The sequence below is a fragment of the Protomyctophum parallelum genome, assembly GCF_964188405.1.
Source record: "Protomyctophum parallelum genome assembly, chromosome: 10".
Classification (NCBI taxonomy): Eukaryota; Metazoa; Chordata; class Actinopteri; order Myctophiformes; family Myctophidae; genus Protomyctophum; species Protomyctophum parallelum.
This window is the reverse complement of record NC_139704.1, coordinates 32,409,342-32,481,430: the sequence shown is the minus strand read 5'-3', so window position 1 is coordinate 32,481,430 and position 72,089 is coordinate 32,409,342. Positions and strand designations below refer to the sequence as shown.

Here is a 72,089-nt window from a genome sequence, read left to right as displayed (position 1 = left end):
GCCGACGTCCCCGTAGCCCTGGTCATCCACCAGGATGAAGACCAGGTGTGGCGGGGGGGGCCTCGGCGCTGCCGGGGGACGCCCAGGGCCAGAGCCGCCGCCGCCATCGCCTGCAGCAGTGTTGTTTTTGGAAGCAAATTTCAATTTTGGTTTAGTCATAGTTTTTGGACTGAAACTTCATTTAGTTTTAGTCACATTTTAGTCACCTGGAATGTCTTAGTCTAGTTTTAGTCGACTAAATGTCATAAGATTTTAGTCGACTAAATGTACAGTTGATTTAGTCGACTAAAATGTATTTTGGCGGGTCTTGATGCCGTCGTAATGAGTGTTTTTACACTTGCTGAAAATGCAACCAGCATGCAACCAAGTGTAAAATGACTTATACTGGATCTCTTGGCCACTAGTCCCTTCCTAACATTTTAGTCTAGTTTTTATTTGTCGAGGAAATTTACAGTATATTTAGTCTTATAGTTTTAGTCATCGTAGCTTAGTTTTCATTTAGTTTCCATTTGTTTTTGTCAGTGAAAATAGGTATAGTCGACGAACATTTTTCGTCTTAGTTCTAGTCGACGAAAACAACACTGACCTGCAGATGCACGCAGGCAGCCGAAGCAACACAACAAGAGGAGGAGGATCGGTGGGTAGGTGCAGTGGAGAGCTCCCCTCATCTCTGGCACCGATGAGAAGCACTTATGCCTATTATTATATATACTTCTATATAGTACTGTCTATACGTTCGGTTTTGGGTATAAAGCTCCTCTCCTTTGTGCTGCACGCACGGCCTGCAGTGTGTCTGGAAGTGGTGTGTGGGTATAGTGGTCTTTTTCTCAGCTATTTCTTGGCTGTGTGAGAATAATGGCGTTGAACCGGTGCCAACCTCCTGTGGTGGGCGGAGAAACCTTTTTTTTTTTGTCACTGAGATGGGCAAGAAGCTGGTATAGTGATGTGATGTGTGTGTGTGTGTGTGTGTGTGTGTGTGTGTGTGTGTGTGTGTGTGTGTGTGTGTGTGTGTGTGTGTGTGTGTGTGTGTGTGTGTGTGTGTGTGTGTGTGTGTGAGAGAGAGAGAGAGAGAGAGAGTACATCGTAGTACTCTGCCACATTCCTTTCCCCTACAGACGCCCGGAATGTGTGGGAAGAGGTGGGCGACTGGAACGCACGCACGCACGCACGCACGCACGCACGCACGCACGCACGCACGCACGCACGCACGCACGCACGCACGCACGCACGCACACACACACACACACACACACACACACACACACACACACACACACACACACACACACACAGTATAGTATAGAGTCCACCCAATATATATTCCTCCCTTCCTATAAATCTCAACAAAGCTAAACTCTTTCCAAGCTACACTAAGCCTCAGACACATTATATATGAACAATGGTTATTCATCACAGAGTTGAGAGGTTACTATACAAGCTAGACCACCGCACTGGTCTTGAGGTTTACACATACAAAACAATATGCAAAAATATATGTCCCTTATCCCTTCATAGTTCTGTAGTTATTGTCTCCACCAGGCCGAAGGCATGGGGAGAGAGTATGTTTTGCACTCCGTGCGTGCGTGCGTGCGTGCGTGCGCGCGTGCGTGTGCGCGTGCATGCACTCTCTGGATGCCACTCCCTGGACACCAACGATGAACCTCTGCCCCAAATTGCCTGTTATAGCGCCACCAGGAGGCCGACTTTTGAAAAACATTTTTTTTGCTATTAGGCCTACTCCTCCAGATTCTGTCCAAAAATCCCGCAAATCGTTACACACTATCTCCATAGTCATGTGTTCAAGACAAGAAATTTGGACTAACATTGGCTTTCAAAGTTTGCGGGATTGGCCTGTTTTGAACCAAAGAAGCCTCAAATCATGAATGCAGTGTGCAATTTACGTGAAGTCTTTCACAGACTTTCCTACTAGGCTGAGGAATATATCCCACCCTTTTCACATTTCGCATAGCGCTACCAACAGGTGGATTTTTGCAAAACACATTTTCGGAACAAAAAGCCTCAAATCATCCAATTGCCATCCATGGCGTAAGAAGAAATGGCACCCTTTTCCCATTGGCCTATTATAGCGCCACCAGGAGGCCACATCCTGACCTGCCCTGGTGGAGACCGGTGCCCCGAGGGGCACTTCATCTAGTTCCAAATGGGCTTTGAAAGCTCAGAACGTCAATACGTCTGCATTAGACTTCATTAACCATGGGAATATTGATTGTCTTATTTACATTTACAGTTACATTTTAGTATTCAAGGATGGAGGAGGAGAGCGATGTACATAGTGGACACAGTAAAAGGACAGGAGAAGGAGGCAAGGAGAGAGAGAGAGAGAGAGAGAGAGAGAGAGAGAGAGAGAGAGAGAGAGAGAGAAGCTGTGCATATAGGCTTATGCATTTGTTGCATCAAAAATAAAAAAACATATTTAATTTCCACAAAGATGCCAGTATGATCAAGTCAGGAATTAAAACACCTGTCTGCTATATACACTACTTCTGCTGTTACACAGGTAGGCCTATACTGTGATTCATAGTAGATCAGGTAGCTACTACTAATATAGTACCGAGTCCCACCATTAACCCGTTTTGACCTGAGATCGGATTCTAAAAATGTCTTCTACATCCTGACTGTTTTCTGAAAAAGCTATGTTTCTGTGTCAGTCGATTTCTCAAAAATAGCAGACCTACAAGCACGTAGCGCGCCACTCTGTGGCGCGCTATGAGCTTGTAGATCTGCTATATTTCAATAGCTAAAGCATATACATAATGCTAACACCAAAAGGGGTTCCCGCCCCAAAATGGGTTTAATTCAGCTATCACATTACATTAACGGCTAATATTGCTATACTGTGACTGTGCCAGTCTGCCACTACTATTACAGCAAGCAAGTGTATTCTTTTTTCCATTGAGAGACATCACATTTTTATTATTTCATAATGGAAACCAAACACTACTACTAGCCACAAGGCTTCTAGAACTTGGTCCATCTCAATTAAAAGGGGCCGACGAGTGCAATTAGAGCCGATACGGAGGCAGTGTGACAAGCCAGCTGGGCTGAGAGGGTGAGCATCCGGTCCTTGTGTTGTGTTATGAGAGTGGCTATCGATCCAGCGGCATAGCATCCATATAGATATATATACAAGTAAGACGCGTGAATGCGGGAAGCGAACGCAGCTCGTAAATTGCAATAACAACAATTCGAATAAACGACGTACTTTAAGGGTTTTTTAAGTGTTTTTTTAAGATATTCTTTTTAAGTTAAGGTTTTTTAAGTTAAGTTTTTTTTAAGTTAAGTTTTTGTGTGTGTGAGTGTGTGTCTGTGTGTGTCTGTGTGTGCGTGTGTGCGTGTGTTTTTTGTGTGTGATACAGCTGTGCCCTTTGGTGGCGGGCAGGTGGTGTTACAGCGTGACACACACACACACACACACACACACACACACACACACACGTTCTGCTAGGTCTCATAGTTAGTGCTCAGTGCATTCGCAATAAGAAAGCTATAGATGGCTCACCTGCGCTCTGGCCAATGGAGAGCGACATTGCTACTGTGCGGCCATCTTACCTCGGGGCTACATAACATTGTGTCTATTGGGCATGTACTTTTAAATAACCACAACTTGCTCAGTTTTCAACTGATTTTCAAACGGTTTGGTTTGTTATAAACATGAGAGACGTCCGCATACTTATATGATTTTATACGACGTTCATATAAAAAAACAAAAATTAAGCAGATAAGCGTACTGAATCATAGCCACATTTGACAACGTTTGTCAGAGATTCCGCCTTGAGCGTGGAAGGGACACATTATTCCGACCAGTTCCTTTCCCCTCCATCAGGCGCCCCGGCTGGCCAGGGGGAGGTCGTTTTAGAGACCAGGATTACGGCATGTTTTTGTGAGGGTACCTACCCTAGGGGACACGGGGAGAACATGCAAACTCCACACAGAAAGGCCCTTTCGCCAACCCCGCCTCGGGTATGGGCACTGATGACGCGGAGACTATATCTATGATATAGCATCCACATCACAACTGTCCGTCCCCCTTCCCATAAGGCCAAGGGGAAATCATGCCTCGGAAAGGAGTCCATTTCCTACATTAGAGTGTGTAACTGTGTATATAAGCAAACTCATGTTGCTTTCGACCAGCTGTGGGAAATTGAACTGGCTTTTTCCTCACGGTTGAGTGTGTTACAAAAGAAGCAGGTGAAGTGGAGGTGGTGTGTGTGTGTGTGTGTGTGTGTGTGTGTGTGTGTGTGTGTGTGTGTGTGTGTGTGTGTGTGTGTGTGTGTGTGTGTGTGTGTGTGTGTGTGTGTGTGTGTGTGTGTGTGTGTGTAGGTTGCAGTATAGGGAAGATGACAGGGTTAACCACATTGAACCCTATATCACCCGTATTGTGCTCGTCATAATAGGCAACATTTGGCAAACATAGGCAAACATTCAGCAAAAAGGTGACATTGTGGTGAAAATAGTAGTTCTATACTGCTATTGGCTCTACTGCATGCATTTGATGCAGCCTACACAAGTGGATAAATAGTCATGGTGGGCAAAACAAGTGGCACTGGAAACTTGACTTTTACTGAAACATGGGGTACAGGTGAGTGAGATAGAGAGATGAAGATCAAAATTGAGGTATATGGAGAGAGCTGGGCTATATGATGATTGAGTATAAGTTGCATAGAAAGAGCAGTCACTTTGTCTGGCTGTCAGCGTGTATTGCTTGCTGACTGACTACTATACTCTTGGAACACATTAGAATGTGTGTATGAATCATAAAGGTCATGGAGTCAGACTTCAGCATATCCTGCTGAAGATTAGTATGCTCACTAGTCACTATGCTGTATGTACTCCATCTTTCTGTACCAGTAGGCAAGTGGATCAGAATGTCATATGTCAAAAGAAGCATTATAGTGCTCCGCACAACTAATGGCTCACCATGTGTGTGTATGACCTGTGTGTGTGTGTGTGTGTGTGTGTGTGTGTGTGTGTGTGTGTGTGTGTGTGTGTGTGTGTGTGTGTGTGTGTGTGTGTGTGTGTGTGTGTGTGTGTGTGTGTGTGTGTGTGTGTGTGTGTGTGTGTGTGACGTGTGTGTGTGTGTGTGTGTGTGTGTGTGTGTGTGTGTCTCCAAGAAAACAGCAGCAGTATAGAGCGGCCCAGTCCCTCCCCCTTTCAGAACAACGAACGGCCCAGGAAATGAAATGCAATGCATTCTGACCATAGGATTTTCTTTAAAGGGATTGTGACATTAAAAAAAAGGTTTTGGAATTGTTCTTGTTTTTTTTAGGTTTTCTAATCTCAATTGCACCCAAAAAACATGAACTTTTAACATTCAGTAGATTTTCTGTGATCTGGGGTTTTCTGGCTCAAACGGCAGATTTGCCGGCAGTAAGTGACATCACTTACTGCAAATCCCATTGATTGATTGATTGATTGATTGAAATATTTATTAACAGTTTGTAGAATTTACAGTACATTTTAAGCACAAACTCAATACAAAGACTGTCAACTGTGAGTGGACGACCCAATTAAGCATTACACTTGTTTACAACAGGGTCCACATTGTTCAATTCATCAAAACATTTAAGGACATACAACCATTTAGAGACATACAAATAGACATTTCTATGTAGCTAAAGAACAGAACAGGAATTCATCATATGGGAAGCAAAAAAGGGAAAATATACAAGCACTGGGAAAATATACAATATACAGTGAGGGAAATGGGGTGGGGGGGTGGGGGGGATTCAGATTTTACAGAGGCCAGTTTCGAATTGCAGCCATCCGTAGGTGCCCTTTGAGAGCGGTTTTGAAGGAGTCAAGGGATTCACATGTCTTAATGACTGTTGGTAGGGCGTTCCACATTTTGGTGGCATAGGAGCGAAAAGAATTTAGTCCCTTGTTTGTGCCGAATCTGGGTTGTACATGGTTTGTTGCACTCCCTCTGGTGTTGTGGGTGTGGACTTCGTTTACATTAAGGAAGTATTTAGACAGGTACATGGGTATCTTGGTGGTGTATCGAATCTTGTGGACCAGACCCATTGCAAGATGCTGTACTCTGTCGACGACCCTAAGCCATCCCAGCCTGTCAAAGTGGGCAGGGGTGAGGTGGGTTCGGGGGGTGAGGCCAAGTAGGAGCCTGACCAGTTTGTTTTGGGAGGTCTGGAGCCTTGTTTTAAGGGCCTTTGAGGTGCTGTGGTACCAAGAGGTGGATGCATAGTCAAAGAAACCTTGTACGAGGGCTCCTGTTAAGGTCTTCAAGGTGTTTTTGCTGACCAGTGAGGAGATCCTGTAAAGGAATCTTGTTCTTTGATTGACTTTTTTGATTACGTTGGTGGCCATTTTATCACCGGAAAGATTAGCCTCCAGGATGGAACCTAGGTAGGTAATTTGATCTTTTCGTGTGATAATATTGTCACCCACTCTAACCAAGAAGCCATCTGCCTTGCTGAGTTTACTGTCGCATATATGCATGCATATATGTCAATGGGATGCCAGCAGATGTCACTGTTTCACTGTGTTGACTGTTTTCATTGTAGCTCAAAAGGCCCAAAAAACCCCAAAGAAAACCCCAAAGTTCAGGGTTTTTGGGTGTAATTGAGGTCATAAAACCTAAAAAAAAAAAAGAAAAAAACCTTTAAGTATTTATTTAAAGACGGTTACGCCGCGGACAAAGCCAACTCGGATCGTGACAAATCATGACAATGTGTGTGTGTGTGTGTGTGTGTGTGTGTGTGTGTGTGTGTGTGTGTGTATCCTAATTGTTGATTTATCATGGACAATTTTACTGTGTAGGTGGTAAACGTGGTATTCTCCTTTAAATCCAGGATTCTATTGTGCAGTCCCTGCCTTTCTGTTGGAGATTATAGCCCTTCTGCCTCAGGACTGGGTCCATTTGGTTACATTTGTACAGAGATACATTATAGGACCGTGTGAATCTCGTTTGTGTCCGAGCATAGGCATGGCTGAGGCATGTTAACGCCTAGCTCTGGTCGATAGCCTTCTACTGCTTCTACGATTCTGCCCTGCGCAGTAAGGCTATGGGTCTTTCAGTTTTAAATCTCAAATCGAAATCAGACCAGCCTCTCCTCTTTGGCGTAAATAAAAAGAACGTTTTAGCTACTCACCAAAACAAAGGCGGGTTGTGCCTTTTGAAAGCCTACTTTCCTTAGTGGACGCACTCTGAGCCCCCCACCACACGTATAAACGGTACTTTTTGGCCAGAAAGGGATTTCTTTTCACCGGAGGAAAAATATTCTCTATGAGGCAGTTCTCTGGGCAATATCAGTAGAGGGCGCAGCGGAGTAACTAAAAATGTTTTTTTTCCGATGGAAACAAAATCCCCTTTTGGCCAAAAAGTACAGTTTATACGTGTGGTGGGGGGCTCAGAGTGCGTCCACTAAGGAAAGTAGGCTTTCTAATGACACAACTCGCCTTTGTTTTGGTGAGTAGCAAAAACGTTCTTTTTATTTACGCCAAAGAGTAGAGGCTGGTCTGCATTCATGCGAGCAGCGGAAGTTGAGAGTAACATAGCTCTAAATGAAACGCATTAGAGCTATGGACCAGAGCTAGGTAACGCCCCGCCTGCCTGTGATTGGACACTGCCCGTCTTGACTGTCCTCCGAGACGCGAGGTTGCTCCGTGGTGAGATTGAGAAATAAATAATAGGCTACAAGAGAATGACAGCTTGGCACGTGCGACAGAATGCAGCCTTGCAACTAACTTGTACGTTTTATTTTTGTAGAAGAGGCAAACTAATATTGTTTATGCCGTTTGCTTTGATTGTATAATTGATTGAACACCTATGTTGTACTATGATTTGATGTGGGTGTGTTCTAAATCAAGTGTTAGTGTTGATTATCGTGTATTAATCTAATTATAGTAAACTAATATACTATTACCTAAAAAGGATAACGATGAAGGGAAAATAGACCTTTTTATAGTAGCCTATGCTATACAATAATGTTTCAAGTTTACACATACAAACAAATTACACAATAATCAACACAAGCTACTTTATTTTAGAACACTTCCAAATCAAATCATATTATATAATAGCGTGCATGTTCAATCAATTATTCCTCACCCATTTTCAACCTATCTTATATAATTGGTCCTCACTAATGCCAAAGATGGCAGATGTATTCACTCTGGATCTCAGAGCATTTCAAAAACCTGCCTATACCAATGACTGATTATCAGTAGGCAAATCTGTCAATTTGATTTAAATAAAAAAAAATAGTGCAAGAACAGCCCACCAAGTAGAGCAAGTAGATGGAAATCGTGCCATCTTATAATGAGCATTAACCCATTTAGGCCTGACGTCGAAATAAATAAAAAGGCATCTGAAATAATATATAATTCAAAGATTTGTGCCACATTTTCACGATTTTTCTAAAATAGCAGATCTACAAGCTCATAGTGCGCCACCGAGTGGCGCGCTATGAGCTTGTAGATCTGCTATTTTTCAATAGCTAAAGTATAACATAATACTTAGTTAAAACACCAAAACGGGTTCCCGTCCAGTTCTCCTTTTTCTTCTTTTTTTTATATATATATTTTTATCCCACGATTTTGTAACCCATTTTTCACCCCTGTGTCAATCATCTAATGTGATCCTGGGCTCTACACACCCTCCACCAACCTAGTCCCCATATATGGGGGACAAGGGGAGAGCAACGGACTTGAACTCATGCTTCCTTCATGCCTGAGTGTCCAAGTTGCTCCTTTACACCTGACAGGGGGGAATTTCCCTGGTTGGAAGGAACACGTTATTCCAACCAGTTCCTTTCCCCTCCATCAATTCTCCTTTAACACTGAGGATTTTATTCTGTAACTGGTAGGAGTGTAAAGGTACAGTATAGCTGTATCGATGCATTGATTTTTATTTCAACAATTCAATCTATCGACTATAAATAATCCATTGTATCGATAAGTCCTCGATAAATCTGTGTTCATAAGGTGTGAGTTTGTCCATGTGTTCAAATATTACAATGTCCAGTATTTGCCAGAGAATCACGGTATTTACTTATTTATATTAATAAATAATAATACATTTTCCCCTTAATTTCTTTTCACTATCCACATATTTTTTATTAATTACTGTATCGATTTCGCCATTGCATTCAATCGTATCGGATCGCCATAAATGAACCAATATCGCATCCATGTATCGCATCGTCGTCGACCATGTATTGTGATGCGTATCGTCAAATGTAGCCTATCGTTACACCCCTAAATGGTAATTAATATAGAAAAACATTTACACAACACTATAGTGATTCTAAGTTCTAACATTTGATCTGCTTAATTGGACTACAATAATGTCTATTAGAGCCATACCTTATTGATGACCGGATTGTGAGTCAACCACAAGTGCTGTTCTGTGGCCTGATGCGGCTGCCGGTGTAGGAGTGGTGCCCATGCAGTCAGACTGGTGCTCATAAGGGTTCTTCACTGTCAGACGCCCAGCTGTGAGGGTGATTGTGCATCATGGAACAGTGACCTTGGCTTTGCCCTTTCTGAAATCCTCCGAGATCATCTTCCAGGGAGCAGAAACCAAAAACCAAAACGTTCTCCTCTGGCCAGCTCCTTCATTCCTCATCGCCAGTGACTCACTTGTTTCCTATCTGGAGTTTGTCCCTAGGTAGCATGAATGTTGGCTTTGACTCATCAATATTGAAAGAGGACTACAAGATTGCAGTACGTGTGTGTGTGTGTGTGTGTGTGTGTGTGTGTGTGTGTGTGTGTGTGTGTGTGTGTGTGTGTGTGTGTGTGTGTGTGTGTGTGTGTGTGTGTGTGTGCGTGTGCGTGCTTGCGTGTGGCGTGTGCGTGTGGCGTGTGCGTGTCCGGGTCTAGCACAATGTCATGCAAAAAAATGGGAGGCAGCAGCTGTGTGTGACGGCACCACCGTCAGGATTAAAGGAACAATTGCAGACTGAAAGAAAAAGAAGAAAGAGCATGATGTGTGTGTGTGCATTTGTGCGTGCATGTGTGTGGTGGGGGTTGGTGGGACTATGTCTGTTACTTCAGATTAAAATAACCCATTGGAGGAGAATAATGTTGTCCAAAAATAACATTCAATGTCCAAAAAATGGGCCACCATGTGGGCTGTCTGAAAACATTTATTCAGAATGAGTTGACATTGGAGACAAAGACCACAAACAAAGTCCCCGTTTAATCACTATACTTTGTCATACGACAAATAGACCAGTAAGACGAGCGCTGGCGCTTTGGCATGGGGGGGCGGGGGGGGGAGGGGGGGGGGGCTGGTCAGATCAACATATGGAATGAATTCTGTACTGGCCATATATGGAGCGTGTCTTGAGTGTACAGGGTTTGATGAGGTCAGATCAACATATCGAATGTCAGAACAGGTCAGCTCCATAATTATATGGAGATCTAAGGGTGGCAGCGGTGGCAGTGTCTTGAGTCTACAGGGTTTGATGAGGGCCCAGGTAGGGCCAGGTCTTAATTTTCGGGCATGTTGAGAACTCTTAGTTTTCGCCGGCTGCCGGGCGCAGCTGCACTAATGTAGTGTAAGTGTAGTGTGATGAATGTACAGGTATCAGTCAAAAGGGAGACATCGAAGAGGAAGGACGGGTGGGGAAGGAGTAACATTATGGAATGTAACTAATGTTAGAACAGGTTGGCTCCATATATCTAAGGGTTTGAGGTCAGATGTAGAGTTGCTGGCTATATGCAGTATGGCTATATCCAGGGTTTGATGAGGTCAGTTTATATGGAGTATTTTAAGGTCAGCAATTCTTGTAGGTTAGTTTTGAGTTTGGGTATAGAGAGTCGAGAACATGATGGGGTCAACCCTATTCCCTATATTCCCAAGGTTCTATGTTATGCAGGACTATACTGAGTACTGAGAAACTACTTTCTGGCATCGACAGCTCATCCAAACTAAACAGAAAATCTGATTGCATTAAACTATACGTTAAACTCACTTTGCCACTCACATTATGCATGCGCATACACTCAATAGTGACAAAATAACATTATTACCGTCCGTTGCATTTAACAAAAAAGAAGTCAAAATAGCTGCTATAGTTTGGGCGCATTTGCGTGCCCGAGTGCATGCGTTTGTGCCTTCAAAGTTTGCAGTGAGTAATATTATATGCGACTCACAGACGACAGAAGTCGTGACGAGGCTATCTGGCCTGCTGCCATGTCGGTGCCACCAAGCAGCTGGTGTAGGTACAGTACATATTGGAGGCACCACACTAGTAGCAGATAATCAACTATTTTACTGTTACTACTGGTTGGTAAAGGACTTTCACAATCAATACTGCAATGCCTATACTGTTGTATAAAACAACAATCAAGTATTCAGAAGAACACATCGTGCTGATGGATTTGCATACTAATCGGATTTACCTAATAAGGATGCATCATTGAAACAAAACTATGTGTATATCATAAGAATATATACAAGAAGATGCAAGAAGAAGCTTTCAAACACCATTAAACATAATAATAAAAATCATGTTTTCTTCAAAAACATTTGTGTGTTGCCTCTTCTCAAAGTTCACTTTCATGCTTCATGAATGATCCTCATTAGTAAGGCGGTCTCATTTTCACCTCATCTGAGCCAGCTGGGGGCCAGCCTGGCACCGACCGCTTGGCACTGCCAGCCCTGCTGGCACTGTCACTGGGTAAAGTGCCTGCTGCTCCTCCCCTAAACACTTCTGTCTGTCACTTTCTTTCTTAGCTTGCGGGAAGTATACATTTTGTGAAGTGAAAAACACAGAGGCCATTATAAAACAACAGGGAGCAGGCCAGTTTATAGCTATCTTATACGTGTACCGCGTCATGTCATGAAAAGTGACTTGAAATAGGACAATGGCCCGGTTTCCCAAAGGACACCTCTTACACCATGGTGTAGGGAGTGGTAGGCCTCAGGCCTGGTATGGTAGGCCTCAGGTCTACCATTCTGAAATTGAATTTAATAATATTTGGACTGCTGGATATATATATATATATATATATATATATATATATATATATCATACTATAATTCTAACAATGTCTGAGTGTGTGTCTGTGTGTCAGAAACACTGCCGTAGCTCCTTACTGCCTGCACCAATCACTCCCACTTTTCACACAGGCATTGACCATATGGAGGGCGTAACGAAGCCCTTTTTTCGATTTCACACATTAATGATTATTAATTTATTTATTAGTCAATTACAAACGCACCTGGGCGCAGTACCCCCCACGGCCACAAGGGGGGGCAGGTGAAGTAAACATTGAAGATGCTTTGCTACAAGCAGAATCTGCTAGAGCTACTTACAGGTGTTGCAAGTTCCTCCTCTTTGGTAATCCTCGGTGGATGGATGATCTGAGCATTGCGAGTACCAGCTGTCAGGGTCGTCAGCTGGGAGCCATCCTTCCTTGATGTTTCGCCCCTTTCATCCCAGAACATCTCCGGATGGTGGGGCCCGCGGTCAGGGACGTCTCCCTGCCGCTCCCTGCAGCTGGACTCGGGACTATGCATGGCAGGGGCGTCCTATTCCCTGAGCCAGGTCTGAACCTGGCCGCATACCTTCTGCTTCTTGACTGGTTGTCAGTGGGGCTAGGATCCTGCAGGGTTCCAACTGTGGGCTCTCTTCAGCCATATCCATCTTGATGTGGTCTCGGCTACAGTGGCTATCTCCCCAGTGGCTTTCTTCAGTTGCTTGGGATCCAACCCGATCTTCTGCAAGAAGTAGCGCACTGATGTTGCTGGGAAACCACGGCAGCCAACTTCGATGGGGAATAGGGATGCGTGCCATCCTTTGATAAGAGCCTCATCAATCAAATCCTGGTACTTGGCTTTCTTCAATTGGTGAGAGATGCCTAGTCTGTCCTCCCAGGGCACTGTTAGTTCTGCTACCAAGATGGTTTTTGTGGTCCTGGATAGTAGGATCATGTCTGGTCTGAGAGAAGTCACAGCCACCTCTTCTGGAAAAACAAGCTTCTTTTTCAGGTCCACTTGCATCTCCCAGTCAGAAGCTCTGTGTAAAATGGAAGGTGGTTTCTTGGCAGCTCTCCTTGCCTTAGGAGCCTTATCTCCTTGCTTTTGGAATTGGACGACTTCTGGTGGTGGTGCCTGATGTTTGTTGGCCATGGCCCTCTGCAGTTCCGTCCATTTGGCAACTTCTGCAAGGACCTTATCGTGTCTCCATCTGTATCGGCCATCTCCCAGTGCTTTGGGACATCCCGTTAAGATGTGATTCAGTGTACAGAGGGATGCCCCACACTGCTTACAGGACGGATCCTCTTCTTTCCCCCAGATCTTTAGGTTGTTTGGGGTTGGTAAGAGGTCAGCCACTGCCCGCAAGAGGAAGGACAACTTGCCCTGGTCGGTAGCCCAGAGTTCCTTCCAGGACAGTGGACGATCCTGTGCCTTGTCCCACTGCATCCATTGTCCTTGGACTGCAAGCCCCGTCGCCTTTACACGGCGGTCTTCTTCTACTGTCTCTCGGACTCTCTGCACCACAAGTCCTCTCTTTCCTTTGGCGTCGGATTTGCTCCACCTCTTGGTGTTGTAGTGTCCAAGTCCCAGTCGCCCTTGACAGACCACCCCAACGATCTCCTGGTGCCTCCAGTGTGCTTCCGCTTCCTTCACTGCTTCCTGGGGTTTCCACTTCCTGCCGCACTTGATGGACTTATTAGCGTGTCTGACTTTCTCATCCTCAGATAGAAGCAGTGTGCTGACTGCTCTTGCCTTAGTGGCTTTGAATTCTTCAACCACTGATGAGACTGGTAGGCGGAGCTTGGATGTCTTGCTGTACAAGTTCACTGCGCTGAATGATGGGGGGACTCCCAGCCATCTTCGTACAAATTTGCTGCACAGTCTCTCCATTGCCTCCACCTGAGTCATGGGGAAGTCATACAGCAGGAATGGCCATTGCAGTCTAGGTATGATGCCATACTGGAAGCACCACACCTTAAACCTTCCGAGCAGCTGGCTGTTGTCGATCGCCTTGAGCCAAGTGTTTAACTGAGCCACCGTGTTTTGGAGGTTTACACCGTCCTTCAGGGTGCTGTCATAGTTCTTTCCCAGGCATCTGATATCTTGGTCTTGTATGGTTGGGATCTCCGACCCTTGAATACTGAAGATGCTCTTTGTCAGCTTTCCTTTCAGTATACTTAGGCTCCTAGATTTCTTTGGGTTGAATTGCATTCGTGACCAGGTGGCCATCTTCTCCAGAGCGCTTAGGATCCAGCGTGTTCCTTGGATCGATGGAGTCATCACTGTTACATCATCCATGAAAGCTCTGCAGGATGGGTGTCTTGTGTCATCGTTTGCTTTTGGTCCTCTACATTGCATACCTGCTGCCTTTAGTAGGAGGTCCATGGCAGCCACGAACAGTACCACAGATATTGTGCATCCTGCCATGATGCCCTTCTCAAGTCTCTGCCATTTGGTGGTGGTATCTCCCACAGTGAACCTCATCTTCAGTGAACCCATGTGAGACATCACCAGCTTGGTTACCTCAGATGGGACTTGGTAGTGTGCCAATGATTTTTGGATCAACTGGTGGGGTACGCTTGGGTAGGCTTTGGCGAGATCTAGCCATACGACTGAGAGAGTGTTCTTATTACTCTTTGCTTCCTTGATGATCTGGCTGATCGCTGATGTATGCTCCAGACATCCGGAGAATCCTGGGACTCCTCCTTTTTGGACACTTGTGTCCACATACTTGTTGGTGATTAGGTAAGATGTTAATCGTTTTGCAATGATGGCCCAGAATATCTTCCCTTCAACATCTAGGAGGGAGATCTCTCGAAATTGGTCAAGTCCTGATGAGTTCAGTTCTTTGGGGACAAAACATCCCTCGGCGAGTGTCCAGAGCCAGGGTTCCTGTTTCTTTTTCCAGAGCGTCCTGATAAGCTTTGCCAGCCTCTTCAGAAGCAATGGACAGTTTTTGTAGATCTTATAAGTGGTGCCTGATGGTCCTGGGGCAGATCCTGCTCTGGCTTTCTCCACTACTGTCCTTACATCATCGAGGGTGAAGTCTCCCATGTTAAAGGGGGTGTGTGGCTTGAGTATTGGCAGATGGAATGGGCAGTCCTCCAGTGGAATATCTCTGCTGGGGTCACTATGGGCTGCTGCCACACTATCCTCCACTTCTTCCTTTGAACATGTTAGTCTTCCACTTTTTGGCTTTCCAAGAATGTTGGCTGTAAACTGGAAGGGATTGTTGAAGAAAGTCTTCCTCTGTCTACGCTTCTCACTCTGCTTTCTCCGGCTTGTCTCTGTTCTTCGAAGGTTGATTAGGGTTTTCCGCAGCTCTGAGCTTAGCTCGTTCAGGGCTGCTTTCTCCTCATTGTCTGCTTTCCGCCATCTTTTCTTGAGGGTTCTTAGTTGTTTCCGCAGCTCTGTGATCTGGCGCTGCCTTCTACTAGGACCTGAAGGTGGCTTGACCGCTGGGCCTTCCTTCACGCCGAAGGTATCCTGGCATGCCTGATACACAAGTTGCACCATGGTCTTCATCTTTTTGGTTGCATCTCCTTTCAGGACGTTGTCCAGAGTGATACTCAAATCTTCATCCAATTGACGCCATCTGCGGTCTGTTGCTGGTGGTAAATTCAGCCGAGGTTTCCTCTCGAAGCCCTCCAACCTCTCGGATTCACCCCCTCTTGTGCTCTGAACTGGTTCAGCAGGGAGGTCTGGGGCACTGTGGTTTGCCTCCTGGCCCTGGTCCTCCTCCGTCGACTGACAAGCACTGCTAGTAAACTCAGAGATAGCTCTCTGGGTCATAACAGGTGCTTTGCGTTGCTGTAGTTGCTCTTTGCACTTAGTCTTGCCTTGGTGAATCTTTACGCCATGCTCATTCTTGAACATTTTGCCGCAGTTGTTACATCTTCTCCGGGCTTCACCCTCCTGTCTTGCTGCATCCGATCTCGTAGTTCTTTGTCCGTTGTCCGGGTCATTAGCCGTGTGATCCGTCCTTTCTGGCAGATTATCCTCCCCCCCTCCTCGGTCTGCCTGGGGGTATTCTCTTTGATTTGTACTAGTAGCTTGTTTGTGCAGTGCTTCGGGGTGCTAACCCTAACACTATTGCGTGCCGTCTTTCCGTGCTGTCATCCATTCTTTCTTGGATGTCCGTGGGTCTTCCCCCACCGCCAATGGGCCTTTCCCCATGGTCTAGAATATATATATATATATATATCACAACGGGTAAGGGCTAGTATATATAATTTAGTAAAGAGAGCCAATTATTTTTATTTAATATTACTTTGTTTTATTTTTATTTACCTGTTTGTATTATTGTTAATCTTACCCCCCATTGAAGTTGTTTATTAACCATAACCATGTGATCCCTTTCTTTGTGTCTTAGTATCTTATCTACCCATTGGTTTTATGCCTGTATATACTGTATGTTGTGTGTATTGCTTTGTACTCAAATTATTGTTTTTTTTATTTATATATACCTGTGTTTGTATGTTGTTTGTATGTCTGGCCTCGTGGGGAAAGATGGTGGGTGGGTGGGGAGGACTGGGAAGGGAGTTGTGGGAGAAAATGTAAAAAAAACGAAGAGTCGTATTCTCTTTCTGTGAAAACTGCACATGATCTAACTCTTTGAATAAAATTTACTTAAAAAAAAAAAAAGAAAAGCTGTCCAAATATTTTTTTATTCAATTTCAGAATGGTAGACCTGAGGCCTATACCATACCAGGCCTGAGGCCTGAGGACTATACCATACCATTGCGTGGCACATCTATGCACGGAATGTCTATATATGTTCACAGGCTTCTGTGTGCGGCCTAGAGGAGCAACTGAGCATGTGCAATCAACGCCACTTCTTACAACATGTTGTAAGAGGTGTCCTTTGGGAAACCGGCCAAATATGACATCATCACACCAGGTATACAGATGTCCTGTAGCAACTCAATCAGCAGTGGTATAGAGTATAGACAAAGACTTATAGGAAAATTAACCTTTGAATTATAATCTCTGAGTCAGACTTATATCTTGAAGAGTAAAGCTGTGATATAGCCTAGGGGAGAGATGTGAAGTTCAAATCAATAAAAAAAAAAAGAAAAAAAGAAAAAAATATATATATAATTATATAAATATCCTAAATGCGCCACGTCTCTGTGTGCGTGCGTATGTGTAAGGTTGTAATGCACATAACTCGAGAACCGTAGGGAGTGCAGTGCCCGATATCGAGTCGGTCGGACCCACAGTTCTCCAGAACCACCACAAAAGGCTTTGGTCAGGCTCTGCCAGTGGACCTAATGAGCCCAAGTCCCCTCACCTGTGCAATTTCCAGCCTCTGCCTCAGCCAATTGATTGCCACAATCCCACGGTTGTCCAGAACCGCCCAAAAACCGCATTCATTTCTAACTTGCATCGTTCCAAGTAGGCCAGCGCCCAACGGGCCCCGCTGTAGAGGCTCCAACGGGCACCGCTCTAGTATATATTAATAAAGGTGAAAATGTCAGATCTACTCATTGGGAGCTTATAGAACGGCTATTAGTAATCAATATCAGCGCATCAAACAATTCAATATTTAAAGATTTGAATGAATAAGTGCTTTTAACTATACATACTAATTGTAGGCCTACTACTAGGACTCTTATCAGGTAAACAAAAAATGTCCCAAACTCAAGGCCATATACTTGCAGTGTTGCAATTAGCCTGCATCCTGCATCCTTAGACACAATAAATTGATAAAGGACGCAATCATATTACCCTCCGGGGATCAAATTTACATTTTGGCTTTAATGCCTCATCCACGGCCTAAATTCACATAAAAATAAAATCCACAGACGTCTGCATCAGACCACATAGAAATCGTCATAGAAACACAATCAGAATGATAATAATAACAAATGCTCAGACCAAATTCTTTAGGGTCACTTTATGTGCATGAAAGCGGAACGCAGCCAAACAGTGGAACGTGACGTCTCTGTGCCGTGACATGACTCGCACGAGCAGGAAACACACTGTCTCCAGTCTCCAAGTACAACAATCGTGTGAGCAATCCACTCACCAACATTGTTGTATGTTGTTGTTATAGTGGGGTAAATGCCACCACATTAAAATGCCCCCAAAAAAGGCATTATATAGCCTGCTAGAGGGCAGCAGAAAATATTAGCAAGCCTATTTTCTAAACTTTTTAAACCAAAGTCAACTGCTAATGATGATGATTATTAGAGCCAATGTGAAAGAGCCAGTGGGGCATCTGCTTCTCTCCAGTGTGGCTGCGAGTTTAGGACTCATAATATTTCCTTGGGACTCATTCAAATGACCACCAGTGAGTTCCGGGACTAACTGCATTGAAACCCTATTTACAGTACATCACTTGTAGGCCTAACTTGAGGATTAATAGTCCAGACATTGGAAGGTGGTGAAGTATATTTTCATACCATACAGAGGAGAATTGTGCACGGCAGACATGAGACGAGATGAAGTTCCAAGATGTTTATTTCAACGAAGTACAGCTTACAGCAGTGAAACAAAGCATAAGCTCACGCCAGCCATGAGCAAAGTGGCTGACGTCTCCCCATGTAGGCTTGCGCCCCTGACTGACAACTCATTGTATATTTGGTCTACCTTTTAAGCACTCTACATTGGCGTGGGTGTCGACAGTTGTTTGCACATGTAAAACCAAAGTCTTTGATCAAGCTGTCTGTCTCAAACTCCTTTGTTACACAAATAGCCACCGGAGTTCGGCTCCTTCTCGGCCGACACCCTAGTAGGTGCTGATCACCAAAAATAGGTCTACTGTAGTAGGACACAAGACATGTCAATCACACAAGGAATGAAGGAAGAAGATCATTGTAGGCTATAATTATGGAATCCTATATTCTTCAGTGGTCTTTAATTATGGACATGCTTCAAGTCCACAAAGTGTACATTTTTGCTATAATGCTGCTGGCTCACTTGACTGAAGCCCACGCATGTATAGTTGGCCCACATTAAACGGCATATAAATCAAGATAAAACAACAAAATATCCAAGAACGAACCGGTTTGCCTTTTTCTATGGTTTCATTGCGGATGATTGATAAAGCACTCATACCATCACTGTAGTCAGAGGAATAGAGCTCAAATGTGCACTTTGAAGCCATTTTATCAATGTATCCAAAGCCAAGTATATGAGTGTGTGTGGAGAATATTTGCCATTCAGCTTCTACAGAAAAGACATTAACATCAGTGAAGGTGAAATGAACTCCCAAATGTCCTCTGTAGGTGCATGTCAGCTATTAAAGCTATAGCGTGAAGCATGAGAACTTCCTCGCAGGGAGACTGACCCTGGGACTATGTCACACCCTGCAGGTGAGGCAGATACTCATAGATGCAGACAGCCACAGTAACTGGGTGGAGCTGGGCAACAGTTCTCTCTCCGGTCAGGCCTAGCTGACTAACCTTTGGAGAACCTGGCCGGTAACACACTGCGTGTGTGTGTGCGTGCGTGCGTGCATGCATGTTCGTAGCTGCAGTGTGAACACAACAAGGGAATGAAACAAACAGAATGTATGCATTCAATTAAAAGACAATGTGTGAAAACAAAAGCATTTGTCTTTATCATTTCTTGTTCAGAAATATAGCCTACCTTAATTGAAGACTATGTTGCATTAAAACTGCAACTACAATTTGTTTAAAAAGTGACATGAGCAAATGTATCTCATCTTTCCTCTCTTCCAAGCACACTAATAATAAAGAATAATAAAGAATAAAGAATAAAGAATAAAGTTACAAGTAACTAGACGGGTACTGTTAATTGAGAAACAGTGTGGGCTGAGCTATTGACGTGTCACAGGATGCTCCATGTAAAGAAAGGATGTCAAAATCCATTAACTCTTCCAAGTTGGTACATTTTTGCAGCGGACAACGTGGCCAACATTATAGCCTTACATACACATCTTTAAAAATCTAAATAAAAACAAAGTTACCACCTATTCGCAAAGGAGATGAAGGAGATTTGGAAGTCTGAACAAATTTGCTTCTTGGTTAAAGTAGGGTGGAGATAGTGTGGCAAAGTTTCGAGGATAAATTAATAAATAAAGTAGACGAGTATTCTGTTGCTGGAGAACAATGTGGGCTTGATCCCTTGATGTCTGACATGGAATGTCATGGAATTACAAGTTGGTATGATATATGTGGTGTACGTATTGTGGCAAACATGACCCAGATCACAGCCTAAAATAAAAATAAAGAGTTTAAAAAATACCCAGCAATTCCCAATGGATTTTGAATTCTGAATTAATTCTGAATTAAACGACTACTGTACTGTAGGTGAAAGTAAGGCAAAAACTAAAAAAAGGATAAGAATATGTAAAAATTTAAACAATACAATACTTGTCTAACACAAGATGCTCCACGTCATCCATTCCTGAGCTGTCGTATGTTGTTGCAGCGAACATTGCCTGAAATATAACCTAGGTGTTATAGCCTAAAATAAAGTTTACGTTTTTAATGTCACAAAAGTATCTTTACCCTAAGGTGATGAACATTTTCTAGGTGAAAGTATGACAGAGCTAACTGTTGCATTTATATAGCGGCTTTATCCAAGGTGCTTTACAGAGATTGTGCATTACATTCACCCATACACACACATTCACACACCGATGCCGGAGGAAACCATGCAAGGCACCAACCGCACATCAGGAGCAATTAGGAGTTTGGAGTCTTGGACACTTCGACACTAACTCTGGGGGAGCCCGGGTTCGAGCTGGGAACCTTGCGGTCACTCCACCCCTGAGCCACTGCCGCCCCTGCGGCGAGGAGAAAAATAAAGAATAAATACTGAACATAACAATTGGGCTCTTCCTCAAGAGATTGAGCCCACTAATACAACATAAAATAAATAGCAATACAAATAACAATACGAATTAAAATATGTAGACACAGTTTATACTGTTCTTCAGTCTTGGGGAGAGGTTGAAGAGGTGCTGCAATGTTGCTGCCAGCTGCCTGGTACAGTTACAGTACTTTGAGCACCTTATAGGATTGTATAGGCGCCTGGTATGTTCACACCAATCCTGCGCTCCTTACCATCATGACGTAAAATATACACTATGACATAAATTGTCCGTTCATTGTCAATGGGAAATTAATGTTTGTGTAGGACAAAGTCGAAGCTGAGTGCAGTACTTTGATCCGACGGAGCATTGGTCCGAACGACAACCTACATCAAACCCGCACCCTAACCCTAACCTCCCCCGGGGCAGACACCTAAACCTAACTGCAACCCTCTCCCGACCCTAACCCTAACCTCCCCCGGGGCAGACACCTAAACCTAACCGCAACCCTCTCCCGAACCCCAGCGCAGTATCGGACGTATGCCCCGTCGGACAAAAGTATGCCTCCCGTCGAAGCTGCAGGTCCTTGATTACTCACTGGTTTGTCAGTGGGAAAATAAAGTTATACAAAAATATCATGAAACGCAACAATAAAAGTAATAATTAAAATCACACACTAAATAACTATGAAACTCACAGCAAAATAAATAAGGGAGAATCATTTAAACTAAACATGCAAAAGCTCACAAAAGCTCACAAACCGAAACGCATCTATAAGACACATCTAAAATTCCACCGGCTCACATGTGGAGGACATGTGAATGTGATGTGTGTAGTTGGAACCTGATGGACTGCGCGACAACTCTTGAAGCAGCCACTGCTTTCTATAGTGTGGTTGCCCAGACTATTGTAATTGCCTCTTTGACTTTTGATCCCTGGGTCATGAGATTTGAATTTATTCCTCAAGGTTCACCTTCCTCGGGCGCGCTAGCGACACTAGATGTCTCACTCTCACCCTCTGGCGGCTGATCCTGGGGATTAGACGCTGCCTCCGAACCTAAACCTAAATCTGTGCCTGGCTTCTTGCTTTTGCATTTCTTCTCCACGGGTTTGCTAACAATCGGCTTTGGCCTCGGCTTCAGCTTTTTCCGAACGGGGAGATATAGTTTAAACTCATCTGGAAGCTCAGCGTCTGTGTACAGCCTGTCTGAGAAATACACCCTCCTCACACGACAGTTAGCGTGGATCTGCACGCTTAGCGTTTCAACATAGTGGGTACCGTAGGTCTCCCGGGTGAAATCGACCAGATTGAACTGAATCTGATTCCAGCCGTCATCCAGCGCCATGGGCATGGTACAGAGGAACGGCGTCACGCGCATCATAGACTGGTAGTTGCTCGCCCGAATCCGGCGCTTTGTATTCTTATGGTCCATTACTTGGAATTCAAAGCTGAAATACTTATTGAGGTTCTTGACGACAAAGATCAGAATGGGAAGTTTGATGCCCAGCGTCTTTGTGGGGTCTCCAGGACATGTTATATATGTGGTACAGACATTGGTCCCCTCTACCTCCACGACAAGCGAATGGAGGTCATCATCTACGACTCTTTTGACGTGACCGTAGCTGGTCTTTCTGGCCCAAAACTGAAGAGGGTCGCTGCCGACGCCATATAAGATGGACAATAACCCGTTTTGAAATGTGGGCCTATACATTTTGTTTTCTATGTACTTAGTATGACACTAGGGATTTGCTGTGAGAGTTCAGAAATGCAGATATCCATACGTTTGTCGGGAACTGCACGTTCTCAGTATATAGGCCTGGGGCGTGACGTAACACAAATTATAGCATAAACTCTAACCCAAAAATGGACTCCCAGTCCGCCTACAATGCAGACGCAGCACCAGCGGTGGGAAAGGCACTACATTTCTTTACCCAAGTAAAAGTATCATACTGTATTGTAGACCTACTCTGTTAGTAGAAGTTCTCATACTAATAGCGTTGTAAGAAAGGAACCCAGCAAGAGCCTTCAGCCTACATATTGGTCCCTTTCAACGACCCAGCTAGTAGAGATGTGTCTCACTGCAAACATTCACAAATGTACTGTGTTGAGGCTAAAAAAGGATGTCAAAATCCATGAACTCTTCTAAGTTAGTGCATCTTTGTATAGCGGACAACTTGGCCAACATTATAGCCTTACATACACATTTTAAAAGTTAAATACTTTATTAATAAAATCACACACGCTTGTTGCACCCAAGTAGGTCATAAATGGTCTACTAGTGCGCAAGCAGAGCGTGCAAGTACTGGTACAACTGGCTCTCAATGGTGACGTTGGAGGATTAAAGGAAATGCCTCTATGTATATGTCATTTGTAAGTTGATTAGCGGTATACTGTGGTTACTTGGGTCGTTTGATGCGCATGTCCCTTAGCAGCATATGACGTGTGAGCAAGTGCCCATAAATGACCTAGTGCGCAAGCAGAGTGCGCAAGTACTGTCGACCGCTACGAACTTTCAAATCTCAGCCTCTCTGTGAAATAACGTATGACGTGATGAAGATATGTACCAATGCCAGGATATAACTGGCTCTCAATGGTGACGTAATAAAGATATGTTTCAGTGTCGGGTGGATTAAAGGAAACCAATGCCATATCAAGCACAAATTAATCATTAGGTCATACGCAGCCACGGACATAATGCATCGGAGCACCGGACAAACAACATTACTTGCACGCTCTGCTTGCGCAAGTAAGTGTTTTAAGGAGATGAAGGAGATTTGGAAATCTGAGCTTCTTGGTTAAAGAGTACACATCGTAAATCGGGTTTGATGAATCGTGAATCGTAAATCGTAAATCGTAAATCGGGTTTGATAAATCGTGAATCGTAAATCGGGTTTGATAAATCGTGAATTGTAAATCGTAAATCGCGTTTGATAAATCGTGAATTGTAAATCGTAAATCGCGTTTGATAAATCGTGAATCGTAAATCGTAAATCGCGTTTGATAAATCGTAAATCATAAATCGTAAAGCGGGTTTGATAAATCGTAAATCGTGAATGTACTCTGTGTGTAGGCCTACTCTGTTCCTGGAGAACCATGTGGGCTTGATCTCTTGATGTCTGACATGGAATGACTCTTACAAGTTGGTGTGATGTTGTGGTGGACATATTGTGGCAAACATGACCCAGATCACAGACCTTAAGTAAAAATCACACCCGTGTGAAGTGAGGGGCACTCTTATCATCATACATCATCTCATGAACAACTGAATTTATGTGATTGGTTAGCCGATTTGCTCGTCTACATATGACGTACATTTTCCCTTCATTGTCAATGGTATTTAATGTTTGTTTTGTCACAAATTTACGTCATATTTGATGGACATATATGACCTAATTTCTCCTTTCATTGTCAATGGCAATTGTGAGACGTGACGGGACATATTTGACGGACATATGACCTATTTTCTCCTTTCATCGTCAAACAACTAGGTGAAAGTGTGGCAAAAACGGATAAAAATGATAAAAATATGTAAAAAAAAGGTTACAATAAAGAATAGTGGCAATAATATCTGTGACACTCCCAAGAGATGGAACCAACCCACTAATACAATAATAGTTATAGACAGTTGGTGTTCCTGGACAAACATGTGAGTTTGTCTAACACACGATGCTCCATGTAAAAACTGATAACGTCATCCATTCCTGAGCTGTCAAATGCCGTGTTGTTGCGGCAATGCCTGAAATATAATCCAGGCGTTATAGCCTAAAATAAAAGGTTTAAATGTTTATGTTGCAAAATATGTGTTTTCAAAAGTCTCTTACCCCTAAGGTAATGAACATTTTCTAGCTGAAAGTATGACAGAGCTTAATAAATAATATATAGTGAACATACCAATTGGGCTCTTCTCAAGAGATTGAGCCCACTAATACAACATAAAATAAATAGCAATACAAATAATACCAATTAAAATATGTAGACAAAGCTTAACCAGAGGTGTGGCACTGTCTCCATGTGTGTGGCACCAGCTAAAAACACTAAAAGGGGTAATATTTATAAATTAACAATAAAAATACAAGTAAATAATTGGGTTAAAGTGCAGAGGTGCTTATCTTAAAAACCAAATAGCCGACCACGCCACCTTTTAAAGAGGTCTGGTCCTCTATTAAAATCATAGAATATAAACAAGGCAACACAGGTTTGTAGGACAACTTAATTAAAACTAATACAACGGCTTCTAAAATGACAATACACAATACAACTGCCTTACCTAATTGTATTAAAAAAAATGGCCACTAAACTAATAATAAAAACAAATAAATTAAACATGCAGTGTAAAGGACGGGGACGGGGAAGCAACGGCTGAACGACGCCACCTCACACCAGCTTCTGGCAGGTGGAAGACGCCATTCACAGATTCGAGACAAGTGACGTTCCTAGCCCGCTAGCACAAGCTCCAGGGACCACGAGTATCGGTGTCGATTGAAGACCTACCGGCGAGCCACAGCCCTCCGCGGCGATTTCTCCCGTGGTCCAGTGGTCGCCATCCTATCTCAACCGTTGAGGTATTCTACGCTGCAGTACCCCGTCTCTGCTCGTCTCTCGTTTCAGTGTCTCCTCTCGTCCCCGTCTGTTCCCACGACCAGGGCAACCACACAGACTACAGTGATTGTCACACTTAAGTTTTATTTCTCTCTAGAGTCACCTGACCTGCTTCATCTGCTGCTTTTTGGATTCTTCCATTCTCTGCCTTCTTGACTTTTGATCCCTGGGTCATGAGGCTTGTACTTATTCCTCAGGTTCACCTTCCTCGGGTCCGCTAGCGACACTGGATGTCTCACTCTCACCCTCTGGCGGCTGATCCTGGGGATCAGACACTGCCTCGGAGTCCTCTGCCTCCGAGTCCTGGGGTATATTTAGGTTTAAACCTAAATCTGTGCCTGGCTTCTTTGCCTGAGATTTGCTTTTGCCTTTCTTCTCCACGGGTTTGCTAACAATTGGCTTTGACCTCGGCTTCAGCTTTTTCCGAATGGGGAGATATAGTTTAAACTCATCTGGAAGCTCAGCTTCTGTGTACAGCCTGTCTGAGAAATACACCCTCCTCAGACGACAGTTAGCATGGATCTGCACGCTTAGCGTTTCAACATAATTGGTACCGTAGGTCGCCCGGGTGTAGTCTACCAGATTGAACTGAATCTGATTCCAGCCGTCATCCAGCGCCATGGGCATGGTACAGAGGAACGGCGTCACCCGCATCATAGACTGGTAGTTGCTCGCCCGAATCCGGCGTTTTGTATTCTTATGGTCCATTATCTGCACTTCAAAGCTGAAATACTTATTGAGGTTCTTGACGACTAAGATCAGAAAGGGAAGTTTGATGCCCAGCGTCTTTGTGGGGTCTCCAGGACATGTTATATATGTGGTACAGACATTGGTCCCCTCTACCTCCACGACAAGTGAATGGATGTCATCGTCTACGATTCTTTTGACGTGACCGTAACTGGTCTTTATAGCCCAAAACTGAAGAGGATCGCTGCCTACACTATATAAGATGGACAATAACCCATTTTGAAATGTGGGCCTATACATTTTTCTTCTATGTGCTTAGTATTGTGCTAAGCACTTGCAATTGCAGTTCAGAATTTCTGGTATTGATACGTTTTGTTGGGAACTGCGGGATGTCATTATATAGGCCTGGGTGTGACGTAACACAAATATACTCCACCTTTATAAACATTAATAATAATAATAATAATAATAATATATAATTTATAAACATTGGGGAGAACAACAATGCCTCCAGTTGAGTCGCTTCACTCAGACCTTAATAATCAACCTGCCTGGATCAGCTTGCACAGAAACTTTACGGTCCGACAACAGCACCTCTTCATTCAGAATGTGGGCAGGACTCAAGCTTCCTGGTAAAGACTGGGTACCGCGGGCCTAAGGGAGAAGGGCCGTGTGCGTGTTTTGAATAAAAGATGGAAAAGTGTTGAATGCAGTGAGCTTCCTTTCGTTTTGTCATGGAGGTGAGTGCCGTTAATGCATCATACAAACAACTAAAGCAACTTATCGTAATGTTTGATACCCTTGTTCTGCGATCATCACAGTAACTTCAAAATGAGATGGAAGATCCAGGCCAGATCTAGGCCATCCATCCATCCGCTGGGACAACAGTTCCACCAGAGAGCTCCAGACTTCCCTCTGCAGAGCAACATTAGTAACTTCCCCCTGGGGGATACCGAGGCGTTCCAAGGCCAGTGAGTCGATGTAATCTCTACATCTCATCTTTGGTCTTCCCCGGGGTCTCCTCCCGAGGACCTCCCTAGGGAGATGCTCGCGAGGCATCCTAACCAGATGCCCGAACCACCTAAGCTGGCTCCTTTTCAGGCGAAGAGGCAGTGACTGAACTTCTCACCCTATCTCTAAGGGAGATGGCAGCCACCTGCCGGACAAAACTAATTTTGGCCGCTTGTATTTGCAAACTTATTCTTTCGGTAATCATGACCCACACTTCATGACCATACTGTAGGTTATGTGTTCCCAAATGTGGGGCCGGGACATGGTGTCGCGGAACACTGATGGTGGGGTCACGCAATTATTTTGGTGGTCATCAAAAATATTTGACACACCAGAATATAATTCAACAGTATGAGTGAAATACACTGTAAAAGTGATTACAAATACATTTGATCCATGATTGTCACAAAACCCCTATTACATGTGGGGACAAATGTGCAACAAACGTTCATGTTTATCTTCAAAATTACCTCCAGGGTTAGGTTGGGGTCGCGAGTCAATGGCACCATTTGGAGTCGCGTGCTGAAAAGTATGGGAACCCAAGGGTTAGAGTGCGTTAAGACAACCGGATTAAGGTTGGTGAGGGGTAAGGCTGTACCCTAGACCTTTTTTTAGGACTCGAACTTCGGTAGGAATTTTCGAGCGAACATCTGGACCATTTGTTTCTAAGTAATAAAAAAAAACATTGAGATATCCGTCTCGATCAGAGTGCAGCGCGTCTCCCCCACTCTTTATCAAATCTCTCCCAAGTCCCAACACACACACACACCTGTGTATGAATGCAGCTTCAGAAGCGCATTGAAGTGGGCACAGGGAAAAAGCAGATCCTCCGTGACAGTTTTGCTTAATATCTCTGTTCAGTAACTGTGAAGTCAACTTGGGGAAAAGGAGAGCAAAGGGTTAAAATCTGGACTGACACTCATTGCCACTGACACTCAGCTGATAATTGTCACTCAATCACTCACCAATTGCCCGACTAATCAGCGTCAGTGCATTCACTACTCTCTGTAGCCAGACAACTATTCCACAATCTCCGAATGCTATAGAGTCTGGAACTAGAGCTACCGGAATCCGAGTAAGGAAGCTGCCATTTCAGTTCACGAAAATATATTTTTAAATATCTTTTTTTGTATTTTCCTAAGCAACAAGCTATATAGGCTTACTTTAGATGATTTCTGTTGATATTAGGATAAATCTGCGACTGTAAAGACGAAACGGAAGTGGCGAGGAGGCTCCACTTCCACTTTATAGTTTACTCATGACAGCTCTTCCGTTGCTCAAGACTGTAGGCCTATGATGAAAGCATTTGGAAATTGCGAGAGGCAACAGTCTGGTGACGCGAGACTATGCATTCACTGCACTTGAGTGCCATTTTTTCATGATTATTAGTGAGGACCTATTATATGAAGATAGGTTGAAAAGTGGTGAAGTGGTCCATTAAGGCCATATAGGAGCATGGCCACAAATCAAATGCGACAAGTTGCACCATACCATTATGTCCTATGACTCTATCCTAGTCCCACTGGAACCATTGGACAAGTTGCACCGTATCCCGTATTTCCCACTGGCTCGGGGTCCATCTTAGAAATAAATGATGGCTAAGATGTTTAAGCTCATGCTCATGATTGTTTGCAGTAAGACACATCTCTACTACCTGGGTCGTTGAAAGGGACCGATATGTAGGCTGAAGGCTCTTAACTGGGTTCCCTTAACTGGACTTCCGTTAGTTCGACTTTAGCCTCCTCTATCTATGTCATAACTCATATTGCCTGCGGTGTCGTGTCAATGACAAAACACAACACAAGCCCATAAGTCTGGGAAAGCAAGAGAGTGGAAGTCAGACTGTATCTAAATGTTTTTGCTAAAACTCATACATCTGTCATCTATGGCCATTGGAACTGCCTAATCTTAGTGTTGTTTTTGTGGATGAAAAGTAGCTCAAATTAAATAAATCTTAGGGCCGATTAATTTCATACACCTATTTTACCGCTGTTTCGGCGCTGTAGTGCCGAAATGATTTTGGCTCGTCAGAAATTTTCAGTATCACCGAAGAGCCGACTTTAGGACTTATATATATATTTTGATGCAGATACTTTTGTACTTTAACTCTAGTAAAAGTTTAATATGGGACTACTAACAGAGTATACCTACACTACATTGCAGTATGATACTTTTACTTAGGTTAAGAATAAGAACTGTATAGTTCTTTTTCCACCACTGCATTGTAGGCTGACTGGGAGTCCATATTTGGGAAAACATTTATGCATTTGTGTTACGTCACACCGGGGCCTATATAATAACATCCTGCAGTTCCCAACAAACCTATCGATACCAGCAATTCTGAACTCTAACAGCAAATGCTTAGCACAATACTGGGCACATAGAAAGAAATGTATAGGCCCACATTTCAAAGTGGGTTATTGTCCATCTTATATAGTGTAGGCAGCAATCCTCTTCAATTTTGGGCTAAAAAGATCAGTTACGGTCACGTCAAAAGAATTGTAGATGATGATATCCGTTCACTTGTCGTGGAGGTAGTGGGGACAAATGTTAGTACCACATATTTAACATGTCCTGGAGACCCCACAAAGACGCTGGGCATCAAACTTCCCTATCTGATCTTTGTCGTCAAGAACCTCAATAAGTATTTCAGCTTTGAAATCCAGATACTGGACCATAACAATATACGCCGCCGGTTTCGGGCGAGCAACTACCAGACCATGTCACGGGTGACGCCGTTCCTCTGTACCATGCCCATGGAGCTGGATGACGGCTGGAATCAGATTCAGTTCAATCTGATAGACTTCACCCAGAAGTCCCACGGTACCCACTATGTTGAAACGCTAAGCGTACAGATCCATGCTAACTGTCGTGTGAGGAGGGTGTATTTCTCAGACAGGCTGTACACAGAAGCTGAGCTTCCAGATGAGTTTAAACTATATCTCCCCCTTCAGAAAAAGCTGAAGCCAAGGCCAAAGCCGATTGTTAGCAAACCTGTGGAGAAGAAAGGCAAAAAGAAATCTGAGGCAAAGAAGCCAGGCACAGATTTAGGTTTCGGTTTAACCCTAAACCTGCCTCTGCAGGACTCAGACGCAGAGGACTCAGATTCAGAGTCTGATCCCCAGGATCAGCCGCCAGAGGGTGAGAGTGAGACATCCAGTGTCGCTAGCGGACCCGACGAATGTGAACCTGAAGAATAAGTTCAAGCCTCATGACCCAGGGATCAAAAGTCAAGAAGGCAGAGAATGGAAGACTCCAAAAGCATCAGAAGCAGGTCAGATGACTCACACCTGTGTGAAGTGAGGGGCACTCTTATCATCATACATCATCATACATCATCTCATTCCGGGCCAATCACAATTTGTGTCCTCACTTTTGTCTTCAATGTTTGTGTTTATGTCATCACTCAAAACTGGACATTCATTGTCAATGACATTCAATGTTTGTGTTGGGACAAAAACTCAAAACCGGCCATTCATTGTCAATGGCGTTCAATGTTTGTGTTAGGATAATGTTTGCGTTTACACACACATTTTTATAAAGGTGCATCGGTTAAGACAGACGTCGCCGGAATCAACTGCAGGTCTGCCACAGGTCTGCTCATGAGGGACGCGACAACGCAAGCGTAAAAAGCTCAACAGAATCCAGGTCTGGCCGCGGGCGCGTGCACGAAAAGACAACGCAGACAACGCAGACATCAACGAGAGATCTGCTCAAGAGGGGGCGCGACAACGCAAGAGTAAAAAAAAGCTCAACTCAATCCAAGTCTAGTTAGTCGTTAGACAATGTACGCCTCCTTCATGGAACTTTGACAGATCGTCGAACACAAAAGACAAAAGTCTATGCAGCTGTCGTTGTCTTTCCACCACGACGTGGTCTACGAGGCGGTCCACCACCTCCAGGCCTATTGTACTTCTTGGGCGAAGCGTATGTTCTTCTTCAACTTCAGTGTCCACCTAGGGAGGAGACGGAACTGAGTGACTCTGTGAGCAGTTCAGAGCTTTTGCAATATAAGATTGATGCCTATGATGGGATGAAGGAAACCACAATGCAATTGTGAATCAAACATGGCTTTGAGTGTGCCACTGACATTTCGTACTTTGTCTTTGTCGTTGTAGGTTGCGGCCCTTAGCCAGCACGTTGTCCCAAATTGAAATGGCCCAACTAAGCACGTGATGTAAAACAAACGGCGCAAACACAAACATTACACGCCATTAAGACAATATGACGTAAATGACACATTATGACGTAAAATTCCCCTTCATTGTCAATGCGTTTACAAAACAAACATTTAACTAAACATTAAACCTGTATAAGAGGGGCTAGCGCCCCTCAAAAAAGAAAAAGTAACAAAACGAAGAAAGTAAAACAAAAACAAAAAAGACCTATAGGAAGGTTGGTCTGGTGGTCCTCAGTGTTTGACTTAATATCTATGGCTACGCAGTGGATTTTAGTCTGACCATGCCAGGCTAGGAATGGGCATTGGGCATGTACATCTGTCATCTCCTGACCTTTACACTGGTTCACAAGAGTAAAATTCTTGGCTTTATTATCCTCTCTTCTACAGTGTAACAACAATAGAGCACCGAAGTCTGACGTCAATATCGGTAGAGGGCGCAAATCCACGAGTTTGTGTACTTTTTATTTGCATTGTAATCCCCATAGGGGGATTTTAGATCGCCACATATAAGTACTGTGTTTGAAAAATTAACATGTCATCTCGGCCACACTGACTGTCGCAAAGGATACAGAGACACCTCCCTGACAATAACGCAAAGACAGCGTGTTTATTTCTGGACCACAATGCTTATATGAAACGATTTTAAGATGACCCCATGTTATTCTCCATAGAGAAATTACTTCTGTGAACCAGGGGAATCGAGGGGATGAGCTCTATAGCCACAAAAGGGCACAGACTGGCAAATCTCTAAAATGTCTGCATACATCTGTCATACTATGTGTACATTTATTTGTGGAAAAAAAGAGACCCCATGGTTGTACGGCTGATGGCTGTATGCGTATCGACGTTTTATAGCTGACAGTCAAACGGTTCTTGAGCTATGCCTGTTCAAAGTTTGCATTTTCAATTTAGTGCTATAGCTCCATCCTTTGGCCAATGGTCATGGCCCTCTACCATATTGCCTAATTTCACGAAAGCCGACTGCACGGTTAAGCCAGAACTGCAATATTTGGCGGTAGAAGAAGAAGATAAAGAAAAAGAAGAAGAAGAAAACATACAAATACAATGAGTGACCACTGACCATAGGCCCTTTGGGCTTGACCCTTCAAAAAACATACAAATACAATAAGGGACCATGGCCCTTTGGGATTTCTCCTTAATTATTAGAATTAAAAAAAGTTTGCTTATGTATTCAGGCTATCCTGAACCACTAGAGGGGGTAGCAGACACAACTAATAGATTGTTGATACTGTACTGTAGTAGGGCAGGCTATTTCATGTTATATAATCAAATACTCCCTGGTTTTCCTAAATGGAATAAAACTCCAAAGCTAATATGATCTCAATTGGTCATAGATTGTCTTCTGGGGTTGAAAAAGGTATATATATTTTTTTATCTTTTGTGTCTAGAATATATCACCAGCATTTTCTCTGAGCATCCGAGTGGATCCTGACTGCCTTGAGTTATGAGGACAGCTGCAGATCTGGGCTGCCAAAGACAGCAGCTATCATTGGAAGTTATACCTAAACACTGTAGCGTTGATAATTGTGTTTCCTATATAAGACATTGCATTGCACTTCCATACTTTACTGTATTTACTGTAAATCAGAGGTGAAATTTGCATAGGGTTGGTGGGTTATGTAAACCCACAGGGCCCCCGAACTGGCGAGGATTTTTCCCAACTTTCTTTTTTTTTTTTTTTTTAAGTCTATTATATGTACTTTTTTTCCAATAGTAAATATTACATGCCCTGCCCTCAGAGGTGGTTATTTGCGCTACGTACATTGCAGCCCGTTATGTAATCTGTAGCATTTGATTCCCCCCCCCCCCCCCCCCCTGAGTGCTGTGATGCTGTTATTTAGCATACACAATAGTAACAGAATCCATTGAAACATCTCAATTATTTGAGGTTTCAACTATATACTGATTTATTAAAGGACCAAGCAGTCCTGAAAGGACTTGGTCCTAAATTGTTATAAAGGACCAAGCAGTCCTGAAAGGACTTGGTCCCTTTTTGCTTTTGTCTCTTTTTTTCTTCTTCTCCTCCTTCCGCCAAAAATAGCAGTTCTGGCTGAACCGTGCAGTCGGTTTTCGGGCTTTTTGTGGCGCTTTTTGTGGCGCTATAGCACTCGATTGAAAATGCAAACTTTGACCACGCATATAGCTCATGAACCGTTTGACGGCAATGAAACTTCGATACACATATGTCTCCTCATGCCGAACAGGTTTTGTGCTCTTACTTTTGACCTCTGACCTCTAGATCACCGGCCATTTTGAATTATATGAAAAACAATTAAAATGCATCTCCTCCCAGGCTCCCAGGATCTTTGATCACAATGCACGAAAAGTTGTACACGTGAACTTTGGACCTATACGGACATGGGAAAGTTTTGTACGTTTTTTTATGTGGAAAAAAATGAAGGTTTTATGAGCCAATGGAAATTGCCGTTTTGTGAAAATTCTTCTTTTGCCCCATATACATGCAGCATCATATGCTTTTCCAACTTTACATTATGGTAGAGGGGCATGCCAAATAGCACTGAAACCAGCCTTAAAAAAACATGAACAGCAAACACACTGTAGTAATGAATAATGGACCAGGACACACATAATTGTCATCACAAACATTGAATGATTCTGCTGTTAACAATAGAACAACTGATTGTGTCTGGACTCTGGATAGCACAGCTAGGTAGCGACACACCTTTGCACCTTTGCAACACAAGGTAGTGGGTTCAAATCTGGCCACTGCCAACTGGGTGTCTATGACGAGTAGTTTGGTTTTGTTAGTTAGCTGGAAGTCCTGGGAACTGATGGTTGGTGTGGTGTTAATTTATTATACCCCACTACAATTACAGCATTTGATAGCTTTAGTAATCGTTCATGCAGATTTTAGTGTTAATACAAAAATGGTTACAAAGCTGATCTGTAATGTGACGTGTTGCAGGCTCAGAGCCTCTGCCTGATGGCCTCAAAAGTCAAATATCTCCCCTGGTCCAGAGGGATCCCTTTGATCTAGTGGTTAACACTCAGCGTGCGGGAAACGGTTTTCTCCGTGGTTCGAATCCCAAAGGTCCGATGCGGGACACGTAGATGTCCGTTTAGCGCATGTTTTTATTGATTACTTTCAATCGTCTTTCTACATAAAGAAAAATAACAGATTAAAATAGAAACAAAAACATGCGCAAAATGCTGTACAATAAATTCCAAAAGAATAACAAAGGAGCAATGAATTAAAAACAGTGATTGTACTTGCCTCCCTAATTCTTTGAGATCATGTATTCCACAGAGGGGAATACGATGGATTTTACAGGGTATGTTTTTATCCCAAAAGGATGTGCAGCTCTTGCCCGATTAATTGTGAATTTTGAACCTACAAGATTTTAATTATGATGTCTATATCATAACCTCAAGCTAAATGTTGCTACAAAGCTGGGAAACTGGCCATTATGTTTATTTGGATTTGCCTCACAATACAAATTCAGTGTTCCAGATTTAGTGCATGCAGGATGTGTGAGCAAACTCGATGGCAAAAGGCTTTCAGACTGGCACGCAGATAATCTTGCAGTTCGACATAAGAATGTGTGTATAGATTGAGGCATGTCTGGGGGGAAAACCACTGTGGTCAGCCTAATAATTCATTCAGATATTATTTACATCCTAGAACACATATTGTAGTTTTGTCAATGACATTCCAAAACATTCAATTCCTACAGACCATGCACCAGTGCAGGTCTCTTACAAACCATATTGGCAGATTAGCAGAAACCAGCACTAGTACTCTAGGCCAGGGCCATATACTGTATAGGTCAGGCATGTTTAGCTCATTGACCATGACTCACTTGACATTATATACTTTTGTTGATTTTCGAGGAAGCCACAAATCCATTCATTGTAATAAAATCAACTTACAAAAACAATACATGCAGTACATAGATACAGTATGTAATCCGACAGATTTAACTTTATAATGGTGTTATTATTTTGTCAAAGTTCTGAAATGTATTCAAAAATGAAATGCAGTAATCCTGGTCTCTATAAACTACCTCCCTACTGGCCAGCCAGGGCGCCTGATGGAGGGGAAAGGAACTGGTCGGAATAACTGGCCGGACGCGCTATGTCCGGCCAGGGAAATTCCCCCCCTGTCAGGTGAAAAGAAGCAGCTTGGACTCCTCATGCATAGAAGGAGGCATGAAGTCAGTCCGCTGCAGAGGAAGTGTAGCGCCCAGGATTACATTAGATAATTGGCACGTGGGTAGTAGAATAAGCCAATTTCCATGAGGTCCATGCATTAATACCCGTTAGTATATGGACTGGACTGTATAACCCAATAATATGACCATCATATAAACTGGCCATGATCCCATTCATTCACAGCACAAACCTCCACACTGTGAGGGTGTGGACTGTGCAGATGAGCTGGCAGAACAGTGGAGGTGCATCATGTGTTCTATTTCTGGAGGAGTCTCTCAAACATGCCATGGCACAGGTCTGACGGACAGGACAAGTGTTCCGTTAGACCCTCCCCTCACTCACATGAGGACCAGGCAGCCTGCATTCTTCAGGGTAAGCAGACCACCCCCCCCCCCCCATAGCTGTGTATGTGTGTGTGTGTGTGTGTGTGTGTGTGTGTGTGTGTGTGTGTGTGTGTGTGTGTGTGTGTGTGTGTGTGTGTGTGTGCGTGCGTGCGTGCGTGCGTGCGTGCGTGCGTGCGTGCGTGTGCACGCAGACATGAATGTGGGCCTTGGTGCTGGAGCGAGGCAGAGAGAGAGTAGCACGTAGACAGTGTAGACAGTGTGGACATTAGAAGCGGCTAGAGCTCTCCGAGGGGGCCCTGACCGCTCATCATGGGGCCAAAGCACTGAGGGCCTCTCAAGGCTAGAAAACTGTAAACAAACCACCAGAAAGGAACGAAGAAAAACATAAGAAAAGAACAGAAGAAAAAAGAAAAAAAATCCACAACAATGGTGGCAGAGGAGGTAATAATTACATTGTCCGGTGGAGCACCATGGGGCTTTCGTCTCCAGGGAGGCATGGAGCACCAGAAGCCACTCCAGGTGGCAAAGGTAAGATGCCGGTCTGTATAGATAGCGGAGAAAGAAATTGTATACTGTGCCCCAAAGGGATGTTTTGTGGTTTGATGTGAGGCCTCATGGATGTGAGAAATTGAAGTTATTGAACAGAGCACCAGAAGGTGAAACATTATATATATATATATATATATATATATATATATATATTAAGCCATTATTTAAGGAGCTGCAAGCAAAGTGGAAATGGAATATTTGCTGGCTCTGGCTGCTATCGCAGTTTGGTACAGCTGGGCCTGAGGATGAGTCGTCAACTTGTTCTAGATATACTCATGCGGAATCACATGCGATGATCGATTCCATCGACGGTCACATTCAATTTGAATCTTTAGTTATAGGTCCTCTATCTATATGATATAGAGGACTATGATTTTGGTTATAGAAGCTTTGTGGGATATACACTATACTCACCAATACCCATGAGTCATGACCATATCTGGTTCAGCAATATTGTCACGGGCAGATATAGGCTTCCATTGCATTGCTGCCATTTGAGCTACAGTAAGAAGCTCAAATCACTCCGGCTATGCCAATTTAAGCCTAGGGTTTTCCCTGGAAGCGTGGCTAGGGTGGTAACAACAGAGTTGATGTTACACATATAGGCTACATTAATTGAATGAAGATCTCATTGAAAAAAAGATTCATAAGAGCCCCATGGTACATGACAGACGGGAGACAAACTGCATTGCATCATCAATAATACAATTATTCACATTTGCATTATTATTATTATTAGTATTAGTAGTATTAGTATTATTAAAATATATAATTATTGCTCTGTCACGTCTCCCATGAAATCAATACAATCTTCTCCGCATGAGTATTAAACCACAGGGAATTCCACATTGTAAAGGAAATGCTTCATAACAAGTTTAACCCATTTTGGGCGGGAACCCCTTTTGGTGTTTTAAACATTATGTTATAATTTAGCTATTGAAAAATAGCAGATCTACAAGCTCATATGAGCTTGTAGGTCTGCTATTTTTGAAAAAACGTAAAAATGCGGCACATTAATCTTTTAATATATATTCTTTCAGAGCGAACGTTTTTAACTCAGGTCTAAATTGTATGTGTGATCTGTGTGCATGAATGTGTCACAAATCACACAGAAACCAAGCCACATTTGACACCTTGACATGCAGACCAACATTTGAATCTTGACCTCCGTTGGGAGAAACCAGAATACCGAAATAAGAATCTGCATTGGCTAAGAAGGAACCCATTTAGAAATTACCTCATCGTATAAACGGTACTAAAACACGGACAGTTAAAGGGATATTTCACCTTCAAAAAAAACTTTTGGTAATTTTATCGTCTACTCGGGCTCATGTAAACACCCCCGTTTTTAAGTCGCTCGATTCGGTGTTTAGATATTTGATATTAATTTCAGCTGCCCCGCCCCTTCCTATACAAACCCATTGTAACTTCTAACTTTTTTCTTACATATTAGTAGGACAACATCAGTCACCAGAAAAAAGGTTCGATTAATTTATCATGGTTAAAATAGAGTTAGAAGTTACAATGGGTTTGTATAGGAAGGGGGCGGGGCAGATTAAATATGTATATCAAAAATCTAAATACTGAATCGAGCAACTTAAGAACTGTCTGGGGTGTTTACATAAGCCTGAGTAGACGATGATTTTTTTTTTAAAGAGAAATATCTCTTTAAACCCCCATATATATGGTTGAGAAGAGTCCCTTCCCCACAATATCAGAAAACTGAAAATACACTAGCATAGAGCCCTGACTCAGGGGCTTCAGTTTTCTGATATTGTGGGGAAAGCTTTCGCTGAATATAGCTAATCGACAAGCTTTGTTGTACCGTGACGCGTTGTTAGCTTGTCGATCTGCTATTTTCTATGAAAGCTTTCCCCACAGTATACGGATGCTGGAGTTACATGTTTTAAACTAATGTTTAGGAAGTGGTCCCTTTTTGTGTGTTTTTATTATATTACAAAAATAACCATAGAACTTCGTAACTTTGAAACATGCAACTATTTTACTATAAATACTCAACTATAAATGTATGACGTGTATGTGTGCAGACTTAAAATACAGTATAAGGCATGCATATAGCATCCACACCCCATTAATTTGTCCCATAGAGATTTCCAAAAATATGTATATGAATTATTTTAGAATCAAGCCGTCCAGAATCCTGGTGAATCATGAACATAAAACATTTAAGTCTGTGAAAGAAATTATTGAAAACCGCAAAATGAAGGGTATTTATTAAATATAGTATATTATTAAATATTACATTTTCTTTTCTCACAGCATCATATGTTTATATGGTCATGATTCACCAGGATCCAGGATGGCTTGATTCTATAGGCTTAAAATAATAGCCTGAATATTTTTGGGAAATCTCTATGGGAAAAAATTAATGGTATGTCTGAATCGATGGAACCAGAAAATGGCCGCCACATGCTATACCCTATAGGCTATATACGCCTTGGAAAAATACTATTACTATTATCACTTCAATGTCTACTACTCTACTTACAAAACAATTACTTTTAAAACGAATAAAAAGTTTTTTGCTTATTTTCATCGTTTCATCGCAAATCATCGTTCTTCTCAGAACTCATTCAAAAACGTCATGCTCCTTCTGCTGTCGTCAGTTGATCAATGATTTTTTTTAAATGGCACGTGAATGCAACCAATGTGCATTCATTGAGTAAAACCTGGGGTTTGCAATGTACATGAAACAGAGAGAACAATGTTTCTATAGTACTATTCCTACTTCTTCACTCTATTCTGTATCCAAGACTAAATCTGGAACTTCCTATATAGGATAAGTCAGTGGTTCTCAACCTTTCCATGCCATGGCCCCCCAGAATAATCATATTTGAACTGGGGACCCGCGCACCCTGCATGACAAGCACATGGAATTGTAGGAGTTGAGGCATAACATTTGGTTTGACTCGGTTCCACAGAGAAATATTGTGAAAAATAGCAGATCTATACAAGTTCACACCACGTAGGTCGGCTATTTTCACAGTTTATGTCTCTTATATTTGACAATTGGGCCAATTCTTGACTATAGTTTGTTGATTACTTTTGGTAATTTATTATTTTCTGTTCTATTTTTTGGGGTCTTTTTTCTTCAAAGTATTAAAAATGTCTTAAAAGTCCTTAAATTGTCACTTCACTGTGCTCTGCATGCATGGAGACCCGCCCGAAATCACGTGGGTACCCCCTGGTGGTCCTCCTGACCCACAGGTTGAGAAGCCCTGCACTGAGTGTTGACTGAGCAAAAAGGGCCTTTGAGGGGGCTATTCTTGGTTGAAGAGCGAATGGTCACCGGGTCAGCCAAGGTGTGTGTTACAGCGCGGTATACTCAAAACTTTACCTCAAACACTCTTTTTGCAGATGTGTTTTTTATAGATGTGTTTCAAAGAGACGCTCAGAAAGTTCTCCTCCAATTTCATGAACAAAGCAAACCAAGATTATGTTATGTAGTAGCTACAATTTACTAACATCGTGCACATATATACTGCATTAGTCGACTATACATTCTTCCCTTTCAAAATGACCTCAGGGCAGATAAATTTCATGCATGGATAAATGACCAGGTACTAAAATGGCTCATTTTGGACTGGGCGGGAACCCCTTTTGGTGTTTTAACTAAGCTAAGCTATGTTATACTTTAGCTTAATAGCAGATCTACAAGCTCGTAGCGTGCCACCGAGTGGCGCGCTACGAGCTTGTAGGTCTGCAAATTTTGAAAGATCGTAAAAATGCGGCACAAATCTTTGAATATATATTCTTTCAGAGCGAATGTCTGGCCTCAATGGGTTAAAATAAGAATCTATGCCCCCTTAATAATGCTGTTATAACACAATACCCCCTCATACAGTGAAGTATGTTTATAACCTCCTTGGAATAGTTGTTGTTGGTGAAATTTGTTGACCAGAATTCCATAACATAGGAGACTTGACAGCAAATCACATTTATGACTGTGGACAGCTGTCTGCCTGCCCTCATCAACGGAGAGCTGTCTGGACTTAATAACTAGTCCATACCATAGAGTTGACTGTCATTTCCACCCACCGTCCATCCGGGCTATGGGACTGCAACCACAACTACAGATCCCAAGCATGCTAATATACACTGCTTAAATTTGGGAAAAGTGAGAAATTGGCATCGTCATTATCTCGATTTGCGAATGGTCAATGAACCAGTAACCAACCTCACCTGAAACACCTGAAACAATAAGTTACCCATGTGGCTGACAACCTCCACACTCTAGTCCAGACTCTAGTCTAGATCCTTTCCACTTTTAGATAGGCAAACACAGCTGAAGCCAATTGGCTAACAAACAAAAGGCTAAATGCGGGTATATGTTTCATTTAGGTTTAGGTTTACAGTTAACACCGTGCTGGCACAACAAAACACCTACGGGAAACACGTGTTATTACCATCAGCTTAGTGTATTTAACATTCAATGAATTTAACATTCAACGAAAATGTCCATAACTTTACATCATACATGGGCAACTGGCGGCCCGGGGGCCACATGCGGCCCCCACCTTCACTTAATGTGGCCCTCAGGTTAACACCAGAATACTGATAAATGAGTAGCTTAATGAGCAGTGTTAAAATGTTATTGTCTTTTTTAATGTCCAATGAATTTGTATTTAGTTCATGAAGTTAACATAACTATAATTAAAAGCATTTGAAAAGCATTTGAAATGAAATAAAAATGATACTTTTCAGGATTCCAATTCAAAAATAGCAAAAAAGATATTCAGGATTTCAAATCAAATACCGTAATAGATAAAATAGCTGCAAACTCAAAACACAGCATTTTGAGCTTGTAGATCAGCTATTTTTGGAGTTAATAACAGTAATATGCAATGTGGCCCTCTTGAGTGAGTGTTGAAATATGGTGAACTATGTGGTGCATTAATTTGTGGCACACAGTCAGTGTGTGTCTCAAAGCTGTGCTTTATTAATATGCTGGCTTTATACACAGACTAAATTAAAGGTGGGCATGATGCCACAGCCTTGTGCCTCCCATGGCCAGACCCTGGGGCACAGATAGTATATGATGGCACCAAGTGAAGATCGCAGCTGGCTGCCATCTCTCCCTGGTAAAGTGGCTGTGAGTGCCCCATCAAGCTGCAGAATGTGGTCTATGTCTGTAGCAGGGTCAAGCTGTCAGGACAAGACCTGCCTGTGCCAATCATTATCTCAAACCAAGATGGCTCAGTCACGTTGCTCTGTAATGTCCTCCTCCCGCTTTCCTCTTCAAAATGTAGGGCAGAGAATGAGAGAAACATGCACATAAATACAACATGGGAACGTGCGTGCGTGCATGCGCGCGCGCGTGTGTGTGTGTGTGTGTGTGTGTGTGTGTGTGTGTGCGCGCCGTGCGTGTGTGTGTGTGTGAGCGCATGTGTGCATACGTGCATACGCGAAAGAGAGAAACAGACAGCTTTACACAAAACATGAAGCATTGACATTAATAAGACACTTCGATAGGCCTAAATAACACACAAAGCATTAAAAGTGTGCAAAATAAACACGTTTAGGCTATGAAAGGACATTCGAATACGATAAATGAAATGCACATGCACATGCACATGCACATGCACATGCACATGCACATGCACATGCACATGCACATGCACATGCACATGCACATGCACATGCACATGCACATGCATTTGCACAATAGCTACAAGATTGTAGGTATTGTATTGTTTGTTTGAGAAAGTGATATGGCCTGGTGTCAGCTGAGTATTAACTAATTACATACTTAATCACCTGTGACAATCTGTTCATTGTGTGTGTGTGTGTGTGTGTGTGTGTGTGTGTGTGTGTGTGTGTGTGTGTGTGTGTGTGTGTGTGTGTGTGTGTGTGTGTGTGTGTGTGTGTGTGTGTGTGTGTGTGTGTGTGTGTGTGTCGCCTCCCTCTGCTGGGACAGGTGCGTAAGCGCAGTAAGGCGTGCAGGGCTGGGTTGCGGGAGGCTGATGAGCTGGTATCCATTAATGAACAACCATGCGGAGGTCTGTCTCACGCCCAGGCCATGGACCTCATCGACAGCTCGCCAGGAATACTTCACGTCCGGGTCAAAAGGTCAGGGGTTTACAGTAGAGTTGTATGTTCTTAGTTAATATGCAGCCAATTATGTCTGTGTTGCTGTATTTATCATGAAGAATTGTGATTTCTGCTAAAAAAAAAATAACTTTGAAACTACTGAAGTACTGATTCAGACAACACATACAACTATAATGACAAAAAGGATTTCTTCAATGTCAAAATACAATTTAGTGTCTGCTCAAATGAGCGTAACAGTAGGATTTCCCATGCTTGCTTCATGCTTGGAGGACCTGGGTTTAAAGAGTAACTAAAACCCAACCCCAAATGTGCCATGACTGGCCATCTTTTTTGTAAACAAGCCGCAGTGTGAATTTAGCCATTTTGATGACTATGCTTCACAAAGATTTGGGTTTGGGGATTCAGTCACTATTTCATCTAGCATTCCTGCCCTGGTGATATCCTGCATGTCTGCTCCTCTGCAGGGCACCGGCTGGCTTTCAGTCCGTGGTGCTTGTGACCCGCGCCCCGTCGCCCCGGATCGACAAGGAGTACCGAGCTTCCCTGCGCGCCATGTCGCCCCCCCGTCCGCCGCACCACGCGCCCGTCAGAGAGGTCCACCGGAGCCGCTCCTCGCAGGCCAGCGGCCTGACGTCTCCGCCGGGAAGCGAGGCGTACTATGGCGAGACGGACAGCGACGCCGACGTGGCCGGATACGAGAGGCAGCGCCGGCAGAAGCGCCGCAGCCCCAGCAACGCCGTGCCGGGGGGGAAGCCGCCGGGACGCACCTCCCCGGAGGGCGGCGAGACCTCGGAGATGAGCGGGTATGACAGCGCTCCGGACGCGCGTGTCTATCCCAGCCTGTCGGGTGGGCACGGGGGCGTGGGAGTGGGAGGAGGAGGAGGAGGAGAGGGCCTACCGGGGGTGGCTCGGAGGGAGGTGATCTACCACCCCCCTGCTCCGGGACTGTGGTCCTCCCAGACCTCCACGGAAACCTCCTCCATCATTTCTTCGGCAGACGACCAGGGACCACGTGACGGAGCAGCGGAGGAGGACAGCGGCTTCCTGGAGCCGTCCAATGTACCGCTGGTGTCCCCTGAGAGGGCCAAGGAGGCTCTGATGCTGGGCTCTCGCAGCCAAATGGTGCCCATGGTGGGGCCCGTGGACAGACCAGTTGACGAGGAACTCACCACAACCTACATGGAAAAGGCCAAGCAAGCCAGTGAGTATGGATAGAACCTACGGTACTTAGTTGCATGACAAGTGTCACTGTCAGATTTTCAAGCCAACAACTTCTGTTCTTTTCGTATAGAGAATATAAAGAGTAATAAATGGACTAATACAGATTTTACTGCAGAGGCAACAATCAGTCAGACTCTCACTTTCTCGTTTTTTTTTCAGTACCTGACAGTAAAGTACAGTACCATCCAATTTCAACGCCAGAGCTCTCTCCAAAATTCTTGAAAAGGCTTGAACGGCCAAGGTTCCAAAAAGCTAAAACATGTGCAGGTACATTCACAGTACATGCCCAGGCAAAAATAATAGTTCAAAATGAAACACTGGTCAAAACAAAGCTCCAAATAACTGAATAAACACACAAAATGAAACAAAGCAGGAACGTAAGAAACTATAAACAGGGGAAACCTTGGCAGGTCTCCCGTGGATGTTATAACGGCTAGCCTCAAGCCAAACTGAACCCCTATACGACGTCCATCTATACCACTGGTGCCCACACTTTTTTGTCTTGAGAGCCACTTTCAAAATGACCAGTTCAACAAGATCTATTGACCAAACTAATTATAATCCCTTTGCTAAATTTCAGTTTAAATAAGTTACATAAGACTAATTTGGAATGGGAAATAGAATTGGTAGGGTTTTGCAACTTTGTAATGCTACTGACGTTTGTGTGCAACCCTGCTACTGACGTTTGTGTGCAACCCTCTTGAAAACAAAGTGTTGCATTATATATTTATGATTATATATATTTTAGGGACATGTCGTGTGGTCTACTGGCCTATGTGATCTACTGGTAGATCACGATCTACCTTTAGGGCTAGTGCTCCAGGCATGTGTATAGATTCTATATGCATGCCTGGAGCACTAGCATGCAGGTGAGCCAAACCATCACATGGTTAATTGGTATTTTGGTAACACTACTCTATAGTAACTCAAACAAGGCTAACTACTACGGCCCATGAGTTATTTTGCACAATTACATAATGGTGTAGCCTATTGACGTTCCAAAAATGTTAAACAATGTTTCCCCAGAGCCAATTCATTCACAGATTATAATAAAGCCAAAACATGATACCAACCATAAACAAACACGCCTCCTCCTCTACAGTGCTTGGCCTGCATTCCAATCGACAGGATTGCCAGCATTGTGGAGGAGAGACAAGTGACCCCACAAACAATTCCACTTAACAGTGTCAATCAATAAACATTTCTTTTTTTTTAAACACTTTATTTTGATTTTTATTGATGAATAAATGAAAAAACATATGTGTACATTTTGTTGTATCCGACATGTAAATATCCCCCCCCCCCCCCCCCAATCAAGGTCAGAACAAGACAAATAAAACAAAGACAGACAGTACAAGACAGTAAAGGTAATTAGTAAACTAGTTTTGAAAGTACTAATGAACATAGTAAGAAGAAAAAAAGAATAATAATAAAATAAAATAAATAAAATAAACAGCATTTTCCATCAGGGTATGGTATCTAGGTTACATACATTGTATCCATCTTTCAGTTTAGATAGTAAATTGCTCTATATCCAACTGTCTACTTACTGAGGGCCTCCAACCAGAGGTCGCCCAAGGTTTAGTGTGAGGTATCAGATTGTACAAGGGAATATGGGTTTAAGTGAAAGGTATACTTTCTACAAACTCTATGAAAGGGGTCCACGTCATAATGTATCTATCTTTAGAACCACTACGGTTGTACCTTAGTTTCTCTAGGGGAATCATGGAGAGGACCTCTTTGACCCACTGTTTGAACGAGGGAGGTTTCCCCGACTTCCATTGTCGAAGTATCAATCTACGAGCCAAAAGCGTTGTGAATGCCACAGCGTTTGCCTGAAGACCCGTGAGCCGTTCCTCGATTGGAGACACCCCAAAAACAGCAATCACCGGGCATGGGTACAGCAATCACCGGGCATGGGTACAGCAATCACCGGGCATGGGTAATCAATAAACATTTAAAACTCTTTCAGTCCTTGTGTGTTGGATGGAACAGATATGCAACGTGACCACAATACTAAACGTCCTTCCCAGCCGGCTTGCTGGTGAAATTTGGCAAGCAGCTGTGCATTGTGTGTGCATGCAAGTTTCCTGATCATTACTGTCTATCTATAAGGGTACGGGAAAAAGGAAATGCCTATCCTTTAGTGTTGACTTGGGTCACTTCTTTGGACAATTATTAGAATACCTATACTCGAATCAAATAATGTAAAATACACCGATTTCAAGTACTTTATTTAGATTTCAAGAACCCCCTGACCTTACAGATCAACACAAGGCAAGCACGCTCACAGCTTTCCAGTACCAAAATAGTTTTTGAGTGGTGCAACCACTCCTACGACCAGCAATGTCCGTGTACACCTATGTGTGGTTAGCCTATGTGTGGTGGTTAATGAGCCAGTATAATGAGTACCAGTAGGGGCGCTGTTGCCAGAAACAGAGAGAGAGAGATAGTATTAGTGCTGCACACACTGTTGCCTGCTAATGAGAGAGAGAGAGAGAGAGAGGGGGGGGGGGGGGGGGGGGAGAGGGAGAGATGAGAGGAGGGGGGGGGGGGGGGGGGGGGAGGGGAGCTGCAACACTCAGTTCACACGGGTGTGATTTTTTCATGTATGAGGAACACACATAGATAGCGGGTTCAAAACATCAGAGCATAGCAATATAATAATGACGTTGATCTGAAAACAAGTCTCTTGTTCCGTACTAAGCTGTCGCATTGGGGAAAGAAAGTGCTACTTGCAGGCAGGTGACTTGCCAACGTGGTGCCTCTTAGAGAGCCGTGCTGGTACAGGATTCTATATTTACATCCAGCTCCATGGTCCAATAACCCCTGCGCTCAACCTGGGAGCTCAGAAAAGCATCTACAGCTGCTAGCAGGTGTCAAATAGCGGTCCAGCTAGGGACCAACTCACTGCACCCACCTCTTTTGCACGCATGTGCTTTCTCATTCTGTCCCTCCGTCTCTCAATGCGGTCCCAATGTTTGGAGCTATTGGCCCTTCCTTGTTCATGTAACGGAAAATGAATTCCCTTAAAATGTGTATTACTATTCACCATGGCCAATGCTGCAGGGTTTACGAAAGCACAACCATGGCAGTTTTACAATAATCTAAATATAACTGAAATAACTGAAATGGTAGCTCACCAATATGTATAAAACTATTAATAGTTAGTTATTCTCATATAACTGGCCGATAAGAGTCAGCTATCTAGCTATGCTAGTTAAATGTACTGACAGTGGTGGAAGAAGTACTCACTTTACTTAAGTAAAATTATTAATACCATAATGAAGAAATATCTGTTACAAGTAAAAGTCAGGTATTCAAAATTTACTGTATCATAAAAATGTACTTAAAGTAGCAAAAGTAAAAGTACTCATTGTTTTAAAAATGCATAAATTAATCTTGGCTATTTTCAACTAGCCAAAGTGTAAATAGGGCTGAACTGGTTAATGTATGCAAAGTAACTAGTAACTAAAGTTTTCAAATAAGTTTAGTGGAGTAAAAGTCAAGAGTTGGCTTCGTACGACGCTTAAAATGTCTTTAAATAAATAATTTAAGAAATGCCTATGGGAAAAATGCATTGGGATTCATTTCCTGGGCCACTCGTTGTTCTGAAAGGGGGAGGGACTGCGACGCACTATAGGCAACCAGCACTAGGTCGTACTGCTGGGGCAGATCGGCGTGTGCACGCATCCGCCTGGGTGATGTCGGACTGCTGGGCGGGTGAGTGACAGGGAAGGTGGGTTAGGTGACGGGGAAAGTGGGTTAGGTGTCATAAACGCAAGGTTCCATAGACCTCTGGTCGCAAGAAGAAAAAAATATATATATTATTATAAAGCATTGTATATTGACTTACTGTATAAAGTCAAGTATTACAATACAATGACCTACTCTGTAAGTGTTCATTGGGGTTCTTTGAGTAAAATGGCATTCCTGAATGTGTAGATACTACTAGAACTACTAAAGAACCTATAGGTGTTCTACTGGACTCTAACCTTTGTCTCGAAGCTCAAGAAAAACACATAGTTCACACCTGCTTTTTCCACCTACGCAACATCTACAGATTCCGTCCAATCCTTTCCACCCCTAACCTCCATAAAGTGGAGGGGTGGCCACAGGACGTACCGGTCATAATACCGGCGAGCTGCGACCGTTTATGATAGCGCTCAAGTTATGATAGTTGATAGTTAAAGAAATTTGACAGGCAGGCAAAGTGAGTGACAAATAAACCCTGTTATATCTTCAATCGTTTTGCCAGCATTCTTGTGAGAGCAACAAAAGGGTTGTGTAGTTGTCTGTTGGTGTAGCATTTATGTTGTTCTGTAAAAGTGGTGGTATTAGGGCTTTCTTGTTTGTGTGTGCCTCGACGGAGCGGGCGGTAGAGTTTCTGCTATGTGCGTGCTGGTTGTGGTGGGCCGGTCTGGGCCAAATTCGCACGAAAATGACCGGGCCGAATTTTTGTCCCAGTCCAGCCCTGCAACAATGCCCTTATTTCATCACGCCTGGATTACTGCAATGCTCTTTACTCAAATCTCAACAAAGGATCCACACACTTTTACAATTAGTTCAGAGTGCAGCAGCAAGACTTATCACCGGGACCAGGTCAGAACACATCACCCCAGTTTCAGCATCATTACACTGGCTGCCTGTCACTTTAGGGACCTTCTAGAGGTCCCTAAAACCAATATGGTGACCACGGGCGACAAGGCATTTGCTGCCAGGGCCCCCAGGCTCTGGAACAGACTCCCACTGGACCTTAGGGTTGCTATACTAGTTCCCTCACAATTTTTAAAACAAAACTTAAGACACATTTCTACAGAGAGGCCCCTTTTAACCCCCAGAACTTGACACCTTTATTCCCCCTGACAATGTTGTTGTTATATTTTTTGGTTGTTATTGTTATAATGTTTGTGATTACTTGATTGTTTTAATTATGTTGTTAAGCACTTTGGAACACTGTTCAAAAAGGTGCTATATAAATAAAGTTTATTATTTATTATTACTAGACAATAAAGCACCCAATGACCACTTATACAGTAGTGACACTATAATGCATTATACAATTGTTATAATGTATTATATAATACAGATACACTATGATCCTCAATGTCCAGGAGTGAACAGTAATAATGGATACATTAATTATACAGTGTCATTAGCAGATTTGAATGCATTATAAGTATATATATATAGTGCATTGTAGACATGGGCTTTGTTTGTTGATGGAGACAATAATATACTGATTGATCATGTGTGACCAACTTTTATAAGTCAAAGTCAACGACTGCTTCTTAGAAGTCAGCCATAAGAGTCCTTGGAATAGGGCAGGGTTAGGCTATTTGAAGCTAATGGGCTACTTTAAGATGAAAAATAAATGTACAGTGCTAATCCCTCTGGCTGCCACTGAGTTCAAGATTAGCATTCAAATACGCTGCTCAGGGACACTGTCAGGGACAAATGAAGACCTACAGCTAGGTCCTCATATTATGAGGATCTTAGAGTTTGTGATAATCAGCTTAACGCTGCAACAAGTTAAATGCCATACCGTGGTTACTGTTTGAAATTCGGCCACTGTTCCAGTAACCTACAAATAGGACCCTCCAGTAGCTTGCAAATACATTGGGTAAAGATAGATGTCACAGAAGCTAGTAAGGTGCAAATATATCCTTCACCCAAGCTAATGTGAGAAGCCCCAGATTTTCCAGAGGTGCCTAAATTCAATTTTAGACCATGATCTCGTTTCTCAAGTTCATGTTTGAATCTGAGAACATCATTGTCCACCCTATTAAAGCCTAATGGTCTCCTATTTGTGCATCATTCTAGAAGAGAAAAGATCCACTTTCCTTGAAGTAATTTTGTGTATTTTTGAATGACTTGGAAACCGTTGAAATACATTTTTGACACATTTGTCACGTGTATGGATATAATTATTTAACACCTATTAATTTTGTCCCTATACAGAGTTGAACCGAGGGGAAACGGCACTGGACAAGAATGTGAAGGAGGCCAAAACCAAGTGTCGAACGATCGCCTCCCTGCTGACCGACGCTCCCAACCCTCACTCCAAGGGCGTTCTGATGTTCAAGAAGAGACGGCAACGCTCCAAGAAGTACACCCTCACCAGCTTCGGCAGTGTGGACGAGGACATGTGTCACGACTCGCAGGAGGAGGAGGAGGACGGGGTGTTCCCCGGGAGTGAATCGGAGTTCGACGAGGATGGCTTTTCGGGGGTGCCCGACCCGACGTGGGACAGCGACTACCTGGACATGCTGGAGAAGAGGGCGGCTGCGGGTCCCGCGGCGGGGGGTCGCGGTGGCGACGGGGCAGAGGACGCGACCAGTCCGGGGCTGAGTGACTCCACGGGGAAAGGCGCTCAGCTGTTTGAACAGCAGAGAAAGAGAGCGGCCGAGCATGCGAAGAAAGTGGCAGCGGCGCAGCCTCAGGTTCCTGCACAGGTCCAGGTCCAGGTCCAGGTCCAGGTCCAGGAGCAGCCTCAGATGTACCAGCAGAGCCAGTTGCAGCCAGAGATGAACCCGCAAGTGCAGCCACAATTCCAGCCTCATCACTTGCCCGTCACTTTCTCAGCAGTTCCCCCTGTGGCCTTACAGGACGAGGCCCTGCAGCCAAGGCACTTCCAACCAGCAGGGCCAGCTGCTGCCGCCGGCTATAGCACAGCTAATGGGGACCTCTCATACTCTGCGGTTGGCATGGGTGGCGTGGTTATGTCTTCTCCATCTGTGGCTCCTAAACCGGCCACGGCCTCGGTCACTATCCTGACCGCTCCCGCACCGCTAGCTGAGACGCCGCTGCCAGAGCAACCTTCCAGTAATGTCCTCAACAGAACTGCACGTCCCTTTGCGCCTGGTTTCATTACTAACCGATCTGCCACTGCTCCCGTGGTATTTCGCCCAGCTACGACAAAGAGGTCCCAGCGCCCTGCCTCAGCAGCGGTTTTGCCACCGTCGTTCTCCACCTCTATGGACCCAGCCTTCAATGTTCCTTCACAGCCAGCCACTGGTCCTCCACCAACGTTTTCTTCACCATCGTCTATGCCTGGCGGTCCCTTCACTCCAACACCAGCATTCTCTGTTGCCCCACCAAATTCAGCCCACTTTACATCTGTGGAGATGATTCCTCCGGGGTATACTACTTTCGTGCCCACCAGGTCAATGCCCCCAGCTCCATATGCACCAATAGCTCCAGCCCCGGTTCCTACCATACTCCAATCTCCAGACTCTGCTCCTGTTCCGCACCTCAGAGTTGCCCCAATGCCTCCAGTCCAAGTGTCAGTAGCCCAGTCGCCCCCAGCATTAGTTTCTATTGCCCCAGTAGCTCCAGTATCTGTGGTCTCTCAACCAGACACCACAGCCCCGACCCCAGTCCCAGGGTCAACCGGACGTACAGGCATTTTACTTGAAGCTCGGCGGCGCAGCGGTAAGCCCAGACCCATGTTCAATGTTCCCAATGTCAAGAAGAACTCCCCCAATCCTGATCTACTGTGCATGGTGCAGAACCTGGACGAAAGGCCCGTCAGACACAGATACGGGCCGCCTTCTGAAGATTACGACGCAGGATACGATGAGGATGCTGAAAGGGGCAGGATGCCTCCTCCGGTGGCACCCAAGCCACGAGTCATCCACGAGACCCCCCAGATTCCTCAGGCAGAGGGAAAGGGGGCCCAGCTGTTCGCCAAGAGGCAGAGCCGCATGGGCATGTACGTGGTGGACACGCCACCCGAGACCCCATACCAACAGGAGTTGTCCGCCCACCCGTCGACCCAACCCTATGACACCCCATACAATGTCCCCTCACAGTGGAAATACACCCCCAACATCCGGGCACCACCACCCATCGGCTACAACCCACTCCTAGCCCCCTCTGTCCCTGTTGGGCCCCAGAGAGATACAACCAACGCTGAGAGCAAGGCTAGAGGAGGCACGTCCGCCCAGAGAGAAGGAATCAAAGCCCTCGATTTCATGAGACGGCAACCATACCAGCTCAACTCTGCCATGTTTAGCTATGGGGGCAGTGCTGCTAACCTGTCAGCGATGCCCTCCTATCACACCCAGAGGCAGCAGGGTGACCACACTACAATGGTTGGTAGCTCACTAGCCCAACCCAGGCAGATCCCTGTTAAGGCAGCACGTGTGTATGAGATTAAACGTTTCTCTACACCTACACCCATGACAGCTGCAACACTGTCACCCAAAGTGATAGCGCCGCGTTCAGCCACCACCCTTGGAGAGCGTATCTCCCACTCCAACATGATCTCCCCACCTCCCGTGCTTCGCGCTCCATCCCCTGCTCAGGCGTATGCTGCGCCTACCCCAGCTTTTGCCCTAACCTCACCTCAACTACGCATTTCCCAACCAATTGGCCTACCAAGTCTTCCAAAAATCTCTGCTCCCCCTGTTCCTAATGCCGTGCCCAATGCACTCCCTACACCCTACACTCCGGTATCTTACAACAGTGGCCTCCAGTCAGCCAAGCAATTCCAGAGTGCCCCCGAGCTGAGTTTCCTTGTTTCCAACTTGCCCCCACTGAAGGCCAATCCGGTTCAGGTGGCTAGGCCTCGGTTTGTTGCCACCAAAGGGGGCATCCAACCCCGCATCTGGAGGCCAGGGGCCATGTGAGCAGGAATCTAATTAGTAATATCAGTCATGGACAGCATCATTTAATGTTGACCACTAAACTACATGAGAAGAAATGGAGAACCTTGTGTTTTAGTCCAGAAGGTCCAGGAACTGACAATGCTTGTGCAATGTGTGTGACAGGGACTATTTGGTTGTAGACCAGATAAGCCTAGACAAATCTTTTGCTCAAAATGCTGCTCCACACATGTATGTCTTTGCTGATACAGTACATGTATTTACACATTTATTTGAGTTGTTGTCAACAATAATGAGAATACATCACACAAGTGCTATATAATAACTTATAATAATAATAATATAATGCCTGTTTCTATTTATTTTTTTAACTTAGGATATCTGAAACATATCTAAAAGAAATGAATGGTGCAGGTCTTTCAACTATAACAACTACTAACAGCAGCTAGGGAGTTGACTAAGTGGTGGAAAGATCGCACTGATCAGAGAAGGTGTCTTTCTGCTATTCAATAATATATATGACATTTGAAATAAGATGACATGAAGTTAGTTTTTGAAAAGCATTTTATTCATATTTGCATGACCAACCAAGCGGTGCCATTTCAAAATTTCTAGGCCTATGGCCTTTGTAAAAGCCTAAAATCCCATTCTTGTCAACCAATGAAGTGTCATTAATGTTATTAAGCTCGTCAGCACTTAACTCACTTAGGGCTGTATTTTGCGTGTCTTAAGTACCAGGTCTTAAGACCTGGAGGCGTGAACAATGCCATTTGGCTATTCTGAGTAGCCAAAGAGCATTGACCACGCCTCCAGGTCTTAAGTTAAGTAATGAGACCTGGTACTTAAGACACGCAAAATACAGCCCTAGTGTCACGTGACGCCTTTGGACGCCTGTTTGCGTATATGTACCCCGTTGCCGATGGCGCCTTTTGACGCCTTTTTTAATATCAATTAATTCGACTTAGCTGTGTCCAGTTCCCTGTGTAACACTCCAGTGAAAGGATCCGGTACAAACCGGAAATTAAAATTCCGCTGGCTTATGCTTGCTATGGGACGCAGCATCTTAGAACGTAAATATCTCGGAATCCCTTTTTAGACCAAATTGCAAGCTTGGTTTGCACCCAAGTATGTTTTGGGTGTATTAAATTACAATCGTGGGACATGTTAAATAGCGGATTTTACTTCCTGACTCAAAAGCCCTTTCAACATAAGAGTATGGTGTACGGCCATTCACTTTGCATTGGTGGAAAAAGCGCTGTTCTAAGCCACCACTAGATGGCAGTCAATGTTAATTTCATTTTAGTTGTTCAAACTGTTACTTGTTTTTGGCATGGGTCACACTCAGCAGGTGCCCTGGCTGTCACATTATACAGTATGTCACTGGATATAAATGCTTGTGAGTCACACTTGGGCAAAAACAGACCTTCTCTGTACCAGTGTGGCCTGTTTGGATGTATGTCACTCTCATCTTGTATTAAACCAATGGCACTAATGATTGAATGTGTATTTTGTTTTAACGAGACTGAACTTTGAGAAGGGCCAGAGATGACTAACAGAGGCACCGGCATTAAAAGATGGGTATGAGAGTGACTCGATATGGATAGATGCAGGACCTAGTATATGGCCTGCTTGCATGACGGTAAGGGCTTACAATTTAGCCTGTAGGTTAAGGTCTCCATTGGCATATCATGTTGTTTCAGGCTATCCATTTTAAAGGATATAGAAAAACATTGGACAGTATACCACAAATGTGAGACATCTGATTGGTTCCTGGTTTTGGAATACCACAGCCTGTAGAAATGAAATGACCGTGTATAGGAAGGTTTGGATTCTGTAGCAAGGTGTTGCAATAGGAAGAAAAGAGAGGGGGGGAAGCACAGAATTCCAATTATGCCGGTGTCTGTAAGTAAATGAGAAGGACATTTGATATGATGCCGTACATGTTTGAATGGCACAGCTTGAGGCAATGGCTTATACTTTCGATATGCAAATGCTGGTAAGCAGTGAAGTTAAAAGGTTAAGTACTGGAGAGATGAATGTGTTCTTTTTTGTTGCAGGGAAATTGACAGTGAAGTGCTGAAACGATACTATTTTGTTAATTTTTTTATCATTTCTAAAGATAGTATTATCTCAGAGCTGTATCTTTTATTCATTGTATATCTGCAAAAACCTAAAAGTTGTGGATATGGTTTTGGTTATGTGTAAAATTATAAATAATGTACGTGTTCCTGATTGTAGCTAGATTAATGAATATAAAAATGTTTGTGGATGATGCTGCAATAAAGTAGGGCTGTACATGCTTCGTACTGACTTTGGAGACAAGCCTGTTTTTTAGAGGAAAGTAAAATGTTGAGGTATTTTTACTGAAGTATTTCACTAAAATTATTTGACAACTTTGTAGATTTTTTAATATTATTAGAAAACCTATATTTACCACTTCATCCTGTGGACTATTTGAAAATAGGCGATCTACAAGCTCATTACTTCTTCCACCATCACTGCCCACTCTTGTTCATTGTGTGTCCTTCCATGCACTGGAATTATACAATGTGGAAGATTGCAATATTTTATAATAAATGTCAAATATCCAAAGACACGTATAGCCTTATCAGATAGATAGTAATTCAAAATGTATGATTTCTGAAAAAAGATAATAACATAGCAACAAACATTTGACATTACATACTGTACTAAAACACCCAATATGCATTTAATCAAGACAATAACACACAAATAAATATAGAATTTCAAATGTCTCAGAATAATCCTGAAAATACACTGGCCGGACAAGATCAGCAATAACGATCTGTGGATGAAGACAAAGCGACTATCCCAGCAGCAAATGAAAGTAGACGAAGATGGAGATGGATCGGGGACACACTGCATAAACCATTGTCAAACACCACCAGACATGCAGCAGTGTTGGGTCAGCTAGGCCTACATGTAACTTAACTTGCCCAACACTGGTTTTAAGTATTTATTTATTTATTTTCCAGTAAGAATTCAGACTTGAATACCTGCACGTATTGTGGAGTAAGCAATAACAATTAAAGTTAATTGATAGGCCTATTAGCTATATGATTCATCGTTATCTGCAGTGTTGGGCAAATTAAGCTACATGGAGCACTGCAAAACAGTGATCATTATTGGGTCGACGTTTCGGTCGCTTTAGACCTTCATCAGGACAGACAATCATTGTCTGTGTAAGTGAAGAAAATTAAGTGACAGAATTTTAAACAAATGACAAAAAAGTTTATAGCAAAAGATCAAATTATAACATTAAAAACATATCAATGTATTATTCAATAAGTTTGGACCAACAAACTGACCGACCAACTGAATGGCTTATAATAGTTATAACGTGTACTCACATCTAGCCCTGAAACATGACTGCCATGATGATTATCATGACAGTCATGCAGAAACTTAGCCCTGTTTTTGGCGCTCGCTGCATTTACAAGATTTCCGTATATATAAACATTCAGATTTCAAATATAAAGTACTCACAATTTGTCCCACGGGTGTTAGTTAGTAGCAGCTCCAGCGATTAGAATTGCTGCATCCCGCGTTGTTTAATAAAAAGCATTTTTGTCCGAGCTCCCCGGCTACTTTTTTCAAACGGGGTTCATTTGGGAAATCCACAGTTTCACACCGGGAGCGCACTCGCCTATTAGTCTGTATTGGCAGGGCGGTCAGCGTACCTATATCGAACACACCGAGTGCCACCCTCCTCCCGACCGATAGGGGCGCGTAGTTGAAAGCCAATGGCAAAATAACACCTTGGATAAAAATGCTTTTAATTAAACAACGCGGGATGCAGAAATTCTAATCGCTGGAGCTGCTACTAACTAACACCCGTGGGACAAAGTGTGAGTACTTTAAATTTGAAATCTGAATGTATATATATACGGAAATCTTGTAAATGCAGCGTTCGCCAAAAACAGGGTGAAGTTTCTTCATGACTCTCGTATGAATACGAGAGTCATGAACCATGGCTAACTCACATCTAAACTTGACAAGACAAATCACATGCATACAGTACATTTTGCCTATGTAAATTAATTACCAACAACAAGTCATTATACCCAGGAGACAATTTCTAAGACCAGCTACAGTGTATGTTCTGAAATTCTGAGTGAAGTAGGAACCATTGATGGCCACATGCAGAAAGTAGGCCTAATTAGATTATTATTATTATCATCACATGGGCTAGTAGGCTACCATGCAAGGCTTTGTTTGCACCAGGTGAGGGGAATAAAAGGACAGAGCGGTGGGTGATACACTTAAGCTGATTGGTGCTGTATCTTCCCAAGGTGTTATACAGCAGCTGACCAATCGGCTCAAGCTAAAGCCATATCATCTCTAGGGGTAAGGAAAGGAAAGGTACGATGTTTACCCAGGGTAACTGGACTAAGCTCAAGAACTTGTTTACAGCCAGGCCCTGCTCATAGAACATTTCATGGTAGGGGTTCAATACCTTGTCCAAGGGCACTTCAGCGGTCGTAATTTTAACGTGCCGGTCCGGGTATACGAACTAGCGACCTTCCAATATCAAGACCGCTCCACAAACCGTTCGGCCACCGCTGTAACCACTGGGTTACAACAATCAGTGCAGCTAATGTCATTGCTTAACAACAACCTCACATCCCTATATTGAGCATGCCATTATGGGCGAAAGTTACAAAGATAAAAAATAAATTAATAATAAGAATTTTCAAAAATAGAGAAAATAGTAGGCTACATTTTGCCATCGTACAGCATAGGGCTGAAAATCTCTGCCAACAAGCAGTTTGCTATGGATGATGTGATCAAATTCAGGAGGAAAATTGAGGAGAAAATAGACTTTATCCAGGTTGAAAAGAACGAAAGCACAGAGAGAAACAGCGACCTTCGACGATTCACAGAATGGCCTACCAACAAAGGTGAGACATGCCACTACTAACTCTGTCCCCATACTGTCAGGTCAGGGAATCCCAGCAGGGACTATACCATTTCATTCACTGGGGAGTTCCTTGTTTTGACAGTAGTGTTAATCTATTAACTTAGTGTTGATCAAATGCTATTTTGACACATTTTTATCTATCTGTGTGATATTTATATATAGGCCTGTGTCATTGCCCTCCCTTATCCAACATCACATCAGGCAGGTCTGCCCTCTGCTGTATTATTTCAGGAATGGTGATAGTGTGTGTGTGTGTGTGTGTGTGTGTGTGTGTGTGTGTGTGTGTGTGTGTGTGTGTGCGTGCGTGCGTGCGTGCGTGCGTGCGTGCGTGCGTGCGTGCGTGCGTGCGTGCGTGCGTGCGTGCGTGCGTGCGTGCGTGCGTGCGTGCGTGCGTGCGTGCGTGCGTGAGTGAGTGTACAACACAAAGTTATACCTCGTTATAAAGGAAGATAATAACAGTGATATAAAATAAAGATTCATAGGTTCCACTGGCCCGGGGCACAGTCAAAAAAAGAGAAAAGAATATTGAAGGGAAGAAATAATCAACCAAAAACTTTTTATTTCCGACACACACAACACAAGGAAGAGGTTTACATGTCAGTCACACCCTATGGTTACACCTAGTACATTTTGATTGGGTAAAGTGCAGCTATGTAACCTTAATTGAACATTGTTCATCTTATGTTATTCTTCTCATGTGACCTATGATACATTATATTTTACATGACATTGATCCACAGTCCCTACCAATCCAACATGCACACCGTGCAACATGCAACTACTTGCAAGGAGATGCATTGGTGTGGAAAAACTATTTTGTTGCAAGGAGTTGCGGTAGTTGAATTGGTGCAGTCTAACCTTTAGGCCTGATAACTATAGTTTATAGCAGGGGTTCCCAACCACTGGTACTAGGACCACTGGTGGTACTTGAGCCCTCCTCTGGTGGTACACAAAGGAGTCGCCCAAAAAAGTAGAAAAAAGGCAAAGTTGGAATGAAATATTTATGTAGTTCTTCTGACCAAGCAATTGGTTGAAATAGGCTATCCAGCCATGCTGAAATGGCCATGACAGCACACCTAGCTGTTAATAGAAGATTTGACAACAGATTAATCACATTAGAAATTCAGTTCGGCTGATTAGTGATTGGACAGTTTTGTCAGAGCAGCAGCATCAATGGCTTAGGAATGGAACAAAAAGGGCAGGTATTCGCTCCTGCATTTTAACATCAGTTATTATGGTGGTACTTGGAGAGCCAAATACTTTCCTGAGGTGGTACTTCAGTATAAAAAGGTTGGGAACCAATGGTTTATAGTACAGATTGCCCTGTAAATGGAGTTGGTACAACGTATGTTCAGGAGGAAGACACCCATTCCATGCTAATTCCATTCCTATAAGCCTGCCTCAGGTATCGAGCTCAATCCACTACTCCACAGCTTCAGTTAACGTCCACCATTTACCTGTCATGGTTGCTGTTCTCAGCTCCACCCTCGCCACTCGCCGAGGCCTCGCTGCTATGGCAACTGTCAAGCTCTCCGCCCTAAATCACCGCCATCGCTCCATCAAGGGAAGAGTATATATAACAGTCTGTTTCACCTGCCACTGCATACTAACTCTCGTTCTCCAGTTTCAGGTTCCAGATGGGGGTCTCGGATTGGAGGCGCGTCCTCATTCAATCAGAAGGACGCCCCGCTACTCAGACCCCCCCCGCCCCCCCCCGTTCATCCCTCACCTATTCCCCAGGGGCCTAGTATTCACCTTCATCCTCCCCCCTCACTCCCTCCAGCTCTCCTCCGTAGCGCCACTCCATCCCACCTCTCATCCTCACTCCCCCCACCCCACCTACCCTCCATGTTCCACTTCTTTTCTAAATAAATGCCAAACCATGTCAAACGATGTTTGATTGAATGCGTGGTCTGACTGTACTAGTGAACATGACAGTATAACATGGTCTGATAACGCTGATTCCTTGTGCTCATGGCATTATGTATACATCTCCAGATCTCCCTTGTCCACTCATGTATTTTAAGGGTAAGGTAAGGTAAGGTAATTTTATTTGTAAAGTGCCTTTCAAAACAATTGTTACAAGGTGCTGTACACAGTAAAATAATAAAAGTAAAACACGAAAAACACAGTCAACAGCAAAACAGCGAAAACAATAAGAAACAAGCAACAGAAAACAATTCATAAAAATAAATACAGGCAGAACAAGATACAATAGAGATACTCACTATAATGGACCAAAATATTTACGATATAGGTGTGTCTTAAGTAGCTTTTTGAAAGTGTCGACTGACTCTTCATTTTTTAGGTTCATAGGTAACTCGTTCCAGAGTGTGGGTGCCATAGCTGAGAAGGCTCGATCGCCTTTAGTTCTCATCTTAGTTGCAGGGATGATAAGAAGGCCTTTGTCAGAAGACCTAAGTTGCCTTGTGTATACCCTGGGGTGAAGTAGCTCTGTCAAAAAATAAAGCACATCCACCACGCCTTTTAAGTAGCGCCTTTGGCCCATTTGTTAACTGTTCAATCCCTGATTTAAACTGCCTCTTGTCTTCACTTAAAGTGCCGTAATTATTTAACTTTTTCTGTTTTGTATGTGTATGAGTTAACATTGCTCTAATAGACCCCCAGGTGTGGTTAATATTGAAATATGTCTTCCCTGTGTATTCTTTGTTTCTTCCTGAAAGCTGAAAGCCTTCGAGTCAAAAGGCCCAATTGAAATACAGGTAATACACCACGTCAGTTTAACATATATAGGACTATATGCCAATGAAGATTTTCAATTGATGGAAAGGAGCCAAGGCAGGGTACATTATAGCCTATAAATTTAGACAGAATATCAAATATGGCATGTGCATTTTTCAAATTATACATTTTTTAACGTTTCTTTTCTTGGCCTAACTGTAACAGCATATTTGCCATCCAGTGGCGCTGTCGAGTCGACTCACATTACAATCATGCTATATAAAATCTGTGGGGCGCCGATGGCTGAGCACATACCACATTTAAAGGCTTGAATGTCGCGAGTTTTATTACCGAGCCCCACGACCTTTTGCTGCAGGTCACTCCCCGTCTCTTTCCCTGTTTCCTGTGTATCTGAATAGGATAGGCAGAAAAGCCCCAAAGATATAATATATCAATAAAAATGTTTGTGGTTGTCTTGGTGAATGAGAGAACTGCGTGCAGTGCAGTCATAGTGAAACTCTGGCACTCTTTACACGCACAAGGCAGGCCTGAGACGTTCTGTTTACGGTATGTCCTATTAGTAACCTATTTATGGCTTGCAGAACTTTTGCCAAGCCAGCTGAGGCCACCATTGTCCATAAAAAATATGACTGCAAAAGTTTTTTTTTTTAAATAAACAAAAACAAATTGCTGTTTAGCTCTTGCCTATACGTATTTGAAAATAATATAGTGATGTCTAACTCATAGGATAGGACCACAATGGAAAAGTCCCCAGGACTTTTTTGTGTTATCCTTTTAGCTCAAATGTCTGACTGACTGTACAGTATACCTTGTGCTGTTTAAATGCAGTATATGTCTAATAAAGTATTCAATCAATCAATCAATCAATCAATCACTCAAAGATAATATTGAATATGTTATAACGAAATCCAGTTTTGTGAATACAAACAACATAGGATATATTCTTTTCTTATGCATAATGTCCACAATAGTGCAGTATTTAATGAAAATATTTAGCTAAATAAGACAGCACTGAATTATTATGTAATGAGAGTAATCATGCATTACTGATTTTGGGTGTTGATTGCTGTGCTTGTTAAATTCTAAGAATAGCTATGTTGGTCAGTGTATAGAGCGTCGCAGTCCAGCCCCCTTTCATGACGACGCCAGGCCCAGGAAATTAATCCCAATGCATTTTTCCCATAGACATTTCAAAACGTATTTATTTAAAGACCTTTAAGCGTCGTACGAAGCCAACTCTTGTCGTAACAAATCATGACAACACACACAATATTTTGGACCAAACAAATAATTACAAAGAAGAAAAACAACAACAAAAAAGTGTTGTAACCTGCCATTTTTTTTAACTTTCTAATTATTTGTTTGCCCCGGAAAAATTGTGTTTGTTGTCATGATTTTTTCACGACAAGAGTTGGCTTTGTCCGTGGCGTAAACGTCTTTAAATAAATACTTTCTGATAAGTCTATGAGGAAAATGAACAGGGATTTCTTTTCCAGGTATCTCGAGGGGGCGGGACTGCGACGCTATAGTGTATGTGAATTATGCTACTCTAGGATGGCTCATGGTAAAGCAAGGTTAAGCAATTCAAAAGGATGGTTTTCAAGATAGTCAAAGGGGCTCTGCAATACCCTAAAAATGAATATTTGGGGGTTCACTTTGGCATCCAGGGAGTGTGTGTGTGTGCATAGTTTGGCAGCTTCTTCAGACCTGTAATCAAAACAGAGATGCCAGAAGATTTTTGCCAGGTGCTTGAAAAGCGCCTCGACGTATGATATTATCTTGTTTTTTAAGTAAGCCTACTGAGTTAACTAGGGTTATGCTAAAAGGGTTATCGGCTATACCTCATTGCACTATACTAGATACTTGTGTTTGTATAGCCAATATGGTTCAAATGTCAACACAATGGCAGCTACTCGGTTCCCCAGTACCCACGCCGAATTGCAGACAAATTCAGTGAGTGAATAGAGCATGCCTGTTTACTCATTGGAGAAATACAATTTTAATCTAAGGGCATGGTCCTATCCAACCACAGGATCTACATTCCTGGGGAGTAGTTTTGTAAGTTATATTGCATTAACCTACTCTGTCTACCATAGAGAGAATTTGGAATGTGGTTTTATAGGCTACACTATAAAAATTATTGCAAAAAAGATTTGCAGCTTTACAAAGGATGTCAAAAATAATGTTTTAGACTAGTGAATACAAATTTTTTCTTTCTAATCTGTTTGCTAGAGTATGTTAATAAACTAGAATAAGTGCTCCTCGGAGCACAGGTCTCCGCCAGTTCAGGTAGATTGTCAGGTGCTATAATAAGCCAATGTGAAAAGGATGCCATGTCTTCTTAAGCCTTTCATGGCAATCAGACGCTGCATTCATGATTTGAGGCATTTTGTTCCAAAATGTGTTTTGCAAAAGTCAACCTGCTGGTGGTGCTATAACAGGCCAATGTGAAAAGGGTGCATTTGTTCCCCAGGAATGTACGTGCAAAATTGCACGGAAATCGCACGCTGCGTTCATGATTTGAGGCATTTTGTTCAAAACAGACCAATCCTGCAAACGTTGAAAGCCGAACGGCGAACAGTGTCACCTGTGAGGTCCAGTAGAACTACTCAGCTTTCTCAATGGCCTGCAGTCTTCAATGTCTTGCGTGAGCAGTGTAAGCTGGTGAGTGTGTGATGATCCCCCGGAAACCGGCCTGTTCCCTTTAGGGCAGAGTCACACTATGTTCCTGGGTGGACCGATTGAAAGTGTATACTCGGATACGGATCGCTGCAATGTGAAAGAATTGAATACAGTTGAATGAAGTGTACTCGGATGCGTTAGAAGCAAGGCCAATGTGAATCATGGCCAGCGAGTACCAGGCAATCGTATTCGGGAACAGTTCAAATGAATCAGTCTCAGTGTGAATCTGCCCTTAGAAGCTGCGGGTCCACTGTACTAGCTCGGCGGATTATCATCTCAAGTATCTTGAATGGGACGCGACCAGCGAGATTGGTTTATACTATTGCAGTGCTGAGACCAAACAAACCTGAGGAAACTCCCAATGCCTATAGAGTCTATAGGCATTGGGATTTTCCTCAGGTTTGTTTGGTCTCAGCACTGCAATGCTTCTTGCCTCTAAACTGCAGGGCACCCACCTGATGGCCTTATAGGCCAGGGGATTCACACTATATGGTCCCGGATGCACACTCGGCAGATGTTGTGGTATTGTGAATACTGCGTTATGCGTATCCGTTCACCCAACCGTATACCGTACCATTACTGTTCACCCAACCGTATACCGCACCATTACCATTCGCCCAACCGTTCCCGGGACCGAAGTGTACTCGGATATGGATCGATGCAATGTGAAAGCATTGAATACAATTGAATGAGTCGGGTGCAGAAGAATCAAGGCCAATGTGAATCATGGCCAGCGGGGACCAGGCAACCGTATTCGGGAACAGTTTGAATCAAACTGACTCAGTGTGAATCCCCTAGACGTAGACCTTTATTTTGTATATATTAATTGATAAGGGGTGATTTTGGTGATAAGCTTATAGACGTTTTATATAGGCCAGTTACAAATTGCCATAGGATCCATAGATTGATAGGCTGGATAAAGTGGAATACAAAATCAATGACCTACAAAATCAATGGAAAGGACAAGCTATTTGAAAAAAAGATTGAGTTCACTTTCGGATGGGTTTATTTTGTTTTGTGTATGTACATGCACAAAAAAATTAAGAAAGTGTATACATAACAAGGAATTGTACCTGACTCAATAAAGTTAAAAAAGAGTGAAGGTTTTATACTATTATATTAATATTACATATTAGCCTATATATAATCTTATATTCACAGTATTATGAATGAACTGTGTATTTTTTTTATGAATTGCATAGAACTCTGTCCAAAATTAGAGGTGCTCTATTTCACATGGAAATGTGAAATGGGCCGTGGGGAAACCTGAGGAGATGTCAACCCAGTTCCAGCCTCTCCATCTCGCACTTCTGAGTGGGACAACATCATGCCTATATGTCACAAACTATAATCATGACGCCCACTCAGACAACTTAATCTGCCCATGTGGTGACATGTGCACGTGCAAATGAACGATGGAAAACCATGCACCCCCTTAACCCACATGAATGGGTTGGGTATGTATGGGCCACTGAACCCTGTATAGCCTGGCATTAGCCAGACTGATATCATGGGGGGAACATTTGAGTGAATCCACGTTATCAGTCTGGCTAATGCCAACACAACACAACACAACACCCATGAAGGGTTATGACCCTATACCTAAATCCACCGCTGAATAGAGAGACAGGACATTTAGGACAGAGAAGGGGAAAGTATGCAACACTAGCTAGGTCTCGGGCCGGAGACATTGCTAACATGTAGTTCAGGGGTATTCAACTAGATTAGGCCGGGGGCCACAACTGTAGAATGATTGTGTGTGGGTGGGGTGGGGTGGGGTGGGGGGGGGGTGTGCGTGCGTGCGAAAATTAGTGGGTTCTCAAAATGCATTTTGTGTTCAACGATTTAAGTAATACATGTGTGCACAGTATGAGCACAGGCAGGGTGATATATGTGCCGCCAAGGCAAGGGTCCTTAGGAGGAACTGAAGAAATTGGAGGCAATGAATGACAGGGTATAAAGGCTCGCCCCCCCCCCGCCACCCTCTGTCTTTCTGTACACCTCAAACACTCCCCAGAGTCCTTTGAGGCTATATGAGACTCCATGAGATTCCCCTCCCATCAGCTACTAAAGATAGGCCTCTGAACCATCTGCAAGAATAATTTTGCTCTCTTAAATATCCCCCATCAGCACTTTATGCCAGCCAGCAGAGATTTCTCCCCTCCCCACCACCACCACACACCACCGACTGGAACTCCTATACCTCACACCCTCCTCCCCTCCCCGTGGCTGCCTGCTACCCCCCACACCACACCCCCCCTCTCTCCCCAGATCAGCCATCCAAGCAAAGGGTGGGTTTTTGCACTCCCTGGGATCTGGGTCCAGCCATAGGGTCAGTATTGGCACCGTGGGATTTGTATTAATACTGTGATCGAGATCACGAACCTTTAGCCTTTAGGTCTCCGATTCTGCCTTTTGGTATTTATAGGTCCATTTCTCTCACCAGGATTACACCAAAAACCCGGTGAGTGGATCTGCAACCCATCAGTGTGTCTGAGTGATTTTACTAACCATCAGACCGCTTGGAATCTAACCAAAAGGCTGGCTGCTTCAGCCTAATGTTATTGGGGAAAGGTAATACTGTGTTACAGCCTTTGGACATACAGTAGCCTACTGTTATCTGCTGGGTAGGAACTGTGCAACTGCTCTTGGGAATTACAAGTAATGGAAGAGGATCTGAAAGAGTTGATGACTCAGTGAAGCAAGTTGTTGACTTATTAATTTTGTGGACTATAAAGGATTTTTGATGCTGTCAACCAGTGCAGAAAAATGGTGCTATATCCTTTGAGAGTTCCTCAGTCTTAAAATGACCAGAGGAATGGGAGAATGTGCTGACCACTCCCCATGCAGCGAAGATTTATAAGGAGTTACCAAACCCTGGCTTGAATTCTAGACGGAGTGAGGGAGGGGAGCAGGGGGGGGGGGGGGGGACAGCTTCTGATTATTTTAGGAAGATGAAAAAATCACTCTAACATCAACTAACCTAAATCCTAACTGAAAGATTTAGAGAGAGATTCAGAAATTCCATTCGAGTTTTTGACAACTGCGTGCATTGTGTCCTTATGAGTTGTGTCAAGCCCATCTGATAGGCCTCTGGCACTAAAATGTCTTGGCTGAAAATGGCATTTAAAAATAGCTACAGTGGATTGAGTTACAGCCAGTAGATGTGATGTGATGTTTTGCCAATTGACTTTAAGATACTCCTTGGAGCTGAAGGCTCAATGGTCATGTGGGTAGATATAGGACTCAGTGTGATATAAACAGGTGAGGTAATCCCCTAACTGTATAACCTCAAAACATGCAGGGCACCTGTAAATATCTTCCAGATTCATTATTATAATCATTAGGTTTGTGTTTTGCCCATGACAGGTCTTTTTTCAGCAAAAGCTTTGAATTCATAAAAACGTTAGGCGCAAGCTTGAGGTAGCCGCACGCGCACACCACGGCCATGTTGTTGTTACACATGAAGGGGTACCTTGCCTGTGTTATACACATCATCAACAGCCATCATTGAATGAGGAAGGAATTTTTCCTTGCCATCCAAAACTGCATAGCAGTCAGCATAGGAAGATCAGAATATTACCCAAACTGTATTTATGATTCAAATGTCTGAACGTTACTGTAGTTGAGCTGTTGTGTTTACATGCACTGAGTGTGTGTACAGTATCTGATGTCTCCAAGCCAAACGCAAGTGCTATATGGGCTATATGTTTCAGTCAGACCAGACATCTGTTTGGCTGGAGAATGCAGGGAATCTGAGGGCACTGACATATGAACCTTGAACTTGAAAAAGGAGCTAGGGGGGGATGATGCTGTCTGCCTGATCATGGCCTTCTAGGTTTGTGTTCTGTAATTTCAATTCAAGGTTGGATGGGTAACACTTTGGTGGAATGGTTTCCACAATTATTATTTTTTTACCGATTTCAGACAAACCTGGAACTAGAATGTCCCCGTAGGGGAAGTTGAATTGAACTAGAAAATAGAAAAGAAAAAACTAAATAGAAAGAATCTAGATGCCAATGTTTTCATTCACTCAATACTTTGAGGCAACAACATAAAACTCAATAGTTGACTTGAAGGCTCATTTTATCAACTCTTTTTGATCGTATGTTAACATTTGAACTATTATGTTGTTTCACAGCAGTGGCAAAAACTCATGAATAGAAAACCAAAACGGAATTGTTACTGTGTCACAATCTCATCTCTTATCTTTTTTCTAGATTTAGAATATATAGAATCCTGTGAATACTATTTTATGGTGCATTTTCAGATTAACATGGATGAACTGTAGGATATATTTTGGTGTTTTTTATCTGGTCAGGTCACAAACACTGACTACTGACTATCACTGTGTCAACAATATTCTATTTTTGTCCTTCTCTCTAGAGATGCCTCTGGGAACACCTGCACCACCAAACAAGCGGAAAAAGCCATCGAAAATCGTTACTGACCTATCCCTTATAAGTCAGGATGGTAAGGCTTAGGTACTTACCTTTTAAACACATGTGTACATGTTAGAATAATATTTTACAACAAAATGTCTGCAAAACCAGTAAAAATAGCATAATAGATAATTTGTGCGTTTAAGTAAACTAGAGAGAATAAAGTAATGAGCATGCACTGTGGGTGTCAAAAAACAATACTCACCTCAGCAGTGAGCCCTTTAATATCATCATCATCGTCAAATCTAAATATGAACCTGAGGTTGTTGGTTAAGAAACATCCTGAAGCATGCATCCTAATAAGTAACAGTAATAGCCTGTGATATAACCTGGCAACCAGGAAAATGCGTGATTGTGCGTGTACCTTCACTGTATACATACTTGTTCACTAGCACATTTTAAATTATATGTCTGTCCGTCCATTGAAATGTGGTAATATCATGATATCCGATTACTGAATTAAAGAACCTTTGTTTATCATTGCATAAGACGAATAAATCATCTCCTGTTCACCAGAACAAGAGCCAGAGGAGTTGGACCTGGGAATAAAGGTCAGGACTCCCAAAGACATCATGCTGGAAGAGCTGTCCCTCCAGAAGAACCGTGGCTCAAAGATGTTTAAGATGAGACAAATCAGGGTGGAGAAGTTCATCTATGAGAACAACCCAGACCTTTTCAGCAGTGAGTCTATGGTAAGAACCTTAGACTTGAATGAAAGATATTTACGGAAGAACATTATCAGGGTTCCTGAAATGTATGCAGTGAACTTCTTATGAGTCTGAGAAGTATTGTATTATGGTAGGAATCTTACAGATCAAGATCCAATCCAGTGAATCACTAAATTTTCGTTTTTGTTTAACTGTGCAACCTGTTCAATTTCAGTGTAGTTGATGTGTTTGACACAGCTGTGTTTGGGTCTCCTTTTCCAAATTCACTGATCCATTGTGATATAAGTACCTTGTTAGCCTATACATCCATTCAGAATCAATCAACGTAATACATATGCTTCCATAGAAACACAGGGTTTATGGTGGTATCCAACCCACAAACTGACAAATGCTTTGCCTATTGTCTGTGAGCTCCAACTTGGCCAAGGAAATCCATTTACTAAATCTATCAATGCGTTATGCCCAATGTGCCAAAGGCAGAGCCATATCACAAGAAACTAGAAAAAGTGCCCCTCTGGGCTCAGGTCTCCACCAGGCCAGGTCAGGTTGTGGCCTCCTGGTGGCGCTATAATAGGCCAATGTGAAAAGGGTGCCATTTCTTCTCACGCCTTTGATGGCAATTGGATGATTTGAGGCATTTCGTTCCAAAAATGTGTTTTGCAAAAATATAACAGGCCAATGTGAAAAGGGTGGGATATATTCCTTAGCCTAGTAGGAAAGTGTGTGAAAGATTTCACGTAAATTGCGTTCATGATTTGAGGCTTTTTGTTCAAAACGGGCCAATCCTGCAAACTTTGAAAGCCGATATTAGCAATTAGGATGGAATATGAAATATCGGACAGATCCGACTTGAGCACATGACTATAGAGATATTGAGTAATCTGGAGGAGTAATATAAAAAAAAAAACACATCAACCTTTTTCTCCTGGCTGTTGGAAACATAAAACTATTAATTAATACAGAATTTGACACAATTCTTTGATGAATTGAACATGGTGGACCCTCTTGTAAACAAGTGTAATGCTTAATTGGGTCGTCCACTCACAGTTAACAGTCTTTGTATTGAGTTTGTGCTTGAAATGTACTGTAATTCTGCAAACTGTTAATAAATATTTCAATCAATCAAAATCACAAAACCATCAAAATATCAAGCAAAGTCATTTTTATTATGTGAAAAACATGAAGTTCATGTTTCAAAAGAAAATGGTAGTGTGTAAAAGAACTTTTAATATCAAGTGCTGATTAAATTGCGTTGCACGCTGTATTTTCCCACCTGGCATACCTGGCGAGCAGTTCCCCTGTTCTGATATGACTGTTTGTTTCAGGAGAACTTCCAGAAGTTTGTGCCCAGTCTTGGAGGTCTGATGATGGACGTCGGGGGGAACCTTCTGTGCAATGCTGGTGGAGCCGGAGGAGGAGGAGGGGGAGGGGCTCCTGTGGTCCCACCAAAGCCTGGAAGCAAAGGAGCGGGCGCCGGGTTGGCCGGAGGGGAAGGGGGGCCAGGGGGGGCAGGTGGAGTAACAGGTTCAGGAGGTCCTGGTGGGCATGGTGGAAGTGGAGCTGGAGGCGAGTGGACTCCGCTTAAAGGTAAGTCATCAGTTTACTTTGGCAGGAACTAAAATATGTATAGTATTCTGTTGTCTGGTCAACTTCAATTAAATCAAGGTTCACAGGGCAACAAGATAACTTAGGCTAATTGTCACACTTTATCTGTGTTTTTATTATTTGTTTTTTTCTAGTTCAAATTGTAGCAACCATTAATTTTATCTGAATAGGCATGATCTGGAGAGATCACTCCAGAAATACACTTTAATAACTATAATCAATCAATCTACATCTTTGAAATCTATTCTGTTGTGCTCTATAAGCCATGATATTTCCCAGTTCCAGCTTGAAGCCTAAAGCAGAATTTAATTTACATTGTGCTGTTCCTGTGATCTTGGACAGTTAATACTACTATATACATCTGTCTCCCTAAGCTTGGATTCAGAGCATCAAGACTTGAATTTATAATGGCATGAGGCAATTAAAACATTTTGGAGTTGATCCGTTGATATTGAATTAGTGGCTGCATGATCTCATGGGCACATAGATGTATTTATATTTTACATACAGTATGAAATGAAATTATTTGAAAGTATAGGGCTTACAGCTCTGAATCTGTAAAATCTCCATTGTTAATTTCCATTTTGTTATACATTTGTAGTTTTGTAATTTGTACACTCTCAGAGTTAGATTAAAATGACTGTGTGTTTGTACTGTCATAGTGTCCTAAGAATGGGTCCATTATTCACTGTCAATGCAGAAGCTATAGGATTTTGTCTGTTGATGTCATCATATAACTGCAGTCTTGCCTCTTTGTTTTTTCAGCTACAAATTCAAACTCAGCTATAAACCACATTGTTTATATGTGTTATTATTAACATTGATGGGATTATGCACAGGTGGGACAGAGCTTCACGTGAAGATGTACATGTCTCCCTGGGAGAAGGCCATGAAGGGTGATGAGGCTCTGACAGCTACTCTGAAAACTGCAATGAATATCCCTGATGCTAAAGAGGATCTGCGCCTGTACAAAAGTTTCAACAGGTATTTACTTCCGCACAAAAATGACCCAAGTATTTTAAATAAAATAAAAACATATATATTTAAAAATAAAAACTTGAAATGTTTATATAATAAGTTTGCCTAAAATGACATGCTCAAAATAGGGACACCAGGTTGAAAGTGTTTATTTATTATTCTACAACAGGTCGTTTCGAGGAAGCAATCTGATTGGTTGAAACGGTTTCTAGCCATGGATCAAACCAGCACTGTTCACCACCTAATCAAAACAAAGAATTCAGCCGCTCTGTTTTCCCAGAGCGCTAGCAAACTCGGTGGCTAGGCTAGCTAGTTTATTGGGACATTTGTGGTCGTAGTGACTACATCTGTCATTTAAAAAAAAAACTCGAAGGTGTTGTTTAATGTGATTATTGCCACTTCAGTGATGCTTGCGGAACTCGACATCGTCTCATCGACTCGTTCCTGACCGCATCACTGTCGTGGCAATAATCACGTTAAACAACACCCTCTCGTGTAATATTGCTTAATTAATGTCCATTCCTCTGTTAGGACTGCCGTGCCTTTTGGAGGCTACGAGAAAGCCAACCAGCTCCTGAAATTCCAGCTGCCAGACGTCGAGGCAAGCAAAGAGCCTGAGGAGCCCACGGTGTACCAGAGTGAGATTCGCTGTCGGCCTTCCTTCAACCGCACTCCCATTGGCTGGGTGGGAATCAACGAGCCTAACAGCATCCACATGGAGACAGACGCCGTGCCCTTCGATGGAGAGACCGACGAGCTGTGATGACCAAACATAATGATTCGTCTACACGCCATACTAGATCCTTTCGGCGAGCAACACGTCTTACGACGAAGTATAAATCAGGCTTAACTGTGATACATGTACACGACAATAGAAGAGCTTAAAGTTCTGTCAGACAACTATAGGCTGCTGTTGAGATAAAGGAGATATAAAGCTATCAATGTGGATGACAGACTGTGCATGAAACAAACCAAAAACAAATTGTCCAGATATTTTGTTGTTAAGCAGGAAAATAAGTTTTCCTGCTGGTTAGGAGTTGTGCTTTTGTGAAGGAAAGTAAGTGAAAAATGAGTATGAGAGATTTAGGTCGTTTCGTCTGCATGCAGTCTTGATGACAGCTTGTTCCATAATAGCTTTTGCTCTGTAGCGCACAACTGTTATTTATCAATGACTTTTCTGTTGTTGTTGGCCTTTTGACACTGGTGACCTTTGTACCCTTATGACTGTGACTGTACATCTCTTCAGAATGCCTATTATGACCTTTTGGTTACTCAGTTGCAGAATGACAGGCAATGTTTTCAATTCAACTGAAACTTTACTGACTGGTACATTAGTCCACTGTATCACCCAGTTCTTCCACAATAAACTATTTCAAATAGTTGTATTCCTATTCCTATTCCTAATTGTATGACTGACTATATAGACTATATACTGTGTGTGTGTGTGTGTGTGTGTGTGTGTGTGCGTGCGTGCGTGCGTGCGTGCGTGCGTGCGTGCGTGCGTGCGTGCGTGCGTGCGTGCGTGTGTGTAAGGGGGGCGAGAGAGAGAGAGCTTTCTGAATATAGGAAAAGAGCATCATTTCTTTGGTAAGTTGCTTGCTGGTGGTAGCCTATAAATTACTGTACACCACTACTCATCTAAAAAGTCAGCAAGGTGCAAAGTGATCAGCCAGTATGCCATATAAACATAATGTACTGTAGACATGCAATTTAGTTACTGCTTCTAAGTGTTACGACAACTCCGTTCACTTCATGGGGCCAGTCCAATGGTGGCTCTTCTACATAGACTTCTACTGGCGAAGAGAGAGAGAGAAAGACAAAGGACTGAACCGGAGGTTTACGGAATATGCAT

The 72,089-nt window shown here is 43.1% G+C and overlaps 6 protein-coding genes across 6 annotated transcripts in view; 3 read left to right on the top strand and 3 right to left on the bottom strand.

The window, feature by feature from the left end:
- The window catches only part of LOC310865795 (arylsulfatase I), a gene marked incomplete at both ends in the record, with an annotated part of 6,967 nt that extends 3,419 nt beyond the window's left edge, over positions 1-3,548 (bottom strand). The window contains 2 exons of the mRNA XM_083775004.1: positions 1-110; positions 3,521-3,548. The exon at positions 1-110 is cut by the window's left edge and continues 125 nt beyond it. Of these exons, the coding sequence (XP_083631130.1) occupies positions 1-110; positions 3,521-3,548 (138 nt within the window). The remainder of the gene's footprint in view (positions 111-3,520) is intronic.
- An 18,164-nt stretch (positions 3,549-21,712) lies between these two features.
- LOC310865794 (cilia- and flagella-associated protein 20-like) lies at positions 21,713-22,462 on the bottom strand (the record flags this gene model as incomplete). The annotated part of the gene is made up of 1 exon (XM_083775003.1): positions 21,713-22,462. The coding sequence occupies one exon, from the start codon at positions 22,460-22,462 to the stop codon at positions 21,713-21,715; it is 750 nt and encodes a 249-aa protein (XP_083631129.1).
- Positions 22,463-25,536: 3,074 nt separating this feature from the next.
- Positions 25,537-26,337, bottom strand: LOC310865793 (cilia- and flagella-associated protein 20-like; the record flags this gene model as incomplete). Its single annotated transcript, XM_083775002.1, has 1 exon — positions 25,537-26,337. One exon carries the CDS (start codon positions 26,335-26,337, stop codon positions 25,537-25,539), a length of 801 nt encoding a protein of 266 aa, XP_083631128.1.
- A 3,101-nt stretch (positions 26,338-29,438) lies between these two features.
- On the top strand, positions 29,439-30,248 carry LOC310865792 (cilia- and flagella-associated protein 20-like; the record flags this gene model as incomplete). The annotated part of the gene is made up of 1 exon (XM_083775001.1): positions 29,439-30,248. One exon carries the CDS (start codon positions 29,439-29,441, stop codon positions 30,246-30,248), a length of 810 nt encoding a protein of 269 aa, XP_083631127.1.
- A 5,639-nt stretch (positions 30,249-35,887) lies between these two features.
- synpo2la (synaptopodin 2-like a) lies at positions 35,888-54,528 on the top strand. The gene is made up of 4 exons (XM_083774860.1): positions 35,888-36,294; positions 42,254-42,405; positions 42,852-43,588; positions 49,570-54,528. Exons 1-4 carry the CDS (start codon positions 36,193-36,195, stop codon positions 52,239-52,241), a joined length of 3,663 nt encoding a protein of 1,220 aa, XP_083630986.1. The 5' UTR covers positions 35,888-36,192; the 3' UTR covers positions 52,242-54,528.
- Positions 54,529-64,782: 10,254 nt separating this feature from the next.
- myoz1a (myozenin 1a) lies at positions 64,783-71,616 on the top strand. The gene is made up of 6 exons (XM_083774532.1): positions 64,783-65,008; positions 66,931-67,017; positions 67,503-67,678; positions 68,980-69,241; positions 70,099-70,243; positions 70,769-71,616. The coding sequence occupies exons 2-6, from the start codon at positions 66,933-66,935 to the stop codon at positions 70,998-71,000; spliced, it is 900 nt and encodes a 299-aa protein (XP_083630658.1). The 5' UTR covers positions 64,783-65,008; positions 66,931-66,932; the 3' UTR covers positions 71,001-71,616.
- The last annotated feature ends 473 nt before the right edge of the window (positions 71,617-72,089 follow it).

Excerpts from the sequence above, each read along its gene's own strand:
- myoz1a (XM_083774532.1), top strand. The coding sequence starts at position 66,933 with ATGCCTCTGGGAACACCTGCACCACCAAACAAGCGGAAAAAGCCATCG. Across the intron at positions 67,018-67,502 it reads ATCCCTTATAAGTCAGGATG|AACAAGAGCCAGAGGAGTTG; the intron begins GTAAGGCTTAGG and ends CCTGTTCACCAG. Across the intron at positions 70,244-70,768 it reads CTGTACAAAAGTTTCAACAG|GACTGCCGTGCCTTTTGGAG; the intron begins GTATTTACTTCC and ends TTCCTCTGTTAG.
- synpo2la (XM_083774860.1), top strand. The coding sequence starts at position 36,193 with ATGGTGGCAGAGGAGGTAATAATTACATTGTCCGGTGGAGCACCATGG. Across the intron at positions 42,406-42,851 it reads CTTCACGTCCGGGTCAAAAG|GGCACCGGCTGGCTTTCAGT; the intron begins GTCAGGGGTTTA and ends GCTCCTCTGCAG. Across the intron at positions 43,589-49,569 it reads GGAAAAGGCCAAGCAAGCCA|AGTTGAACCGAGGGGAAACG; the intron begins GTGAGTATGGAT and ends GTCCCTATACAG.